The sequence below is a fragment of the Ceratotherium simum genome, chromosome Y (genome assembly GCF_057802395.1).
Source record: "Ceratotherium simum simum isolate JZ-2026a chromosome Y, ASM5780239v1, whole genome shotgun sequence".
NCBI lineage: Eukaryota > Metazoa > Chordata > Mammalia > Perissodactyla > Rhinocerotidae > Ceratotherium > Ceratotherium simum.
This window is the reverse complement of record NC_141941.1, coordinates 1,773,843-1,824,782: the sequence shown is the minus strand read 5'-3', so window position 1 is coordinate 1,824,782 and position 50,940 is coordinate 1,773,843. Positions and strand designations below refer to the sequence as shown.

The following is a 50,940-nucleotide window of genomic DNA, read 5'->3' as shown; positions in this document are numbered from 1 at the left end:
TCCATGATTTAAGTCAGAGGCATTTTGTCTATCTACCAAATTCTTTCCATCTTCCATTTTGAAATCTCCCTGGAGAAGAGATATGGCTTGGTGTCCGAGTCCATTGATATTTTCCTATTTTCACAGCGTTTATTATTTTTTTCCCTAAATCTCTGTGACTCTGCCTAATTTATTCAAATACACTCATTGATCAACACTTGCAAACTACCCATCTCAAAGCAGTGGAGAACAAGACAAAGTTAAAACGTGCAAAAGGCACTTTGAACCCCTCTGATAAATGGAATATGTACACGAGAAAGAAAAAATAAATCCTGGTTGGGAAAGCAGTTTCTAAATCCCCAGAGAAGCTGAATTTATGCCCAATAGAATGAAAAGAGAAATGAATCTCAATAACTTCAGCATTTTTTTTAGCAGCTTGAAATGTGTGTATATTTTTCTTGATTGTCTGGTATTTTGCTTGTTTTCCCTGTAGCATCTTTATAAAGCTATGTTACTTAGACGGATCAATTTTTGGTGCACACACGTGTGTGCGTGTGTGTGTGTGTAAATGCTTTAAGAAAACATGCATGTACAATCCTAAGCTGTAAGTGAGACAGTCAAGGAGGGCAGAGGATGTGTTTGCAAAGATCCTTCCCTCGAATTTCCCAGACCATAAAATCAATTAAAGCTCTGATATGTGCTACAATGTGGATGAACCTCAAAAATTTTACGCCAAGTGAAAGAAGCCAGACATGAAAACCCACACAGTCTCTGATCCCACTTATGTGGAATGTCCAGGATAGGCAAATCTTAGAGGCAGAAAGCGGATTGGAGGTTGCCTGGGGCTGGGGGGAGAAGGATGGGCAATGTTATGTGAATTGTGTCCGCCCCCCCCTCAAAACTCATATGTTGGAGTCCTAACTTGCCATAGCTCAGACTGTGACCTTAGCTGGGAATGGGGTCAGTGTAGATGTAATTAGTTAGGATGAGGTTGTACTGGAGGAGCATGGGCCATAACCCAATCTGACTGGTGTCCTTATAGCAAGAGATTTGGACACGGACACGCAGACACAGGAAGAAGGTCACTTGAAGAGGAAGGCAGAAATGGGAGTGATGCATCTACAAGCCAAGAAACACCAACGATTTCGGGCAGCCCCCAGAAACCAGGAGAGAGGCACGGAGCAGATTCGCCGGAAGGAACCAATGCTGCCCACGCCTTGATTTTAGACTTCTGGTCTCCAGAACTGCGAGAGGATAATTTCCGTTGTGTGACCTGCCCCGTCTGTGGTGTTCTGTTATGGCCGCCCCAGGAAACTCATATGGGGTGTGACTGCCTAACGGGATTCCTCTGGGGTTGATAAAAACACTTTGGAGCCAGATAGAGTGGTGGAACCAGATTGTGAATCCATCTTGGAACCAGATTGTGAATGCACTACATTCAAGACAAACACGACAGTCCTTGCTTACACTGTTGGCCCTTCTGCAGCAGACAGAGAGGTAGAAAGACCCCCTTCCCACCCCTCATGATGTTGGGGAGGGCCCACGTGGATGAAGGGGTGCCCAGGGCCTCACCCGGACTCATAAAGCTGGGCCTAAGGAGACAGGTGGGCAGAACCAAAAAAATGCCTGTTTCCATCGCCCCAGGCTAACAATGAGAAACGATGGGCCCCAGATGTGAGGAAGATAGGCAGGCAGCAAGGAATGCACAGGGGGGCAAGGAAGAGAGCCCCCAGCTGCCTCGGGGGGACGCCGGGCATCAGGAGGGGGAGAACCTCGAAATGCCTTCCTATAAAGCCCGCTGGCAGACCTGGAGGGAAGACGCGGGCCAGGAAGTGCAGAGGAGCCCCCAGGAGCAGAGAGGGTGGGGAGTGAATGATGGAGGGGGCTCTTGGGTTCATATATTACATCTGGAATCCAGATTTGTCAGAGAAGGTGGGTTGTGCGGATGGAAAGGGACCTGCCTTGTCTTGCAAAGGAGACCATGCACCAGCTGGCCCCGTGGCCCCATGGGACCTGCTGAGGCTCGAGCTAAGCCAAACTAGTGTGGACATGCTCGAGCAACAATGAAACTAGGGCCGCAGTCATCACAAATCCTTGCAGATAAAATAAAGGTGCAAAATAGCAGCTAACCCGCCGTCATGCATAACACGTGCAAGACACTGTTTTAAGTATCTTACTTGCATTCGGGCAAACGTTGCCAACCTTTTTCTGCACAGGTCCAGACTGTCAATATATTCATCTCTGCAAGCCATATGGGCCCTGTTGCAACCACTGAACTTGGCCATCATAGGTGGAAAGCAGCCCCAGGCAATGTGCAAACCAGCGGGCACGTCTGTGAGCCATCAAACGTTCTTTATGGATGCTGAATTTCTATTTGAATTTTCATGCATCATAAAATATTATTGCTCTTTTGATATTTTAAGATCATTTAGACATAGAAAAACCATTCGCAGGCAGTGGGCAGGATGTGGCTCGCAGGCTGCTGGTGGCCCACGTCCGCACTGCATGGTCACCGTGCGTCCTGAGATGCACGTGGTCTTCTCATCTGTTTTTTTACGGAGGTGGAGAGTGGCCACATAGCATGTCCACACTCTGAGGGCTGGTAAGTGGGGGCAGTGTAGCCCCAATGGTTGTGAATGCAAAGCAAGGGGACAGGAGACAAGGTCTAGCTCACCTCTCTTAGCCTAAACAGGTCACAGAGGGGGAGCATGCAGACACACATGAGCGAAGGAGCAAAACCAATTAGGTGGATTTAACTTTCGTGTCCTCCATACCTTAAAAAAGGAGAATATGCATCTTTTTCGATGCACACGGAACTTGCACAAAATTAGCCACTGGACCACAAAGAAAGCTTTGGAAAACTGAAGAAAAGCAGAAACGATACAGACACCATTCGGCTCCCATGTGACAGTAGAAGTGGAGATTGATGACCCAATCGGGAAAGCAAAGAACACAAAATGTCACGTGGACATTTCTAAAACTTTTTAAACCCTTGGATTGACAGGAAATAAAAACGGAAAATGCCAACTATCTAGAAAATAGCAATAATGAGAGCTGATTGTGTCATCACTGGAGGCTCAGATGAAAGGTTAGAGCCTTGAAAGTTTACAGTATTAAAGAAGAAAGAATGAAAATAAATGGAATGAGCATTCAATTCAAGGTGTGTCTGGATGGAGGGAGGGTAACAAATTAAATCCAAGGAAAGCACATGAGAGGGCTCAATGAGTTAAAAATTGAGAAAGAGCAAAGCTTATAATTAAACAATATTTGTGAAAACTAAAATGGAGAAATAATGACCACACAAAATAAGAAGAATGTGGAGTTCTCCAGAGACTTGGAGGATATTGAAGAATTATAAGTGGAAACTTTGCTCAAATCTATGCAGCATCATTTGAAAACTTAGGAAAAATGGATGATTTCCAGTGAAGAAGTAGAAATACAGAAAGTTGTTCTTTTTTTAAAATTTATCTCCCCCAGAAAGAAACAGAAACCAAAAACCAGTTATCCCCACTACACACACACACCAGGTCCAGGTAGCTGAAGCCAAACCAACTTCCCAGAATATAAAGGAAGTCTACCAAAATCTATGAAGAAAGTATAATATTGAAATAACGCAACAATAGAACAGACCAATTCCACTTTCTAATATTGACAGAATAATCCTCAAAAGATTAACGAGCCCAACACCAAATAAGATTTGATTTGAGAATGAAACGATGGTTCTGTACTAGCTTACCTAATATAGTGTATGTAATTATACTTAATTCATCATATTTATTGATTAAAGAGGAAACCACAAGATCATCCTCACAGACCCTGAAAAAGCAATTAACTGAATTTAATACTCATTCCTGACAAAGTGTTTAAAATGAATAGATTCTTCCATGATTATATGTATATTTATATATACATGACTTTATATACATATTCTTTCATGATTATATATTTGATTTTATATGTATATATATATATTTGTGTGTGTATGTGAACAATAAGAGAATTCAGGAAATTTGCCTTATGCAGGATTAACATAAATCAATAATGTTTATATATAAAATAAGAAATGTGCAAATAAACATGAAAAATACAAAAATGCTACAGAGGGATGGAAAAGTCCAGAAAAAGGAAAGGGATAGCTTGTTCTTAAACAGACTGACTCTATATTATGAACATGCCTAAATTAATCCATAATTTAGTGTAATCATGGTTAAGATACAAACAGGATTCTTTTTAGAACAGGCAAGCTGACCCTAAAATATAAATGAAAAATTAAACAGTAACGAGTGACCAAGAAAACCCTAAAAAGTAAGAATAACAGATACAGCATCTAGTCCTAGCAGATATGAAAACCCATCATAATGATCAACCCACAGTAATGAAAACCATGCAGCATTGGCTTCTTCGTAAACAATGACAATGGGAGAGAAGAGAATACAGAAATATCTCCTCTCCCAGGATGTCCAGGAATTTAGTGGTTGACATAAATTGCATTTCTAATCAGTTGGGAAAACATGGGTTATTCAATTAAAGCTTGGGAATAATGGGATTATCCCATGGGTGAAAAAAAAAACTGCACACAGAGAAATGTTTTCCTCATTTCCTACTCAAAAATGCATTCCTAGGGGATCAAATATCTTAATGTAAAAAAAACCACAATAAGCCTCTATATAAAAGTGTTAGAAGAAGCTACGCAGTTTTTTTAAAAAATAATGTCAATATGGTAGATATTTTTCCAAGTATGATAGCGAGCCCAGTAACCATTAACTAATTTCACTACATAAAAGTAATATATATGAATAGGGAAAACATCACTTCTGAGTTAAAAGGGTAAAGATAAAGTGAAAAAGCACATTTGCTACCTACTTCACAAATGGCACTATCTTTCATACATAAAGAGTTCCTACAAATCAAGAAGAAAAGGACCCACAACACATATAAAAACAGGCAAACGACATATTTGTGTGGCTCCCCCAGAAATTAGATGCAAATGGATCTTCCACACACAGATTCTCAATCTCACTTGTGTTAAAAGAAATTCAATGCAAAACAGTTAAGACATCGTATTTCAACCAACAGATTGGTAATGATCAGAAAGTTGGCAGGGCCGTGAGGAAACAGATCTGAGACATCACTGCGGGTACCATAAATTTGCACAACCTCGATGGGGAGTGAATAGCAGTGTCCATAAACAATTAAACATGCATACACCCTTTTGTATAACAAAGGCAATTTCAGACATTTATGCAACACACACACTTACACAGGTCCACAGTAATATAGTTCGAAAGATATTCATTGCAGCATTTTCTTGATAGCAAAAACTTGGCCACAGCTTCAGTTGGTTGGCTAAATACACTAAAATCCAGATTTATAACAAATCCTCTACTGTATTACCGTCTCCCGTTAGCCTTTAAAGTTTTTATCCTGATTTCAAAACCCATCGGACTGTGATTTCTTTATACACAAGTTCTAAAATGATTAAACAAAGTAATGTTTTTTGCCAAGATATTTAATGATCCAACAAGCCACCTAATTCAAACTCCATTTTTCAAAAGATCGTTTATTTTTATGTCCATGTGAAATTAAACTGAGTCTACAAAGATGTCCATTCAGCCTCCATAAAAAAAAAGGCTAGTTGACATATTTCTTAAATGTACAGATTTATTTATGCATGAGTCATAATTTCATATACTTTTAAAAAATACCCATCCTTTCACTATTCTCTCCGTTAATGAGACATTTATGTTTATAGAATGATTGCGATGCTTATAAACATGTTGATGTTATTCACAGAGTTACAAAAAGATTGATGCATTTTTTTTCTTGTTACAAAATAAAGCAAGTCACTGTGCAAAATCTGACCTCAAAAGCAATCCTTGATGATTCATTGGGGAGGAATGTGGATATTCTCCAAGACCTTTGTAACCCAGGTGTTCCGAGCTAGCCAGCAACAGGACCCAGGCATACTGGATAATCCAGCCTTCAGCCCTTGACAACTGGTGTACCTCATCCCTTGATGAATGAGAGATGTTTGTGTTACATCCTCCAGAATCCAGAACGTCACATCCTCTGCTGCCCACACCTGGGCCACAAGGGGCATCCAATGGGTATTTGTTGCAAGAAACAATGAACAGAAATGATAAATAACCAGAGGTCTCAATCATTTCTTCACCCTGTTTCATATACTCAAACACAGAAAAATAACATAAATACCAAAATGACTGGACAACAGTCCCCATTGATATCTTGGGAATGAAGTTCCGGGAGCTTTTAGACAGGTGGGAAGCAGGGGCCAGTGAAAGGATATGGGTGTGTGGAGGGGTGGAGGTCTCAACAGAAGGGGGGATGCCTCCAATGCCCACCCCACAACTACTGACAGCGTTTATGAGCTTCAAAGTGGAAAAGACCCAGAATCAATGGCTTACACCTCCATACCAATCCTTTCCCCAAATCCAGAGGTCTGTGATGGCAGCCCACACAGGTGTGATGACAGCATACCTTTGAACAAGGAGACTTGTGTCAAATCTGGCTTTGTCGACAAGCAGCAGCTCTTAAAGCCATTATAAGTGACAAGATTAAGTATTCCCAGGAAATTGCCATTCTGTGGATAACTATTCTGAGAGCTTTCGTGAGCACCGCTGGAAGCATACTGAAGATACTCTAATTTTTCAGTGGAGGAAAGTTTAGAGATGAGGTCCATCCCGGCTAGAATATCAGGGCTTCTACGCTTTCTGAGATTAACACAAAAATCCAAGCGAAGCCCGTCTCAAGCTTTTATACAAAAGCACGCATTTTGGAAGCCTTGCAGTGTGTGCATTGCCCGAGATGGGGAAATGCTTCTAAACGTGGAGAAGTCATTGTTTATTGCAAGGAGGAATGCGATCACTTCATTTCAAGCTGTTACAAAGTATACAAGGAGATTCTCTGCTGAAAAGCTGTTTTACGGTTATGTTAAACTGATCTCTCACATAGAAGCAGTTAAACATTTTGTAAAGACGATACAAACAGTTAACAAATTCATGGCATTCACTCACATGGAAGAAAGAAAGGGAATGTCTGATACAGGGGAGTATCTGATGAGGAGGAGTATCTCTGAGGGGGAGTATCTAATACAGATGAGCATCTGATGCAGGGAAGTGTCTGATACACAGGAGTATCTGATGCAGGGAATATCTGAAGCAGGAGAGTATCTGAATGCTGAGGAATACTTGTCCGCAATACGATAAGACAAGAGAAAAGAAAAGGGCAGAGAAAGAAAATGCCAGAAATACAGAGCTAGCACTTAGGTTGACCATTCGTCTTATAGCCCAGAAGGGAACATGGGATCCATCCCACTAATTTTCACAGCCTTCTTTAAAAGTCACCCCAGAGCAAAACATTTATGTAAAAAGTGCTTGGTTTCTAATTTCTTTTTCTTAGTCTAGTGTGAAAAAAAGAATCCTAACAAACGAAAGAAATTTTGAGGAATCTAACTGAAGGCTTACCTCACTCTAAAAAATGGTCAGTGTTAGGGAGGTTTCAACCTGCACTTTCAATGTACAGGTAATTTGCAAACAGACCCAGAGATTCCGTTTGGAGAACTTCAGTGGGGTCGCTATTCCAATGATGGGGACTCGGTGGCGGCGAGCTTTTCAAGTGACGCCGAAAACCCCTACGGGCCACGGAGAAAGTGAATGCAATTCCCCTCTGGATGCAAAACTCTTTGTTAGTCCACATCTTCTACCCAGCATGGCGACAGGTGAACACATCTCAAAATTAAAACAGAGCATCCGACTGGAGTGAAGGTGTGGACAAGATGGGCCGGCTCCCGGGGCGGCTGCTCTGTCCTCCCCACCCGAGGGTGTTCTTCAGAGAGGGGCAGCAGGCAAGGATGGGGATCCCGCTGTGGATGTCCGGGGCTGCTTTCCCCAACAACCTTCTATTTCTCCAGAAGAGTCCGCTGAACTGCCAAGCACAAAGAGATAAGAAAACATTTTACCAGGCATTCCCGTCTCCCCAACTCGCACAAGCCTCTATCTGCTTCTTAAAAGTTTCCCAAGCAGGTGACTCTATGTCTACATAAGATAAATGGGCTCAGAACTCATCACAGACAGAAAGAAAAACAAAATTTGATCTGCTGGAAAGAAATTCAATAAATGCCACAGCACTGTGCGACTGCAGCTGGAAAAAATAGATACTTCAGGAAAAGCAGAAAGAAAACGAGACAAGGCATTTTCTACTGAGACAGCAAAAAATCTCTATAATCTACCAAATTTCAAAACAAATAATTTTCTAAATGAGGGTCCCTGGTTTTGGTTAATTCACAACGATTTGGGACTAAGATTTCCCGATCAGTTCATTTGAGTTTTAGAGGTCTATTTTGCATTTTTGGTGCTTCAAAACAATAGTTCATTTTAAACATCTTTCCCCAATTTGAAATAGCAGTGAGCTGGACACTAACTTTCTAAAAGTCTCAATTTTTAAAATTCAAAACATTTTAAAATTTCATCAAAAACTTATCTCAATTCAATAGATGTCCTATTCAATAAATGTTGCCTCTCTTGGCACATGGGCAGGTCCCAAAATACACATAAATAAAAGAAAAAAAGAAACACACACATGTATTTTTACATAGAGTTTTTTTTTCCTGCCATTTTCCAAAGTCATCGTAATTGCAGAACGCCTGCCTTTAACCCTGAAAAGTTTCCGTAAATTTAAATGATTATCTCTGGACCCTATTCTCCACCTGGTTCAGAGGATTTTGTACAAGTGACCACAGAATGTGACAAAAAGCTGTATCTTGGTGCATTTTCAATCTTTGCTGCACACCAGCCAGCTGCTGACTCTCTGGCCACGCATCAACTGGGGGCCACTTCGAAAATTACAGTAATCGATTATTAAAGAGAGTCTTCAGCATTGTTAGGTCTCATCTGAAGCCTCAAGCCCTGGACATTTATACATCATCTCCCAGAACGAATCCCCTGGAAAGCAATGAGACATAAAGGAGCAAATTCGATGCCATAAACCGAATTTGAGAACTGGGGCAGGATGGCGGGACCAGCGTGCGGTTGGAGGAGACAGAACGGACACACCAGCGGGCGCCTGACTCCCAGCATCCCTTCTTACCGGGGGGCTCAGCGTTGGTGCTGTGGTGGTTTTCCATGTCGACTTCGCCTTGGTCAGCTGAAAGGAAGCACAAAACACCCCAAGAGGGTGAATACAGAGACAACACACCCTGATCGTCATTCTTGGGATGAATCGGCCCCATACCCTCCTCCCCAATCCGCCTCTCCAAAAGCAAAGTGAATGAGAGGGAGGAAGACAGCCACCCAGGACTTCCCTGGCCATCGGAGAATCCAGAGCTAAAGGCCCTTGTGCGGACCCATCTGCTTGCTCCTGCGTTGTCTGTTTTTTAATTTCCATTTCTATTCCAAAATTTTTCAAAAACGCATCCACGCAAACGCGACCATTCTCTCAAACATTCACCAAGGTATCCAGCATTAAGGCCACAGAAGTCAAAACTCATGAGAGATTCACAGACAAGATCCATTTATTTCTTTCCTGCTAAGGAACACATAAATGGTGCACTTTCGACACGAGAGGCACCTGAGCAAGCTCACCAGATCCGTGATAGTTCATTTCCTGTTCACAAAGTTTTCTTCTTTGCAAAATTGCATCGTCTGTGGTTAGCATACCTTCCTGAACAAGACACCCCACACGATTTTGAATCCGGGTCACGGAAAAACGGATCGCAATCTGGGTAAAATGAATTCCATCATCTCTAACCCCCTCCCCCAACCACGAAACAGGACCCCCTTTAGAGACCCAAATTCTAAGATTCAAAAAAGAAAGAAAAACACCCAAAGAGGACAAAGTTCGAAGACATCTGTAAAAGCATTGCACGGCCGGGACCACACATGTCATGGCTTCCGCTGGTGGGGCAGACGGTGGGTCCTCTACACAGGCACATTGTACAGCAAACTGTCATGGCAAGAAGTATTAAATTTGCTTTCATTTCACAGGACCACTAATTTCTCCCTAGCAAAAAAAAAGTGCAAATGGAAATGGCAAAGATATTCATTCTAACGGGGTCGTGAAATGCTCCATCAAATCTGGTTGTTCAAGGAAAAAGAAAAAAAAAAAAGCCCATTTAAAACAATAAAGTATTGCAAAGCCAAAATCCATTGGTGGCAAAATTTATTTCGAACAGGTAAAAAGCATCTTTGGTTCTATACACTCTGGATGGGCATTTGTAGGGGGCAGTGTTCATACGCCGTATTTTGGGGTTGGCATCACAAACTCCCAGCATTTGGCGACGACATTCTGAAGGTACAGGTTTGGGGCTGCACCTTCCAGGAAACGAGGTGGATGCATCATGGCATGAGGAGGGGTCTCCGCCCTCTGGGAGCAGGAATCAACTCCCTCCTTCCCAGACTCAGCACATGCTTGCGTAATGAGGCAATAATGTGGCGCCATCGTTGGCGGTAATTAAAATGCACCTCTGTCGCCAGGGGAGTTCTCCAAGAAGCCCCAAGACTCTGGCCTCTTGGGACTGCTTTTAGCTGGAGCTGATGCAGCCGTGGCAAGGCGAACATTCGAAAGGGAGGGAGCAGACGGGAGCCTCGTGTTCAAGGATGCAGAGCCAGACTCCCGTCTCCCAGTGAAGACCTGTGCAAGCCCCCAGGACACCAAGCAGCGGTCCCCAGTGGGTCCCACAGAAGAGAACAGATTCCAAGAGATTCGCCATCCGTGCCACCTGCTTCCCTTTCAAAACTTAAAAGGCCAGACACTCCCCATCTCAAAAGAAATTAAAGAAACTCAAGTGTGTTTCTTTTAGGCTAGGAACCATTCGGAGCTATCAGAGCAATTACAGCAATCGGGGCTTTAGCGTGTGTCTATGCTCAGGAAATACGTGTGCATATACGTAACAAGCACTCGGGGCCACAACAGGCCCCCGGGGACCGCTGATCAGCAGTGCCTGATCTTGAGGTCACACGGAGGGCTGACTTCTTGGAGGCACACGGAGATCCGATCCAGACTCCCCCTGTGCTAAGTGAGGCACAGGCTTCATTTTATCAGAGCTGAGAAACCTGCGGACGCATCCTTCAAAGAGCCAGAGGGCAGTCAGGGTGACTGCTGTCAAGGCCATCAAGGTGACCACTGGAGGGTGACCAGACCCACGGGAAAAGCATTTACAGCCTCTGTCACAGAGTCCTCAACCCACCCCCCATTACCCATCCCTACTAACCCCAAAACCTATCCTTTAACCCTAATATCACCACCACCCGAAAAAGCAATTTTATGCCCAGAACGAGATGGCCGAATGCGCAAACGGAAAAAAAATCTAGCGATGATTCCATGCTCACAGGGATGTGCAAGGATGTAAGAATTCTCAGGTGTCAACAAGATCCCACCCCACTGACCTTAAAATGTTAAGATATTCCTAAATATATGGACGTTTTCCCCCTGAGAACTGGGAAGTTCCCATATTGGGAAAGAACTGATGGGAGAGAGAGAGAATTAGGAACTGCTTCATGGGAAACGGAGTGACAAATGCACCCTCAAAATCCAGAGGCTATGAAATCAGAGGGTTAAAAATTGCGTCGGTGGCGTGAAAAGATTGAACCCTATGACCGGGGTGGGCTCTGCTCCAGGAGACTGTAGGGAGGATGGTGGTCACCCCTGCCCTCCTGCCTGACCCATTGGCAAAGATGGACTCGACGGGGAGGAACCCCATTAATACATGGAAGCCATCCACTGCCTTTCTTTCCTTTGGATTTAAATTTTTTAAAAATCTGCGCTTCTCTTCCTTTTCTGAAGCTACCCGTGCATTCATATCACATAGTAAGCTTCTATGCTTCAACAAGGGGGAAAACATATAGAATTCAAGGCACAGAATCCAGTCTAGGAGAATCACAAATCCGTGGCAATTTAGCATGACAGAAAGACAGAAGCCACGGTTTGCTTTAGAGTCTGCGTCTTAGGAGACAAACACTGATCAGACGGGATGATCTCGCAGCCCGCACAGGGTTTTCTGCTCGTCCCTAGATCTTCTACTCATCTGAAAAGGAAGATCGAAAAAGAGAAAAGAAAGTGAACTTCCGAGAGGCTTGGTCTGGGTGTGCGCCAACGCCCCAGACAGCAGCAGCCGCGAGCTGTTAGAAAGACGTTCTCTGGGCTCACAAGCTTAGAGAGCAAAGGGAAACAGGGAGCTAGAATCAGAAGAGGACACCAACATTAAGGAGGAGAGGGAAGGAGGGATGGGAGAAGGGAGGACACTCCAGCAGCTCATTTCACTAAAGTCTCAAGAAACCGCTACCAGCCAAGGAGGCTCCAAACAGCAGGCAGATGTGCGGTGAGCAACAGGAACCAGCTGCCACGCACACAGAAGGGCAGCATCACCCATGTCACACGACAGCAGCCAAAGCTGCGCTCTGTCAAAGCAGCCCAGGCTCCGTGTCATCAAACCAGTTACTCGAAGCCAACACGCCAAAACGCCAAGACGCAGTCGACCGTGAGCACGCTCCTAGATGGCTTTAGCGAGCCAGCATGCATGCAATCCCTCAGACTCCTAGAACCATTTCGAATTTTTAGGAATAAAGGATAGATCTATTAAATTTTGCTGGCCGTGGATATTTTTTCCAAAATTTAGCTCACAACAGAACACCGAAAAGCTCTTAAATAAATTTACATCAAGACTAACTATTTGATGGACGCAGCTCCACGTTGGGAAAACACTTCTGCCTCCATCCGCTGGCTCAAGAGGAAACTTGATGGCAAGTCAACAGACGCTACACATTTCAACACACTGACAAAGTCCTGGAAAATCACGTTGCTTTATAAACATGCACTCTTGTAGAATAATGGTTTCCTCAAACCACAGCTTCTTCAAGGACTGGGGCATGCTGTGGCCACATCCTTCTTAGGAAATCTCCAAGCTCAGCATTACATATGGGTTTGTACATCCTAAAATGACCATCCCAGGAGTAAAACCCATAAAACAGTCCTGCACAGACCCCAAAAGTTCTAGGATCTTCACGCCCCCAAAACCAAAATTCAACATTTCAATCAGAAAAATACTCTTCTGCCATAGACTCTTGATGTTCATAGGAGAATAGCACTTAATTTTCTTTGCGTTAACGCTGGGCATTTTATAGCTGGACAAAAGTGCCTAATTACTGAAATCAGAAGTACCAGCTTCCTTCCCTAGTGAAGGTTTGCCCTTTGCTCTGTGTATCTACATAAGCTCAAGATCATCAGCCCCATAACAAACAGAAAGCAAATCAAGACTTAAAGCTGCACCTGATATAAATTCAGCCCAAGAAGCAGAAAGACTGTAGAAAATGTTCTAGGGAAATGAATTTAGCTAGCTCCTCAGTAGCATAAGTTGAATCCTGGACTGCCCTGAGCCAATTCTTCAGAAAGGATGCTTTTATTTTTGAAAACGGTAGGTTCAACTATTTCTACCCGGGCTTTCCATTTTCCACGCCCACCTCCATCCCTGCAGTAGACAGAAGGCTTCAGCCAAAGACCAAGACCCGAGGATGGGGTACGGCGAGATGGAGAACACTTGGTTTTCCCAATTCCCGAATCCCATTTCCAAATATTGGATGACGTCAAGTCTATTAAGACACTTGGATGCTTCCTCAAGTCCCTTGCCTTGACATGTGAACGTGGAATAGCACCACAATATCCCAGAGGTCCCTACATCCCATACCCAAGGTAACAGAAATACTCTTCAACTCCAGAATCCAAGTGGGGTTCACCTACAGATTTTCAGAACATCGTTGGGCCAGGACTTGCCATGTATCCTTCTGAGAGAGCACGGCTTTCTACTCTCCTGGCTGAGCATGATGCTCTGAGATGAGCATCTACAGAGAGGGGGAAATGTAATTGAAAAGGAAACACGAATTCACTTCCCCTGAATCTCTACTCATTTAACCTCTCTGCTGTTTCTAGGAAAAGCAAGAGGAGAAAGGTGTTGTCTTTTGTTTTTCTCCTCTCAGTTCTAAATGTCGATCTTTTATAGGCGTCTCCTCAAACTAGGTCATCTGTCCATTTGGGCACCGCTGGACACTGCCATTCAATCAAGCAACCACACTTTCCCAAGCACCGCCAGATGGAAGGGACCCGGTCACATGTGGGAAACGAGATACCATCGGGCACCCTTATCTTCTACGGCAAGATGAGGGATATAAAAACAGCAGCTTATCTTAGGTCTGTGAATCCAAAACCTGTCTAGGACTTTCAACTTCAGGCTATAAACAGAGTTTGTGGACCTCAAAGTCTGGGATGATGAAAGACGAAGGGTAATCTCCATTCCTAACCTTGCCTCCATCATCAGCATCTGGTCAAACCTTTTGGGAATTTCCCCAGAGCCCTCAGAAGTGGTCCTTTACGTGGATGAGGTCAATGGCAAAGTATGAATAAAGACTTAAGAACACGGGTAGGATGAGAAGTTCAGACACCAGAAGGCTCCTCCAAGGATGAGAGGCATCTACAGTCCACGGGACCCACACAAAGCAAGTCACAACCCATCCCTTGTTAGTCCTGCAGGAGTGAAGGCAAGATGTAGACAGAGACTTCTAGAGATGTATGAACATCAGCTGTGTTCAAAATAGTTGAACTTACTGACGTCAGGGCAGATCCTAAGTAATATAGGGACTTTTGCACATAAAGTCCCAAATCGTCCAACAATGGAGTTCCAATCACTGGTAAGTGTGATATTCTCCACAGTCCCCTATAAATTGTATATTCCACCCAAGAACCTTCCCTAGCAGAAAGGGAATCAGCTGCCCTGTGTTTCGATTTTAATTCCCTTGGGTGGAGAAAACAATATGGCGGCCCTGTGGCCATCGCTCCTGTCCTAATGATGAAGAAGATGATGGTGATTGTAAATAAAGATGAATAAATCATAAAAGCTAACATTTCTTCAACGCTCACTCGCTGCCAGGCAATCTGTGAAGACTTTCACACACGAGCTTATTAATCCTCACAAAAATTCTATGGTGTACGGACTATCACCTCCCCCGTCATAGATGTAAAACCCAAGAACTGGAGTGGTTAGTAACTTACACAAAGTTTACACAGCTGAACACAGGACAGTGTTGGGATCAAAGCCACCCAGTCTGATTCCAGTATTCGAGCAATTTCACAAAGCATCAGTCACCTCACACCAGTTTCGTGCCAACCTGAGTTCTGGCTTGGTTTTAGTACTTTTTAAGAGTGCACAGTTTTCAAGTTAGCGAGGCAGAAAGGAAAGAGAGCAGAGGGGAAGACTTACCGTTCTCTTTGAAGCAGAACTTCTTTTTCTGGTAGGCGATAAAGCTAGAAATGGCTCCGGCCACAGCTACCAAAACAGCTCCCACGATGCCAGGGACCACCCCAGGGGATTCGCCTGTGGGAAGAAGCACAAGACACCACGATTGGGGAGAAAGACACTCATGGAAAGAAGCCCACGGGGCAGGCGGCTGGCGGCCCTGCCAAGAGGAAGACGGTGGGCTAAGCACTGAGACACGGGGCCACAGGTGACCACAGAAGGAATTCCACTCCCGAGCTTTGCCCAATTCCCAAAGACGGCCTCAAATCCTTTTGCATCATAGGAAGGGCCAGTTACACTGCCGTTCCCAGAGGGGCACCTCCCTCCTGGTCCCCAAAAGTCACATCTAGAATTGAAATTAATTTCACTATGTGCACCGTTTCCAATCCAATCATTGGTTTCCAGTGGGACAACAAACTCCACCTCCTCCCCATCCCTATGACCAGCACAGCATCCTAACAGCTCAATGAGGAAGCTCTCAGGAGAGGTGACACATTCCACAGTGGAAGGTGCCCGGCTGGGACCATACAATTCCCATCTCTTCATGCCCTTTCTAAAAATCAAAGCCACTGACCTCTTCATTACTTTCATGATTTACTATGACGGTATTTCCATCCACTGTCACTAATTCTCAAACTACCCATATCTGTCCCACATCTACAGCTGTTTCTTAGCATGACAGGTGCCCAAAACACACTGCTCCATGAATAAAGGAAAGAGGGTGTGATGGTTAGTTCTATATGTCCACCTGACTGGGCTGAGGGGTGACCAGACAGCTGGGAAAACATCATTTCTGAGTGTGTCCATGTAGGTGTCTCTGGATGAGTTCAGCATTTGAATTGTAGGACTGAGTAAAGCAGATTGCCCTCCCCTGTGTGGGCAGCACTCATCTAACTGGTTGAAGGTCTGAATAGAACACAAAGGTGAAGTGGGGGGAATTTGCTCTCTGCTGGAGTTGGGATGTCCATTGAGAATTCTCCTGCCCTTGGACATTGGCGCTCTTGATTCTCGGGCTTTTGGACTCAGACTGGGATTTCCAACCATTGGCTCTCTTGGTTCTCAGTCCTTTGAACTTGGACTGAATTACACCACCAGCGTTCCAGGGTCTCCAGCTAGCAGACGGTAGACTGTGACACTTCTCAGCCTCCATAATCACATGAGCCAATTCCTTACAATAAACCTCTTTCTTTATATCTACATGCATCCTATCTGTTCTGTTCCTCTGGAGAACCCTGGCTAATATAGACGGCATTCCTTCTTAATTCCATCGAGCAATATCCCTCCACTTGACTGGGCAGCAGGAGGGGCAGAGAGGGACCACAGGTCTCAAGTGCTCTTTCTGGTCTGGCTGACCAGAGCCCTGGGACCCTCTATGCCCACCACTCAGACGGAGGCAGAGACAAGTGTAAGCAGCTTGCCCAAGGACATGTAGTTATAAGGACAGAGTTGGAGCCCAATCCAGGAGTTCCCAGTGCTGGGACGCACGCCATCACTTCTGCTGAGGGTCCCTGAGGAGGTACGTTAGAGATATTGGGGTGATGCCACGCACAGAGCTTTCCAATAAGTATTTCAGGTCCAGCTCAGGTCCACAGAATAACACCCCTCAGCCCACATTTATCTACTGAGCACCTAGGATCTGCCAAGCAGCTTTCCTGGTTGTGGGTTGGCAGGAGCAAAGACAGAGTCTTAGCAGGTTGAGGGGATGGAATGTGCATTGCGTGGGTGACAGCAGGAGGTGGTTCCTCTAATTCAGCAGCCCAGGGACGACCTTTCACATAAAGTGGCACTGAAGGGAGCAAGAATGAGGAGAGGGAGCGAGCCACGGGAAGATGTGTAGGAAGGGCTACAGGTGGAGGGCAGGACACACAACCACCAGGGATTAAAATCAGATCCGCACATATCACAGTAGTTTGCAGCCACATTGGATCATGGTCGGGTCTCCTTTGAGGTCATGTGGGCAATTCCCAAGGGTCCAGGAAAGAATTCCAGGTGATCCATGTTACGTGGACATTTATGCCCGTGGAACAAAATCCCACTGTCTTAAATGACCACGTGCTTGTGAGCTTCTATCCCATGGAGATGAAAATAACCATTCTCCCTCATAAATCTCTGCTCCAATGATGTGCTGTTGGCAATATACGTGGACTTCTTCTACATTCTTCGTACGGAACAGTGTGAGCTACCATAGGACCGTAAGCTTTCAGGGACAATCGTCGAAACCACACGGCCACTCAAAAGCACATATGGTTGCCTTCATTCGGGGACAATGTCCGTTACTGGAAAATGAAGAAAGATTCACAATTCTAGCTGCCATATTTGAACCAGATGTTTCTCCAGATGGAAAGGTCTCAGCTCTCCCATGAGGAACAGAAACAAATCATTTCAAGGGTGTCAGCAAAAACACTGGTTCTGATACCAACTACTGGTGGTTGCCTTCGCCCTGTCGGACTTTAACATATGCAAAACAGGGTCATATCGTGGAAAGATGCTTCGAGCTTGGCCATCCCTCTCTGGTAAAGTCATACATTAAACAGTATGTAGCTATAAATGAGGAGCCAGGAATGATGGCCTGAAATAAATGTGCTGGGTGTAAATTCTCTTAGGGCATTTATTCCTAAGTGACCTTCCCATTCTAGGTAAGGGCAGCAAGCAAATTATTATGTCTGCAGGGAGAGCTTAAAACCCAAGACCTGCGTCCTTAAGAATGATAAATATATAAAACAAGGGACCGCGGTCACATTTCTTTCTCCAAGACTATTCATCACAAAATTTAAGAACTTTTTCTCTAAGAACTTTGAGAACATTTTAAGACGATGCATTACACATTTAAGAATCCACATTTTAACACTGATCAAAACAGCACATAGATGTTAAAAATCTTTGCCCAAATAAATACCTCGTCTGCCAACGAAAATGCTTAAAACCAGGGATTTGGCTAGAAGCAACGTGAAAGCGCGCCCCACAAATTTTTTTAGGGACACAAGATACAATCTTTGTCTTTTTTAAGTTTTTAAAGGAGTTCTTTTAATCTTTATTTTTCTTGTACCTTATAAGGAAAAGGTTTCTGAAAAAGGAGAAATGAGATAAACCATCTGTGCTTCCGTGTTGAGAATACAACAAATCTCAGAACCCACGGGGATCCTCATTCACAGTTCCAACCTCATCATGTCTTTGCTCAAGAACAAAAGGGAACCCAAGATCCAGCAGAATGGGCTTTTGCCCCACGATCTGCTAGAGGAGAGGTCTTCTCACCACACACGGGGACGAGGTTGCCTGGGAGCCTTGGGACCAGACCATGGGGTCCACATGCCACCATTGGGGTTCACCAGGTGGCACACTTAGGGAGCAGGCTGGAACTTAAAATGCGGGTGATATTGGCACCCACTTGCTGGACACGTTGGGAAGAGATCAACCAGCTATTTCAGCTGAGCTCCTGCCTGTTCCAGGGCTCGGCTGAAGTGCCCTCCACAGAGAACCATGCTTGGTGCCCGTATCTTTAGGATGATGGTGCAAATGCTAAGCATCAGGTCTTGACCACTGCATCCTCCGTTTCTCAACCCAAGATGTCAGAAACCAGGTGTATGTACCTTGCCCCTCCCCATTAGGAGCCTGGCCTCCACGGCCACCACTCTCACCGTGACCACTTCCTGCAAGAGAGCAACGAACCTTGTTGACAAATTGCACCAGGAAGATTTTTGGAAAAGGAAGACTCACAGCAAGGATGAGCTCATGTGACCTTCAGTTGTGAAGGTACCTTCACAGAAATGACCATGGGATGGACTGATGAGACCATTTAATATCAGGGAGTCCTTTTCCATTGTTGAGTGGGGACGTCCCCACTGTGCTGAAGCTGTCGTCTGTCTTGCTCCCATTTACCTGGAAAGGAGGCTCAAACCTTCCTGCCAGAGTGGGCTCCGGGAGACCCAGTGAGTCCTGGATGCCCCAGGGATTCTATCCGCTGGGCTCAGGCAGAATCCCAGTCAGAGCCCCAGAGCCCATCAGAGCTGTGGGGTGATCCATAGCCTGTTGGCTCCCAGGATATATAAATATGTATTAAGACAAACCATGTATAAATATAATAAATAAACATTCTAATGAAGTATATACTATTATCATTATTCTATATTTATTCACTTATTATATTTAAAGAGAGAGGCGGAAAAATCTACTTTTCTAACTGTAACACTGGCAACAAGGGCCCTCTGAGCAAGTCCCATCTCTTCATTCTCGGGGCTGCGATTTCCACATTCATTACGTAATAGGAAACCACACACGCCACTAGCAATGCCAGAGAGTCACAGAAGAGATAGAGATCGGGTAGAGGAGGAGACGTCTGAGAAGTGCCCTCCATCCACACGGGAAAAGAGAGGAGTTCCAGGAACTCTTAACACAGCTCCAAGGGACCAGCCTCTACGGGGGCAGGTCCCACGGTCCACACCCTGGACGCATCTGTACGTGGCAGAGCTCCGAGAGAGATTTCCCAAGAGCTGGCTGTGATTTCGCCGAGGGCTAAGACTTTCGACCCTGCCGTGATTCTGGAGAGCATGACGGTAATTGGGGATGGAGAGAGAAAGGACACAAATGTAGGGTTAACTTTACCTCCATCTGAAGCCCCATCAGCAAGGTCAGAATCGGAAAATCCACCTAGAAAGAAAAATACAGTGTCATCTGTCACATTGGAACTGTCGGGGGCGGGGGGTCTTGACATCTTGGAGTAAAGGAAAACACCAGTAGAATCAAAAGCAGATCTGGGGAGACCCACGAAGCTACTACTTCATGGGAAAAAGTCTTTCAAATATGCAATTACAGTGAATGCCCATTCTATTTTAAAACTCCTAAAATTGGCGTTACCAAAAACTCTGCTGCTAAGCCTGAAAAAGTCAACACCGAAAGAAATGGAAAGTGCTTGCCAATCTTTTGGATGAACATCAACAAAACAAGCCCAAAGGGATTTATCTGGTTTAGACTTATTGCACTGATGGCCCTAGTTTTTCACCCACCCCACTGGGGGTGGAATGTTCTCCCCAGCCCATGACTCTGGTCTCAGCCACATGTCTTACTCTGGGTACAGGACGTTAGCAAAATGGGAGACAAACGGATATTTTAAAAATAGCCTCTGTGGGGTTGGCCCCCTTGAGAATGGGCCCATATAAGGCTGGTGTAAGGATGTGGGGGATGCATGAGGAAGAGCCCACTCATCCCAGCTGGGACCACTCCAGACAAGTCAACCCCAGAGACCCACTGGTGACCACAGGCAAACGAGAACTGGGCCGAGATCAGCCAAGTCCAACCCAGACTCATCAGATGTAACAATTTTTACAATTTTAAGCCACTAAGTTTGAGGATGGTTTGTTAGACAGCTATAGCTGACTGATTCATACCCAATTTAATCCATCAGCTTAATAAAACCTATCATGATGAACTAGGGTTTATGCCATGAACACAAAGACGGATTTTATACAAGGACATCCTTCAATATAACCTGTCATATTCATGGGTTAAAAGAAAAAAAATATGACCATCTGTGTTGATGACCAAGGCATTTGGTGAAATTTAATATTAATTCCTGTTTGGAAAAGAAAGTGAACTAGAATGGAAAGACACTTCCTGAACTGAATATCTATCCTTTTTTAAAAAAAAAGAAATTTCTTTTCTGTGAAGGTGAATCTCTTGGGGTTTTTGCCTCAAAGCCAGGCGTGACAAATATCTGCTCTCTTCTCTCATATTTAATGCTGTCCTGCATTTTCTAGCCAAGGGAAAATGATACGAAAACAAGTAAACTGTAAGAGAAGATATAAACATAAAAAAGAAAAATCACTAGCAAATAATATGACAGTCTTCTTAGAAAAGGTAAGAAATGAAGAGAAAACTATTAAAACTTAATAAGGGATCATCATTAAGTGGCTAGTTAGCACACTGGCTAATATAGACGGCAGTCCTTCTTAATTCCATCGAGCAATATCCCTCCACTTGACTGGGCAGCAGGAGGGGCAGAGAGGGACCACAGGTCTCAAGTGTTCTTTCTGGTCTGGCTGACCAGAGCCCTGGGACCCTCTATGCCCACCGCTCAGACGGAGGCAGACACAAGTGTAAGCTGCTTGCCCAAGGACATGTAGTTATAAGGACAGAGTTGGAGCCCAATCCAGGAGTTCCCAGTGCTGGGACGCACGCCATCACTTCTGCTGAGGGTCCCTGAGGAGGTACGTTAGAGATATTGGGGTGATGCCACGCACAGAGCTTTCCAATAAGTATTTCAGGTCCAGCTCAGGTCCACAGAATAACACCCCTCAGCCCACATTTATCTACTGAGCACCTAGGATCTGCCAAGCAGCTTTCCTGGTTGTGGGTTGGCAGGAGCAAAGACAGAGTCTTAGCAGGTTGAGGGGATGGAATGTGCATTGCGTGGGTGACAGCAGGAGGTGGTTCCTCTAATTCAGCAGCCCAGGGACGACCTTTCACATAAAGTGGCACTGAAGGGAGCAAGAATGAGGAGAGGGAGCGAGCCACGGGAAGATGTGTAGGAAGGGCTACAGGTGGAGGGCAGGACACACAACCACCAGGGATTAAAATCAGATCCGCACATATCACAGTAGTTTGGAGCTACATTGGAACATGGTCGGGTCTCCTTTGAGGACATGTGGGCAATTCCCAAGGGTCCAGGAAAGAATTCCAGGTGATCCATGTTACGTGGACATTTATGCCCGTGGAACAAAATCCCACTGTCTTAAATGACCACGTGCTTGTGAGCTTCTATCCCATGGAGATGAAAATAACCATTCTCCCTCATAAATCTCTGCTCCAATGATGTGCTGTTGGCAATATACGTGGACTTCTTCTACATTCTTCGTACGGAACAGTGTGAGCTACCATAGGACCGTAAGCTTTCAGGGACAATCGTCGAAACCACACGGCCACTCAAAAGCACATATGGTTGCCTTCATTCGGGGACAATGTCCGTTACTGGAAAATGAAGAAAGATTCACAATTCTAGCTGCCATATTTGAACCAGATGTTTCTCCAGATGGAAAGGTCTCAGCTCTCCCATGAGGAACAGAAACAAATCATTTCAAGGGTGTCAGCAAAAACACTGGTTCTGATACCAACTACTGGTGGTTGCCTTCGCCCTGTCGGACTTTAACATATGCAAAACAGGGTCATATCGTGGAAAGATGCTTCGAGCTTGGCCATCCCTCTCTGGTAAAGTCATACATTAAACAGTATGTAGCTATAAATGAGGAGCCAGGAATGATGGCCTGAAATAAATGTGCTGGGTGTAAATTCTCTTAGGGCATTTATTCCTAAGTGACCTTCCCATTCTAGGCAAGGGCAGCAAGCAAATTATTATGTCTGCAGGGAGAGCTTAAAACCCAAGACCTGTGTCCTTAAGAATGATAAATATATAAAACAAGGGACCGCGGTCACATTTCTTTCTCCAAGACTATTCATCACAAAATTTAAGAACTTTTTCTCTAAGAACTTTAAGAACATTTTAAGACGATGCATTACACATTTAAGAATCCACATTTTAACACTGATCAAAACAGCACATAGATGTTAAAAATCTTTGCCCAAATAAATACCTCGTCTGCCAACAAAAATGCTTAAAACCAGGGATTTGGCTAGAAGCAACGTGACAGCGTGTCCCACAAATTTTTTTAGGGACACGAGATACCATCTTTGTCTTTTTTAAGTTTTTAAAGGAGTTCTTTTAATCTTTATTTTTCTTGTACCTTATAAGGAAAAGGTTTCTGAAAAAGGAGAAACGAGATAAACCATCTGTGCTTCCGTGTTGAGAATACAACAAATCTCAGAACCCACGGGGATCCACACTCACAGTTCCAACCTCATCATGTCTTTGCTCAAGAACAAAAGGGAACCCAAGATCCAGCAGAATGGGCTTTTGTCCCACGATCTGCTAGAGGAGAGGTCTTCTCACCACACACGGGGACGAGGTTGCCTGGGAGCCTGGGGACCAGACCATGGGGTCCACATGCCACCATTGGGGTTCACCAGGTGGCACACTTAGGGAGCAGGGTGGAACTTAAAATGCGGGTGATATTGGCACCCACTTGCTGGACATGTTGGGAAGAGGTCAACCAGCTATTTCAGCCGAGCTCCTGGAACAGGCAGGAGCCTGGCTGAAGTGCCCTCCACAGAGAACCACGCTTGGTGCCCGTATCTTTAGGATGATGGTGCAAATGCTAAGCATCAGGTCTTGACCACTGCATCCTCCGTTTCTCAACCCAAGATGTCAGAAACCAGGTGTACGTACCTTGCCTCTCCCCATTAGAAGCCTGGCCTCCATGGCCACCACTCTCAACGTGACCACCTCCTGCAAGAAAGCAACGAACCTTGTTGACAAATTGCACCAGGAAGATTTTTGGAAAAGGAAGACTCATAGCAAGGATGAGCTCATGTGACCTTCAGTTGTGAAGGTACCTTCACAGAAATGACCATGGGATGGACTGATGAGGCCATTTAATATCAGGGAGTCCTTTTCCATTGTTGAGTGGGGACGTCCCCACTGTGCTGACGCTGTCGTCTGCCTTGCTCCCATTTACCTGGAAAGGAGACTCTAACCTTCCTGCCAGGGTGGGCTCCGGGAGACCCAGTGAGTCCTGGATGCCCCAGGGATTCTATCCGCTGGGCTCAGGCAGAATCCCAGTCAGAGCCCCAGAGCCCCTCAGAGCTGTGGGGTGATCCATAGCCTGTTGGCTCCTGGGATATATAAATATGTATTAAGATAAACCATGTATAAATATAATAAATAAACATTCTAATTATTTTAAGTATATACTATTATCATTATTCTATATTTATTCACTTATTATATTTAAAGAGAGAGGCGGAAAAAATCTACTTTTCTAACTGTAACACTGGCAACAAGGGCCCTCTGAGCAAGTCCCATCTCTTCATTCTCGGGGCTGCGATTTCCACATTCATTACAGAATAGGAAACCACACACGCCATGAGCATTGCCAGAGAGTCACAGAAGAGATAGAGATCGGGTATAGGAGGAGATGTGTGAGAAGTGCCCTCCATCCACACGGGAAAAGAGAGGAGTTCCAGGAACTCTTAACACAGCTCCAAGGGACCAGCCTCTACGGGGGCAGGTCCCACGGTCCACACCCTGGACGCATCTGTACGTGGCAGAGCTCCGAGAGAGATTTCCCAACAGCTGGCTGTGATTTCGCCGAGGGCTAAGACTTTCGACCCTGCCGTGATTCTGGAGAGCATGACGGTAATTGGGGATGGAGAGAGAAAGGACACAAGTGTAGGGTTAACTTTACCTCCATCTGAAGCCCCATCAGCAAGGTCAGAATCGGAAAATCCACCTAGAAAGAAAAATACAGTGTCATCTGTCACATTGGAACTGTCGGGGGCGGGGGGTCTTGACATCTTGGAGTAAAGGAAAACACCAGTAGAATCAAAAGCAGATCTGGGGAGACCCACGAAGCTACTACTTCATGGGAAAAAGTCTTTCAAATATGCAATTACAGTGAATGCCCATTCTATTTTAAAACTCCTAAAATTGGCGTTACCAAAAACTCTGCTGCTAAGCCTGAAAAAGTCAACACCGAAAGAAATGGAAAGTGCTTGCCAATCTTTTGGATGAACATCAACATAACAAGCCCAAAGGGATTTATCTGGTTTAGACTTATTGCACTGATGGCCCTAGTTTTTCACCCGCCCCACTGGGGGTGGAATGTTCTCCCCAGCCCATGACTCTGGTCTCAGCCACGTGTCTTACTCTGGATACAGGACGTTAGCAAAATGGGAGACAAATGGATATTTTAAAAATAGCCTCTGTGGGGTTGGCCCCCTTGAGAATGGGTCCATATAAGGCTGGTGTAAGGATGTGGGGGATGCATGAGGAAGAGCCCACTCATCCCAGCTGGGACCACTCCAGACAAGTCAACCCCAGAAGACCCACTGGTGACCACAGGCCCACGAGAACTGGGCCAAGATCAGCCAAGTGCAACCCAGACTCATCAGATGTAACAATTTTTACAATTTTAAGCCACTAGGTTTGAGGATGGTTTGTTAGACAGCTATAGCTGACTGATTCATACCCAATTTAATCCATCAGCTTAATAAAGCCTACCATGATGAACTAGGGTTTATGCCATGAACACAAAGACGTATTTTATACAAAGACATCCTTCAATATAACTTGTCATATTCACGGGTTAAAAGAAAAAAAATATGACCATCTGTGTTGATGACCAAGGCACTTGGTGAAATTTAATATTAATTCCTGTTTGGAAAAGAAAGTGAACTAGAATAGAAAGACACTTCCTGAACTAAATATCTATCTTTTTTTTTAAAAAAAAGCAATTTCTTTTCTGTGAAGGTGAATCTCTTGGGGTTTTTGCCTCAAAGCCAGGCGTGACAAATATCTGCTCTCTTCTCTCATATTTAATGCTGTCCTGTGTTTTCTAGCCAAGGGAAAATGATACGAAAACAAGTAAACTGTAAAGAGAAGATATAAACATAAAAAAGAAAAAATCACTTGCAAATAATACGACAGTCTTCTTAGAAAAGATAAGAAATGAAGAGAAAAGTATTAAAAGTTAATAAGGGATCATCATTAAGTGGCTAGTTAGCAAAAATGTACAAGAGCTTTCTATAATAACAGAAATAAACAGAGACATAATGGACATAGAAACACATTCATAGAAACAAATAAAAACAGGCAAAAAAATTTGGAAATACATTTAAAGAAATCCTAAGGAGAAAGAGTCACATAGAATGAATTCAAAGGAAGAAGCTCAATTTTGCAAATGTGTCAGCCCTCTATAAATCAATTTGTAGTGGTGAACCATTCAAATGAAAACAAAAAGAGGGTTTCCTTTTTCCCAAGAGGGGACAGGGACCATGACAAAATGATTCTGAAGTTAAAAGGAAAAAATTAACAGCCACAGACAAACAGTGGAGCCACGTGAGCATAAAACACACCACAAAGGAAAGATGCCAAGTCTCACTTCTTGAAAAACACTGTTAGAAATATTCGAAGGCAAAAATAAGCGGGAAAATATTTTCACAATAAATGACTGAAAATAACATCCATAAAGAAATGAAGTAGGCTTATAAATCCATAAGAAAATGTTGGCTATCCTAAAGTATGAGAAAGAACAGAGCTCACAAGCCACCTACACACCAAAGAAAAACTATAGGTGGCCAATCGACGCAGTAAATTTTCTTTTAAGTATCAGAAATAAAGTCATGAAACTAGGACGAGTGGTTTCACCTTTTACATGATCTACAGTCACGCGTTGTGTAACGATGGGGTCACATTATGAGAAATGCATCTTTAGGCAACACTGTCATTGTGTGAACATCACAGAGTGTACTTACACACACCTAGATGATACAGCCCACTACACACCTAGGCTGTACGGTACTAATCCCATGGGACCACCATCATCCATGTGGTCCACCATGGACTGGAATGTTGTGACGCCACACACGGTTGTACTTGACAAAGACTTTCTGGTGGTAATAACCAGTACTGGTGATGGTGTGGAGAAATGGGCATTTGCACACACAGCTGGACAGAGGCAGGTAAATTGGTACAATTCTGAGGGCAATTTCGTAAAAACATGTCAAAAACTACAGAGGTGCTTACCCATAGTGACCTAAACAATTTGACTTCTAGAAATGTCTTTTAAGGAATTAAAAAAAGAGAGAGTTCAGATGGCTTAAATTTGCTTTCTAATTCATCATTCAGGAAAAACATGACATTTTCAAAATTAGAGATTAGTTATAATAGTATATAACTGCCATTAAAAGTTCTATGATAAAACTATTAAATGATATGAGAAAACATTTATGAAATACTAACAAGCAAAAAATAATGTTATGACAGTATGAACAAAACATGGACATTTTTACTTAAAACTTGTTTCATTTAAATTGATAGATACAATATTGGATAGAATAATAGCAAAATGTTGACAGTGGTAGACTAGGGACAATATTCATATTTTTCTGTGTTAAAAATTAAACAAATACACCCACTCAAAATCTGACGTTTCAACTCCAATTCCATTTGGTAGACCGGTGCTGGTCAGATTACTCTGAGAATATCATTATGATGTGTCAGAAAAAGGCAAAAAGCTTTAAAAAACAATAGCTTCTCTCTAGCAAATATACAACATGATATTTTCTCCATATTGATTCTATATATTCAAACACTTGCACTCAATTTTTTAAAGGTTCCCTAAAACCTTGGAAGTATAATCAGCAAATTAAAAATCAAATCTACACCAAAAATATCTTGTAAAACTGCCTTCCACTACTGGAAAATTGGCATGAGCTTGCACAGAGGGTCCACAGCGAGCACATGCGAATCTGAAATCATCTCTTCTCAGTGGATGTGGAAACCACTGTTCTCTGAGAAACACACAGAGGACGCTCAGGGATGGGGGCGTCTTACCAGATCCAGGCTGGCGGGGTTTTGGGTCAGGTTTCGGTTTGGCTGGATTGTGTGGCACTGGGTCATCTGTAAAAGATGAGAGTTGCAACGAGGAGCTATTTGCAGTAAAGGAAACAAAATACACGTTTGCATACAGATGGTTTACCAAACTGTTAGAAATTGGAGTGCGTCCTTTCTCACGGTGGGCATATCCGTACACACGGCCACCTGCTGGTTTCTTTCCATCATCACCCAGCTGGACTGCTTAACTTCATGTATTTTGAATAGAAACGAAAAGCAGATGTGAAAACCAGCTACAGAATTAGTGAGTCCCAGGCCAAAATGAAAATGCAGGGCCCTTTACTCAAACTGGATGAAGAATTTCAATATGGTGGCCACAGAGCACTCCATCAAGGATGGGGCTCCTTCTGAGTGTGTGACCGCACAGGTCCCACGCCCACGAAGCCAACCCTGGCGAGAGTACTCACAATTGCCTTCCATCACTCCAAAGACTATAAGATCTTTTAAACTATAAGTAAGCAAACAGATGAAAAACAGAAATCCCACAACAACAAGCAACAATAACACACCCATTCCCTAGGTTGTCATGGTAAAAACTAGGTCTACTTATCATTTAAAACAGATAAGCCTCTCTCATTCTCTCTTTGTGTGTGTGTGTTGTTTGCCCCAGGAAAGAAGAAACCTTTTTCATCTGCAACAAAGTTAGGTTTGTTAACTGATGAGACAAGAGTGACCACACCATGGTAACAATTGGATGGTGATTTGGGGGAAAAGTTCAAGGAAATTGTAGGTCTTTTGGATTGCAGATTGTCAGGAGGAAGGGGCAATTCAGTGACCGATATTTTTATGCTTTATGGATTTTTATGTGGATTACATTTTACATAAAAATATATTTTTATGGAGGACACTGGAGGGAAGAAGCAGAATCACAATCATCATAGTGGTTGCACAGTGTCATTCTTTTTATCTCCTCAGGCACAATGTTGAAATATTCTTGTTTCTATCTTGTCCCACTGTGGTCAGCGAGAACCCTCATCAGATGCTGATATTTTATAAAATTGTTTATTAGCAGAAAACCTTTCTTAAATGTATTTATCCTTCTGGTCCTACAACTTCTCCCAGAGCCTGTGTTCAGTTGGCATCTGATTATATTGATTCACCATTTGCCTGTCAATGAAAAGGACAAACTGTCTAGCCCTTTGCTTAACCATAACCATTCTGGTGGAAGATCGCCTTTTCTGAGGTCAAATGTAAGGGATGTTGGAAGTACAGCCATCTATTTTCTCAAAAGGAATGATAACCAGATGCTACTACTACAGAGTTCCAGGAATGGGAAAACCCATAGCTGTGTCCGTCGACATGAACAATGGAGTCACAGAGTCTACAACAGTGAAGTTCGATGTTGGCTGGTCAATATACTTAAGGAGCATGGGTTTGTGTTCATCCTACTTTATGAGTTCAAGGGTTATATTCCTGACTATTTAGAGTTCACAGGATGGAGGGAGAAACAAGATCTTCTAATTGGCAGTGGTTAATCGACCCTGTTAAACTGGATCCTGTGTTCAGTCTACACTGGCTTAGGGTCTTGGCACATTCTACAGAGCCAATCCTGACTCGGCCCTCAGAACCCACTCTCCCTGAATTCCCCTCATTTCCTCTTCATCTCTTCCTTCCTCTCTTCATAGCCCCCTGGACAATTTAATTAACATCTTGTCTTCTCTAACCCTACCAAGTGAAAAACCCTTTTCTGGGAATTCTGGATCATTCTCAGTTTCAGTTGAGTCTCTGCACTTTTACGACAGATAATAAATGTACAAAACTACGCTCTGTTGCTCTGTGTGTCTTTAAATGTGTAAATAAATGGAATCATGCTTTCACACACACAAAAAAGAGAGATGTCTCTTTGAAATGATAATAATTTGATGATAATAAGCAAGTCTGTCACATAGGAAATTAAAAAGAGCTACTCACGGTCTCCTCCTCCAAGAGCATCTTCTAAATTGAAGTCATCGTCTAAAGGAGGGAAACCGGTTGTTAATACCGAAGTTCTGGGTGAAACATGAAGAAGATGGCTTCTAAGCAGATGGAGAAATCCTGCATCCCCACGTCCCTCAACGCTCTGCTGAACATCAGTCTCACCAAGGTCTTGACAGGAAAACCAAATTCCTCAACAGTGATACGAGCTTCCTAACTCTGGGCATCAGTTTTACTCTGAGTGGCTAACCACCAATGGGTTGGACCCTTGGGCAATTCCATAATGTGTCTCTGATTCCTTTATTCGAAAGAGTCAGCGACCAATGGCTAGAATGTCCTAGAGCCTCCTAAAATTGTTTCTCTCAAGCAACGAATATCCAAGAACAGTAATGGACACTCAAACAAAAGCATCCAGGGATGCTGTCTCAATGACCAAAAGCATCTCGAAGAAGTGTCAGCACCCATTCTTAGAATAATCATTGGACTTGATAGTGTCGATGTCACAATGCAATTCAGATATTAACCAGACCATATCTGGAGGTCCAAATTACTCATCTTTATAGTTGTCTACATCTTGTCCAGCTCTTGGGGAAACTGAGGCACACAAGAATGATTTCTTGGCATACTATGAACATTTGCTTCTTACCAGCACTGGGATTTTTGGGGGGTGGAGTCTTGGGTTTCTTGTTATCTTCTAAAGAGAAAAGACATTTCAGTCAGTAAAACTCGCAGCTGGGAAACAGTCAATTCCCAAGGATGGTCCATTTCCTTACAAATAGTCGGGAGAATGTTTGAAGCATCACTTTTCCTGGTGGCGACTAGATTCTTGTGCCCACTAAAACCCACGTCAACAGGCACACAGGCTGATATTGGCCACGGTTTACACTGAGACGAAGAGCTCCCTCCCCCCTCATGATGTGGACAAGGCTGTGTGTGAAAGAGGAAGCCAGAAGAAGTTCAGCACAACAACGACGTGGAGAGCCTAAAATCTGTGCATGAGGAGAGACTTGGGACCCTTGGTTGAAATACTGTTCACATTTATTATGTGGAATACACTCACTCAGGACCATCCCTCTGGGAACCAAAGCATATTGACCTAAGGTCATAAGGCCAAAGACGCCTCCAAGTGCATCCTTCCCAGTGGCCAACAAGGGGTCCATCGTCATGAATAGGATTGTCTCCGTTGGTTCTTGGGACCACCACTACCCCCATGGTTTCGACTCAAGCCTTCTGCACTGGACCACAAGGAGTTAAAGAGATGTCCTGAGTTGAATACTGTGCCCCCTAATTTATGTCCACCAGGAACCTCAGAATGTGACCTTATTGAGAATAGGGTCTTTGCAAATGGCACTGGTTAAGTTAAGATGACGTCATAGTGGATTGGCACGGACCCTTAGAGGACTGGTGCCCTTAAAAGAAGAAGGAAATTTGAATACACAGAGACACAGACACAGAGGAGAAGCCACATGAAGACAGAAACAGAGACAGGAGGGATGTGGCCACCAGCCAAGGGACGGTGACCCTTGCTCCCTGAAACCAAGGGGTACCCACCGGACACAGCCCCTTCCCTAAGGGCCTGGCAACTCTGCTCGGCATTTGTGACCACCAAGGGTGTGCAAATTATTTCATCTTTAAATATATTCACTACGTTCCAATAAAATATTCATTGTACTTTAAAAAATGGTTTTAATAGTACTCACCAGCAAGGGCATCCGATAAATCAAGATCATCTAAAAGGAAAAGAGTCCAGTTAGAAATAAGGAAAATAAAAGTAAATTTGAAAAGTAGGAAAACAGTAAAAATAAAGAGAGGGAGCATGGTATTTTTCTGGATTTTATGTTGTTTGTGCTATTAGGCGGCTTTTAAAATGTATAAGGTGTGATTTCTCTTCTCATTCTAAATATTCACTTTCACGTCTAAAAGTAAGAATGTTAGTTCACATTTGAGACAACTGATGATCTTAGAGTTTAGCAGCAATGAAAATAGTGGGAAAACATGATAATTCCGCACACGCATTACTCTAAAAAAGCAGATCCTTTGAAATAGGTAACAATTTCCGATACACGATGGAAAAAACATGCAGAATAAATGCCTCCTTTTTATTAGCAACTTCTCCGTAATGATACAACCAAATATACTTCTTGGAGAAAAACCAGACAACCGAGAAAACCACATAAACGTTTTTAATCTCCTGGGAGCCAAAAGAATGGGGAATCTGCTGGTACCCCATTGTTCTCTCCTGTCGCTCCCGTTTTTACCAAAACAATTTCAGTACCATTTCTATGTGGCTATTTCTGATGGACTGGAGAAAAGCAAAATTAAGAAAATTTTTGAAAAGGCTAGTTGGACTGTTTGGTCAGCTGGAAGGAGAGAGATGGTGGGTGACGATAATTGTGGGAGTCCAGATCCAAAGGGAACACGTCTCACATCTTGGGACACTTAATGCTCCACAAACATCCCACGGGAGCCACCTGAATGTTGGAATGTGTTCAGTTCTAGGGAATGTCTCAGACAGGTGACAGTCTAGAATTCTCTCTTGTGCACGTGTGCGTATGTGTTTTTTGTGTGTACATACGTGACTGCATGGTTTGTATATGTGCATTTGTTAGATATGTGCATGTACGGTTTATGTGTGTGCACATGTGTAGATGTGTGTGGTTTGTATGTGTGCATATGTGAACACACTTGTGGTATGTGCAAGTGTGTACATGTAGTTTGTGTGTGTGCATATGTGTAGGTGTGTGTGGTTTGTATGTGTGCATACGTGAACACACTTGCGGTATGTGCAAGTGTGTACATGTAGTTTGTGCGTGTACATATGTGTAGGTGTGTGTGGTTTGTATGTGTGCATGTGAACACACTTGTGGTATGTGCAAGTGTGTACATGTAGTTTGTGCGTGTACATATGTGTAGGTGTGTGTGGTTTGTATGTGTGCATATGTGAAGGTATGTGTCGGGTGGTGTGTGCACATGTGTTCAGGTGTGTGTAGGTGTGCATGTGTGTAGACGTGTACACATGGTTGGTGTGTACCTGCATGTAGATGTGACTACATATGGTTTGCGGTGTATGTTTGTGTGTGTGGTTGTGTGTTTCCACGCATGTATTAGGGATGGGCAGGCAGCAGCAGAGGCTCTGGGGCACAGCCCACACTGAACCCTCACCCGCACCCACAGTGGGGCTGCTTTCACAATCTCAGAGCCCTGACACGATGGTTTCTGCACCTGCAGTGATGCCAGACCAAAAAAACAAAAAAATGCAGTTACAGGTCTTCCTGCACACGTGGCAGACTTTCCCGAGGCGCAGATGGGGCTTTCATCAGTCCCAAAGACCCCAGTGGGGAGCAGAGAGGGCTCTTCGAATGCTAAAAACCAACTGCATCACACCGGAACATGCAATACAGATTTACAGGAATTCTCCCAATTCCTGTGATTTCAGGCTCATAAAGAGAGGATGATGACGGATGGAACCACCAAGGAAAAGAAACAAAACAGAAAGATGTCTTTATATGGACTCACATATGTATGTGTGTGCATGTGTGTGTGACCATGTGCACGTCTGCATTGCATGAGAGCATGTACATCTATGTGTGTGCATGTGCTCTGCATGCGAGCATGCATGTGTATGCAAATGCGTTGCATGGAAGTATGTGTGTGCACATTGCATGAGAGCATGTCTGTGCATGCATGTGTTACATGTGTGTGCATTGCATGTGTGTGCAACGTATGTGAGCATGTGTGTATGTATGTGTGTGCATGTGTCTGTCTGGCTGCTTGATAACACCGTGTCCAGGGCCTGATGCCCGTCCAGCACAGCTCGTCCCCTCCTGTCCTCGCCATCGCCTCCTCTTATTCTGCACGCCTGCACCCTGGGTTCATCATAGCTACTGACCTGGAACCCACTCTCACTAAAACGCTGCCTCCTCTCCCAGCCCAACCAGCCCTTCCAGGGGCCCCACACACTATGAGGAGGTCACAGCTCACCTCAGTGCCCTCCACGGACCCCCAAATGGCCCTGACACAACCTGATAATAGCAGACACAACAGGGATGGAGGGCAGACCCTCCAACCACCCCCAAGACCCCCCCACCCCACCGTGGCCTGCCTCTGTCTGCATGGCTCCCCTCTAGAGCCCCCTTCTTCAGACCATGGTGAACCTCACCATCTGGTCCCCAAAGCCAACCCCAGAGCCCACTGCTCCCTGGATCCCAAGGTCAGCCAACGGGGGTCCAGGGCTGGTGTGAAAGTGGACAGAAAAAATAAAACTGTGCCCCCTCTTGCCTGCCACCCCAGCCCCCTCCCCCCCACCCCAAGAGAATTCCATCTCTCCTGCAGCAAGAGCTTTTGGCTTCCTGCCTGATGTCTGGGCTGGCCACACTCAAGATCACTGTGCGACGAGGAACCCTCACAAGAGACCCCCTCTCAGCTGGGACGATTCCACCTCGGATCCCATCTCTCAGGACTCTCCCTGCCCCCTGGGGGACCCACCTTCCTGGATACGGAGCCCCACCCTCACCATTCGCTCCTCAAGTGACTGCAAAACCCTGGTGAGCAGTACCCGGGAATGTTCCCTATACGCCGCCCCATAGAAACTAGGGGGAAGGGGAGGCGGCCAGCTCTCGGTTTCATGAAGCAAAGGACCCCCTTAATCATAAACAAGCACTCAACTCCGGGAGCCTTCCTGTACTGCACATACCTGGTGGCCAGGTTTCCCAGGTATGTGCACAGGTGTGCACAAAGGATGCAAATACATTCTGCTTTCGGCTGAAACCCCCACAGGAAACCCAATGATTCCACACCATGTAGCTTGACCAGCTGAAAACTCCTCCTCATCTATTGCTAATGTAATCTAGCTAACTGGTCCACCAGTCCCAAGCCAGCAGTTATGACTCTGTGGTCATGGGCAGGGGCTCCCAGCTCTGGGCAGAAGCCCGTCTGCGCCTGCTGCTCCCGCACTGACAAACGTGGAGAAAACTCCCCCCATGGGGCTGTGATGTGCTGCCACATGGACCAGGAGCCTGGGGGCATCCGGGGGCCAGTGTTGGACATCGAGGCATGACCAAGGTTCCCAGTAAATGTGCACTCAGCCCGTCTGTCAGCAGAAACTCGGAGAGCCTCTGTGGTTTCCACCGGCTCCCTCAAAGCCGCAGATGTTCCGGGAGCAGGCAGTGAGTCATGCAGGGCGAGGCCACTGCCCCGACAAAGGGACGGCCTGAGTCACCACCAATAGCACACTCCCTTCTGATCCCAGCTGTTTTACTTTGTGATTCAGACCAGTCATCCTGAGATCCAGACGAGCCGCCTGAAGTCCCCAAGGGCAGCCGGGGCCTTTGGGCCCCCTGGGGAATGTGAACCCAGCTTCAACCGTGTCACAAACCTGCTCACCCCACAAACACTGCTGGAAGCCAGAACGGGGCTGCTCTCAAATTCTATTCATACAGGCATACGGGTGCACAAATAAAGACTAGCTGGGAAATATTTATGATGATAAACTGTGGAAATTATAAACTATATAATCTATACAGGGAACCTATAAATTATGTAAATAAAATAGAAAGAAAAATAGAAAATATAGTTTCAATGATAAATGACAGAAAGTAAAAATTATATGATGTATACTTTATACATAAAACTTTTAAATTATATAAATAAAAAATAAAATAGAAATAAAACATAGAAATAACAGAAAAGAAATAAAATAAAAATAAAATAATAAGTTATAGAATTTACAAATTCTATAATCTACAATTTATACACAGGATTGATAAATTCTATAATCTATAATTTATATATACAATTTATATATATATAATTCTATATTCTATAATCTATAATTTGTACATAGAATTTATAAATTCTATAAATAAATACACAAAATTAAAATAGAAATAAATCATAGAAATAAAATTAGAACATAAATGAAATATATTTATAATAAACTATAGAAATGACAAATTATATAATTTATAATGTACATATAGAATTTATACATTATATAAATAAAGTAGAAATAAGTTATAGAAATAAAACAAGAATGTTTATAATAATAAATTATGGAAATTGAATAATTATACATAATTATAAACTACATAATTTATAATTTACCCAACTTATAAATTATATAAATAAGTATGCATAAATAAAGTAGAAATTGCATTATAGAAATAAAATTAGAATAGAAACTCTTGATGTGGGGTCCCCTGCATATGGACTATTCTAGTGCAAAGGCCCTTGTAGACAGAGGACGCGGGAGGGGGATCCTCAAATTCTCCAGGTGAGGAGGGACCCTGATGGCAAAAGCTGATGGTGATTGCTGTTTCAGTTTATTTTATTTCTAAATATTTGAAACACCCTTATTTTTCTGTAGCTAGGAATGAACTCCTTCAGAGATATTTTTGCCCATTCTCAGGACGTATAATTTAACATTCTGGCTCATAGACTTTTAGCGTCATCATCTTTTCCAAAATACTGCAGTCCTGGGTCCATGTGCACAGGAATTCGCGTCAAGGAGTGAATTTTCTGGTGCAAAAAACTCTGGGGACTTCACGCTGAACTTTGCCAAGTTTTGGAAAAAGCCAGAGAACCTCCTGAAACTGTGGGCTGGGCTCAGTGTGGCGTGGACCAGAGGATTTGGGGCTTTGGGGAGTGTCTTGACATGAGTATAGCCATGTTTGGCTGCTCCATTGACCTACAGCCACCAGCACAAACAGAAATACCAAGCTGCTTTCTGTGTGGTGGGAACTGGCCCTTCCCCCACAGAGAGAGTTGCAAGTTGTAACATTTCAAGGCTCTTGGAGCGTCCTAGCACGGGATGGACTGGCCATCTGGGCCGGGCTAGGACGATAACCAAAGAGAACTATGCACGTACACAACTACTGGGCTGGGACGTTAGCCAGGGGGCTCAGTGCACATACGCCACTGATAACCATTTTGTGCATGGAAACACTAAATGCTTGCTCTGCAAACTCTGTAATTGCTTACTCTGAAAATCACTGATGGTATAAAAACTGCTGGAAACTGAGCCCCGGTGAGAGTTCCACCTGTGGAAGGGACACCTTGCCCAGGACGTGTGATCCTTGCCCAGCCGCGTCGATTGACAGGGCTCTCCCGGCAGTGGGGCGTGGATGTTGTGAGTAACTGATTTGATGTGAAGTAATTGATTTGATATGAAGTAATTGATTTGATGTGTTCTCTTTTCGGTCAACCTGGTGTTTCTCTTTCTGGTTGATTTGTGTCATTTCTCTTCAGCTGATGTGGGCGTTTTCCCTTTCCAGTCGGGCTGATGTTTTTTTTCCCTCTTAATATTTGACCTATTTGGATCTGTTTGCAGACTGTTGCCTTTACTATCCTCTATATAATAAAATATACCTTCGGTCCATTTGTTTGGAGTGGAAAGTGTCTTTTACGTCTCCGATCGAATCCCCGAACCTCTCATAACAGGGAGTCACCCCAGGGATGCCTCTGCAAACAGATTCCTGGCTCCCCCTCCTAAAGGCTCTGATTGAGTGGGTTGGGGCCAGGCCTGAGAACCGGCATTTCTAACTATCTCCCGGGGGATGCTGACCAGTCAGCCCAGGGACCCCTCCTTGGGGACCCACTGGACGGCTCATGAGGTGGGATAGGATGGCGGGGACAGCCCGGGACCCTGCCCTCTCTCACCCCTGCTGCAGAGTGCTGGGTCCACGATCCCAGCAAACCCAGTCTCTCTCGTTTGGGAAACTGAGGCATTGCACTCCGGAAGGCAAGCCCAGAATCTGAATGAGAGCCTCAACTCCATTTCCAACCTCATCTCCAACCACCTCCCCACCTGCACTCCCTCCAAACTGCCCACTGCCCTGCCCATTCGGGCTGGCCCCAAATCACCCGTCACACGGTCCCAAACTTTATCAGATCATGAGACCTTTCTGTCTCCGGAAACTGGCCCGGGGCCCAAAAATAGACTCGACAGTTTTGTTTATCAACCACAGCCGATTCTCATCATTGGTGACGGTAACATTCTGAGAGTTTCCCGGAAACGCTGAATTCACTAATATTCAATCGCTGCTCCTAAGAGAAATACAGGGCTAGGTTCCTGCAGCCTAGGGTCACATTTTCATCAGTCAATCAATATGTAACCTAGTTGACGTGTGTTTCTGTTTAAAGGCACCTGATTGAATCTGTATTGTGGGTTCATCAATATTGAACTTCTCGCCAACAGCACTGTAACTCATGCCCAGAGGAAGCTCATCACACACACGCGTTTTCTCCGTAAGGCACATCGAAGCCTTTTTCTGCTCAGGGACACAAGACAGCTCTTTGGCCCAACACCTGGGGGCCGTTTTAGACAGCAAAATCTCCAACCAAAAGTACAAAAACGCAAAAACGTGGCACTAAATAGACCACAAAAAGGATGCTTGTTGACAGTCTGAGAGCTGAAAGGCAACTCAAATTTTTTGCCACTCTGCGTGTCGGTGAACGTGGAGAGTATTGATTTGGGAGTCATAAATAAATTTCAGCAAGGAGGCAAATTCACAAATATGGAATCTATGAATACTGGGGATGGACTGTACTTCACTTCAAACAACTTAACCACAGTACTTCCTGGGGTGTCCAATAGATGTCACCATGTGTCCCTCGAAAATTTACAATCACCCCAGCATCCTGTGAATGAGTTTCAAGGCCCTGGGAGTCACACAGTTTGAGCACCTCAGCCCTCCACTGGGATCCTCTATGTGGCCATAAATGCCTTCTTTCCATACCAGGAAAACTCCTATTCATGCCTCAAAGCCCTGAGAAAATGCTGCCTCCTCTTGGAAGCCCTCCGTCCACCCTCCCAGCCACATTGAAGCATTTTTCCACAGGCAATTGTTATGCATATTACTGTTTGAGAAGCATGACTGCAGATCTTGGTTCTCAACTCTGGCTGCACATTACAATCACCCAGGGAGATTTCACAAGGCTAGATGCTCAAGGGGTACACCAGGCCAATTAAATCAGAAACTTTGGGGGCTGGAACCCAGTTACCACAGGATGCCAATGCGTGGCCAGCTTTGCATACACCCCTGCTATAGATTTTTACTTGCTTAATATGGCTTGTCCCTTCCCTCCCACGCCTGCTGCCTTGGTCCAGACTCTGTTAACAGCCTCGGTTCCTCCAACCTGCTCTCCACACTGCTGACCACAGAGGGGTCTTCTGCAGGTAGGCGAGAATGTGCAACTGTCTGCTTAAAACCCTCCAGGTGAGTTTAAAATCCACATCCTGGCAACGGAGGCCGCCCATCAGGTAGCCCCTGCAGTTCTGGCTTTCTCTAGTATGACGTCCTATTCCTGGAAACTCGGTGATCAGGGAGGTCCTCGCCTGTGAGGAGCCCTCTTTGACCCCCAAGGGGTAGCGTGGTCCCTGCTTCTCTTTAGGACACTGCACCAAAAAGGGTGCACCTTGGTTACCACTCTCCAGGCAGAGACGAGAGAATGGGGATCAGGTATTTCTTGTCTGGGCCCCTAGCAAACAGCGAGGAATGTACACATACTGCTTAAAATTCAACCTGTGCTGGCTGAAGGCATGTGTGAGACAGCCAGTGGCTCTGTGTGTGGATAGACTGATGGGTGGGTGGTTGGACGGGTGGGTGGATGGATAGATAGTAGGCAGGTACACAAATAAAGATACCTAAAAGAAAAAGGTAGATGCTAATTCTAAATAAATGATGGAGGATAGATGAAGCATGGATCAATGGATGGACTGATGGATGGGTGGATGGTGGATGGATAGATAGATGGATGGATGGTGGATGGATAGATAAATGGATGGATGGATGGGTGGACAGGTGGCTGAGCAGGTAGACAGCTGGGCAGATAGATGGATGGATCGACTCATGGATACATAAGTAGATGGATGGATGGGTGGATGGATGGATAGATGGTTGGACAGATGGATGGACGGGTGGGTGGGTGGATGAGTGGATGAATAGATGGATGGATGGATGGATCGTGGATAGATGGATAAATAGACGGATAAATAGACGGGCAGGTGGATAGATGAACTGATGGATAGATGAATGGATGAACAGATGGATGGATGGGTAAGTGGAGGAACAGATGGACAGACAGGTGGATGGATGAATGGATGGGTGAATGGATGGACGTGTCAATGGATAGATGAGTGGGTAGATGAACTGATGAATAGATGGATGGATGGTTGAGTGGATGAGCTGATGGATGGGTAGGCATCAAGTTAGAGCATGGACACCATGAAATGAAAGAGGCCTCAGTGACTGATCTTAGAAAGATTCACTACCATGATTCCGGGGACTTGTCTTCCACGCTGAGTTGAGTTTCGCTAAAGACAAGACATTCTCCTCCCCTGTCAAGCCACATTACCAGTAGAGGCAGCTCTCCCTCCAGGATCCACAGAACCACACTTGGAGAACTGGGTGCTGCCTACACATGCGCCTGCCAATGCCCAGCCCAGTGGCCTCAAGGCCCACATCTTGCTATCCAATATAAATCAGATTACACAGGTAGGCCTGGGTACGAGTGATTTGTCTAAGTTCCCAGGAGATCGTGCTGTGGGGCCAGTGCTGAGCACCTCAGATCCGGGCCTTCAGAAGCCACTGAAGGGTTACTGACCAGGTCTGCATTTCGAACCATCACCCAAGCATCAGGACAGAGAACAGGGGAGGGAGAAAGGCACGAAGAGGAGCAGCTCTGAGACTGGCATCTTCTTGACCTGGGCCCTGGAGAGCTGGTTTAATATAATCAGTTTCCTTTGCAATCCTATGTATTTTATCTTGTGCATAAAAAAAAAATATTGTTCTGAGAGGGAGCCCCAGGCCTCCACAAAGAGCTCAAGGAGTCCAGGGAAGAAACTAGTTAAGGGTCTCGCATGTGTCTGGAAGGATGTCAGGGGTGGGGGTGTGGGTCTCAAAAAAAAAAAAAAAGCAGAAATGGAGAAAGGAGCATGGGTAGAGAAAGATTCAGAATAATGAGATTGTGTGTGCCTCCAACTGGAAACCGCTTGAGATAGGCTGCTGCAGCCATCTATCAATCATCTATCTATCTATCTATCTATGTATCTAACACCTAATTATCTATCATCTATCCATGAATCATCTATCTATTTATCTATCAATCTATCTCATCTATCTTTATTATCTATCATCTATCCATGAATCATCTATCTATTTATCTATCAATCTATCTCATCTATCTTTATTATCTATCATCTATCACCTATTTATCAATCATCTGTCATTCATCTATCATCTATCTACGTACCATCTGTCTTTACCATCTATCCATCTTGTATCTATCTATCTATCTATCTATCATCATCTATCCTCTATGCATCATCCATGCATCTATCTATCTATCTATCTATCTATCTATCTATCTATCTATCTATCATCTATCTATCACAACCAGCCAGGCCACTGGTCCTTAAGTAACCTCCTCAGCAGGGAGGTCCCCGCCCTCATCTTTCACGCAGCCCTCCATCCCAGATCGCCGAGAGACAACTGTGCACAACCATCTCCCCCTCACTCTGAGACCCATTCAAACCCTTTCCTCTTCCTGCTATATCACGTTGTGTTAAATACCTAAGAATTCTCCTTACTATATCCGTTCATCCGGTGAGGTACATTTTGTGCTGAGTACGTGGCAAAGGGCCCCGTCTCAACGCACCTTTAGACCTGAACGCATGCCCTTCTCCAAAAGAAGAGAGCTAACAAGAGAAGTTGACTGGCAATATTTGGGTTCTTCAACATTTGCAAAATCTATATGGCTCCAAGTCCCTGTGCCATGAATACAACGTAATCTATTCATCCTTTGTCCATGAGTACCCCGCATCCCCTGTGTTCTTGTGGAAATGTATGCATCTTCCGCTCTGCCCGCACCCCTTCCAGATCCATGCTCACCAGAGCACCATCAGGGCCCGGGGAGGTTCTGGCTGTGCAGAAACAAGGAGAAGAAACCGGAATTCTCCGGCTACATTGTCTCAGGATGAGTAATGCCTTCCAAGCACCGGAATGTAACAGCAGATCTCGCACTTCAGCTGCCTTCTCAGGAAGGGTGGTTAACTCAAGGAATTAAAATGAATTCTTTTTTCAAAAGCACCCTCGGAGCAATCATCTATGATCTATCCTCTATCCATCATCCATCTCTCTTGCAAACGTTGCTGGTAAACTTCTCAAAAACTAAGGGATCCTGCCAAAAACTTCAAAATCAAGAAAGCAAAGTGATTTCAAGGGCTTTCGATTTGCAAAAGCTTTCAAACTCTTTGCGCTGCCATCCACAGAAACCGACACGTTTTACATCAAGGCCCCGTCCTCCCAGACAGAGGAAGCGTGAACAAACCCTCACCGACGCTGACTTAGCACGGCTTGTTCGGAACACGCTGATGTTTTCCACTCTAATCGACTTAATTTTCCTCTTTTCAATGCTGCTGGCTGCACACCAAATTCACCGCCCATCAATGGGTCTCAACTTGCCATTAGAGAAACACCGGTTTGAGGGCTTGCCTGTAACTCTGGGGGGAGGGAAAAGGAAGTTTCTGGTTTCTTGTTTAGGGGAGACTACACGAGGGATGGTGGCAACACTGAGTCATTCTAAAACAACGGCAAAACACACCCATATATGCCATCCTCCCCAAACTGGAGAGATCAGCCACACAAAGACTAACAACAGGAAACTCAAGAAAAAGAACTCATCTGGTCCCTAGGGATGTGAAAAATACTGTTAACTATGCAAATACAGATAAAATTGTTGGTTAGTTACCATCTTTCACCCAAGAGATTGGCACAAACAAAAAGGAACATCCAGCGTTGGACAGCCCACCAGCACTGCCTGTAACCACATTCAGAAACAAGATGGTGTCATCAAGTTGGACCAACAATTTGTGTGTCCTACAGAGCCTGGCAATTCTCCCAGGAGGAGGGGAATGTAGCAAAATGGTCACAGCTGTTAACTCTGATGGAAACGTGTGTCTGTTCAATGCGTCTCTAGTAAGGTTTCAGGGCGAATATAAATTAAAAATAAGAGTCCTGTTGAAAATTAGAGAGTTCTCACCTCTCCACGTCCCTTCTTTCCCTGAATTTCTTTCTCTGTCCTTTTCAACTGTATGTAAATCTTTTTAATGGCTAAATGAGCCTCGTGAAAATACGTCTATCATGGGTTGTACTCACTTAGCTGCATAAATGCGTGAAATCTCGTTCTGTCTTTGCAATCTTCACAGGCTGCCTGCGATGCTCATGACATTCTGGTGTCATGCTATTTCAATAATAAAATTGTCTTCTCTCCCTTCTACCTTTGGGAGTGGTTTTCTGGGTTGGGAGAGGATTTGGCATTTAATTATAATTCCCCAGCACCTTTCCTATTCCATTGACGAGTCTCCCATAAGTAACACCTACCTCGAAAGCGTTGGCATGACTTGTTTCATTAAGTTCATGTTGATTATAATGCTGGCTGGCAGTTAATAACTTTCAAGTACGTGTCTTTCTCTGAGGCTTGGAAAATGGCCCCTCTGTCTGCAGAAAATATTTCTCAAACACTCCATGATCAATCCCAAGAATTGGCAAAGGAGATCACAGAGCAATCTCTATTGATTCCCTGGGGGCAGACACCCAGATATTAGAACAAACCACACGAGGAAGACTCAGGAAAAGTCTTATGCCCCGTGTCTCTCTCCAGCCTCCAAGAGGGCCAGGCACCTTGTAAGATGCTCCTCAAGTATCTGAATGATTCAACGTAGAGCCAGAATGCTGAGTGATTTTGAGCCTCCAAAGACACATCAGTCTTACTTCTAACCCCATCTATTAGTCATAAATAACATGATTCTTTTCCCCTCAAAGAAGCCGTTGTGATGGGAACATCTCAGTCAGAATAAACACCATGAGTTCCATGTGTGTGGTAGTCAGTCTCCTTCAGGGGGAAAACATCAGCTGGAAAGAATTCCAGATATCGTCCACGCAATCCTGGTGTGACTCCTACATGTTGAGTTGGTGCAACTCCTCCATGAGCTGCATCCTTTCTAAATGGGAGCAGGCAACTAGCATATCATCTAGATGAAGAGACCTGTTTCCCCTCCTCTCCCAAATCAAATATTTTAATATCTCAAGATGCCAAAAAAAAGTGTTAAAGAGTCATTGGAGAAAAGGGAACCCTCATACTCTGCTGGTGGGAATGCAAACTGGTGCAGCCTCTATGGAAAATATTATGGAGATTTCTCAAAAAATTAAAAATAGAAATACTATATGACCCAGATATCCCATACTGGGTCTTTATCCAAAGAACATGAACTCACCTACACAAAGAGGTTTATGCACCCCTGTATTCATTGCAGCATTATTCACTATAGCCAAGACGTGGAAGCAACCCAAGTGCCCATCAACGGATGAACGGATGAAGAAGATGGGATGTATATATATACAATGGAATACTACTCAGCCATAAAAAAGACAAAATCATCCCATTTGCAACAACATGGATGGACCTTGAGGGTATGATATTAAGCGAAATAAGGCAGACAGAGAAAGACAAACACTGCAAGATTTCACTCACATTCGGGAGATAAACAAACACACAGACAAAGAGAATAGATTAGTGGTCACTAGAGGGGGGCGGGCACAAGGGTTAAAGGGACACATTTATATGGTGACTGACAAAGAATAATGTACAACTGAAATTTCACAATGTTATAAACTATTATGACCCCAATAAAATAAAATTAAAAAAAAAAAGTGTTGAAGCATCATAAACAGAGAACGTAGAAAGATACAAAGTCCAGGGACAAATGCAAACGCAATTAACTCTGATCAGAGCCAACCCTGCGGGCGGTCAATGAAGGCAAACAGGCCTTTCCTCTGCCAGGGAGGCAGAAACAGGCACCCATTGGGCAGAGATGAGAGCCATCAGGAAACTGGAAAAATCAAGCCCACACTCGCCTCAATGGGGGCAAGGAAATCCCAGAGAGACGTGTTGCCCAAGAGACCTCGGTTGGGTAGGCGTCCGAGTTCTCCAACAGTGCCAGCTGCTCTGCAGACGCCCAAAACAAAACCACCCTTCCGACGATTCCGTGTGGGCTCCTGTATTCAGCATCCTCCTGGACCCATGTCACACCCATCCCTCACTTAGGTCTCCCTGAAATTTTAGAGTCTGGGGTGTGATTATTCTAACTGGAGAAAGAAGACTGAATCCACATATCCAGCTACCAACAGCCTTTCAGTCTTACACAAATTCCAGGATTTTTCATCCTCAGCACTAATGACATGTGGGGCTGGACTATTCTCTGATGTGGGGCCATCCTGTTCACTGTAGGGTGTTGGTCTCCACCCACCAGATGCCTGGGGCATCCTCACCCAGTGGGACAACCAGAAATGTCTCCGGGCATTTCCAAGTGTCCCCTACTAGGGAGCCCTGTTCCATCTAGGGTTGAAGTTGCCTCTTTCCTTCTCAGCCTCTCCTCTCTCCATCCCTCACTGTTCCATGGGAAGTTTCTGAAGAAACCTGGAAACACTGGGGCCTAGGGTTCCACGGACTCTGAAATTAGGCCAGCACTACGAGAACCAAACTGAAGATCTGTCCCCTGGCTCAATGGACTTTTGTAGCCAGAAGGGAAACCAAGCCAAACGCATTTTTCTATGAGATGGTATGTTCTGAGCTTCCCCAACTTGAAAGCAAACTTTCCTCATAAAACCCCTTTTGTATCTTTGGAACAGCCTGTTCCTGCCCCTGACCCCAGAAGGATCCGGGAGGGAAGTGCTGTGGAGGGGGTGCCCTCAAGGAAATCACCAAGTACTGAAGCCCGCTCCTTGATCTGCTCTTTTGGGGTGAAGCTGGCTCCCCTCGCCTCTCTGCCCCCAACTCCGTGCTCCCCCCCAGCTGGCTGCCACCAGATCTTCAACATCACCTTACTGAATACATCAACAATCTTAGAGTTGCTGAGTACAATCTGCATAGAAATTGGGCAATTCCACGCTAACACTGTTGGGGGTTTTCTAAACGTTACAAAATGACTTGTTTGAGGCCCAAAGAATATTAGGCTGCCCCAATGCGGAATCCCACATCTGCCGGCAAAACCATGTCGAGAGAGAGTTCAAAACCCAGCCAAGCCCTCACACTCATGAAGAATTACCACCTTGCCCCCACCCCCCGGAGTTCTAGAATTAACGCGACCAGCATCATTCTTGTGGCCCTGTGTCCTACTTAGATAATTCTCATCCCCCAGTAGATGGCACATCCTTGGGCACCCAGAACCACTTTTGATCCCTTTCCCCAGGGCCCTGCACACAGTAGGCTCCCGGTGAGGAATGAATCCACGCAGAATGAACGAACGCATAGCCAAAGGGATCCAAGAAAAATCCTTTGAAAGCAGGTGCCATTCGAACAAATGCAGCAGGAAAAAACTCAATGACGGAATCATTTCTGTTGCAGCGGCCGGGCAGGATGAGAAGGACATTTAGGAAGGAAAGAAAGAAACCCAAGAGGAAAACCACTTCAGGCCCACCTCAGAACGCACCATTAGGAGGCTACCTGGGGGCACACTTGAAAACTGGAAGCTAAGTTAGCAAATCCTCCCCCACAAAACCAGGGGACAGGACTCAAAAAAAACCCTCTAGTGCTGAGAACCAAATTTCCAGGCTGCAACTAGGGGCCTTCTCTGTTCTGTTTCTCACTCCTAAAATGTGTCCACCACCCAGCAGACCAGCCCTGCAACTCCACTCCCGGCCAGGCTGGTCCCCTTAAAAGTCTGGCCGTATTAACGATGCAAAAAATAACAGACCGTTAATTAGAGAAAGCGTTATAAAAAGTCACACCCAGCGTGATCTCGTTTGTTTTTTTATAATTATTTTTTCCTCCCCAAAGCCCCAGTACATAGCTGCACACGCTGGTTGCAGCTCCCAGCTTTGCTTTTAAAAGGAGAGAAACACAAGATTTCATTTTAAAAACAGAAAAAAGCACAGTAAACGGAAACAGCCCAGTTCAGTGATGAGTGCGGGCGATCACTGAGGTTTTGACACTTTTTCTTTGTTTTCCGAACTATCTACTCGGACACCCTGACTGCTGCAAACACGTTTCTTTTTGCTGTGTCGCGCCTCACCGGAGCCGGGCGCACAGCGCGCCCTGAGGTCGCCGCGGCACGGGCACACAGAGTGTTTTTGAACGTTTCTAGGGCTCTAAGTTTTCTCTAACTTTCCCGTCCCCTCCCCCCGGGTTCAGGCTCCCGAGCCGAGTCCAAATTTAGGCCGAGGACGCAGGGCGTGGCTCCGGGAGGCCGCTCGCGGCGGCCACGGCGCGAGCCAGAACAAGACCCGGGTCCCCGCGCCCCGGAGTACCCCTGGGGGGGACCCGGGGAGGCTGCGAGAGCGCAAACGCATGCTCGGGAACCGCAATAAAGCCCCCCGGGTGGGGAGATCGAAAGCCACCCCTCCGCGGGTCCCTCCGACTTTAAGAGTTTGTGATTCTGAATGCGAACGTTGACATTTCACCTCTGGAGTGAGTCCAGACCGGCCCCGGAAGAAAGTTGGAGGAAAGGCAGTGCGGCCGCCTCCTTGGGGCGTTGCCCACCCGTTGGCACAGCGCCTGCCGTCCTCCGGGGAGGAGGGCCCGGGGTCCCCGGTGCGTCCCTCTCGATGCGCTCCCTCCCACAGCCCGGTGCGCTCCCCAAGGTGCGCCCCTCCCTGCGGTCCCCAAGTGGGTCTCCTGGCCCGGCCCGCGCCCCTCATGCCCACTGCCACGGCCCCGCCGCTCGCTCACCCTGGGAGGACACCAGAATGCTGAACAGGCCGACCAGCAGCAGCAGCGCGAGGGCAGCCCGGCGCGCCATGGTGCGCCCGGAGCCGCGCACGGACAGTCTCAGAAGTGGCGGCGGCGGGAGGGACCCCCACCTCGGGCGGGGCCCGCGGCAGGAGGGGTGGGGCCTGTTGCCCCGCCCCAGCCTGCGCTCGCCCCGCCTGCGGCCGCCCCCACCCCCGAGGCCCGGGGGAGACCTGAGGGCGGGCGCCCGGGGAGCTGTGGAGGGGGCGGAGCGGGAGAGGGGCCCGGGTCACCCAGGGCGGCCTCGGCGGGGTGCAATGAAACCTCCTCCTGTCTCGGAAAAGTGGGGGGTGGGGTGTCCCGCCCCTAACGAGAACCCCAGGACTACCCCGAAAGTAGCAAATAGAACCCGTTTTCTGTTTGGAAAAGCACGGGGGGCCCCTTGCCCCGGAATAGAAGCTCCAGCACGGCCCGGATGGGAGCGAGTGACACCGCCTCCTTTTTCGGAAAAGTGGGGTTCCCGTCTCTGCGCCCCCCCCTTCCACTTCCTTTTAACGGGGACCCCCTGGGCAGCGTCTCCCTAGCACAGTGAAGCCCCCTCCCTCCTCTGTGTAGTGTGGGCCCCGTGCCGCCGGCGCAGCACCCCCGGACACCAGAGTCCAATCTGGACTAACAGAACCCCGAGTTGGGGTAGGGCATTAGGGTGGAGGGCGATCCCCCTCCTCCCCAGCCCGACCAAGGACTCCCCTTGGAGGTGTCTCCCCACTCCGCAAACTTCTCCCCCGAAGCCCGGGGTGCGGGAGCGGGGGGAGGAGCAGGACGCCGCCTCCCCTCCCCCATCTGAGCGGCTGGCGCGCTGATCCGGGTCTTTGGCGACAGTCACAGGCCACAGCTCCGCTGTGGGGGCCCTTCCCCGTCCCAGGCTAACAGTATATTTCTAAATTAATACGTTAGCTTAAAATTCTGTCCATGTGCCTTCAGGGTACTGGAAAAACATCCCAGGCTGAAAAATATCCCTGAGTCACATTCCTGTATTCCACCGGCCAAACCCTACCCGACTACTCGCCAGCTCATGGGAGCACGCCCCTCCCCGCCCAGGATGAGTCAGGGCCCTTCGTCAGGGCCCTTCCTCCCGGCCCTCCAGACACCTGTCCTGCTGCTGCCATCGGCCTGCCATCCACACCGGACACGTGGGCCCCTGGGTCAGACACCAGCCTGACCAGAGGCTTCTGGACGTGCACCCCAGGGCCCACCTCGGGTGTCTGCGTGACAGCTTACCTTGCAAAGGCACACCTGGATGCAGCAAGAAGGTGTTTCTTTTTCTTGGTCAACAGAAACCCAAAGATATGATTGTGGTTTAGAGGTATGAAGATAATGTAATTATTTTTCAAGGGGGAAAAAGAAAAAACTGCCTTTGATGTTTTTAGCCTGGGTTGACGACCCAATGAGAGACCCCCCCTTCCCCCCAACTCTCATGCACCCTCTCTCTCCATCTTTTCCTACCATTTCCCCCATGCAGCCCTGATTCTGCCAATTAGCACTTTCCCTTCTGGCCACAGTGATGGGGCCAGTGGAGGGTGTGGACCCTGGGATGGGGCAAACAAGGGGACATCAGGGGCTTTTCTTATGGAGCAAGGGGATGCTGGAGCTGCTGCAGCCATTTTGGCACCTTGAAGTAAGTCAGCCTCAGAATGAAGCATAGATGGAAGAAACCACGTGCTTGGTGCCAATCTTGAAATCAAAAGACCCCTCCCTGGCAAGTTTCCAGTTCACCCCAATTACCTTCAAAAGAAAGCCCCTATCTGGCCAATCTCCAGCCTCTGACAATTGGGCTGCACCTTGGCTGAAACTTCCCTCCTATCCCCGCCCTTAATGTTCGAGAAGATTCTGGAGACCAGCTGCATTTCATCCCCAGGAGAATAGGTCGCCATCATCAGCCACAATAAATAGGCATTGTCACTCTGTGAACGCCAGGCTTTGAGGCTTTCTATTTACATCCATACAGAGAGGCATCTTGAAGACTTCTCTTTCTGATTCATTAAGGCATCTTTTGCCTTTTTTTAGGTTCAAAATAAAAATTTCCGTGATAGTTTTGCAGACACTTTGGCGTCAAGAAGCCTTGCCTTTGGGAATGAAAATTAAATTAATTGAGAAAGCTCCTGAGTTGTCAGACTCCACGGAACACGTCTCTGCTGGCCCTCGACTGGACAGAGAGCGGGGCAGCCCTCATTTTGGAACAGGCTTCTTGTTCCGCATGCATTCTACCGGCTGAACCATGGGACACGATGGAGGTCTGACCGTGTTCGACAGACCCAGATGGCAATATCACATGTTTCCTGTTACCCTCGGGGGTTCCCAGGCTTGTCCTGGGATCTTGTCTCTCTCTCCAGTTTTTAAGAGTTAATTCATCTGACTTTGGTCTATTCATATGCTGCTCTCCAAGCCACTTATATACGTATAGGTGTATATTCCCTCCAAAACACACACACAATACTACAGACTAGCCCCTTCTCCCACCTTCTAGGGAGGATCGTTTTTTCTTGACCACTGGGCTTGGTTGACTGACCTGGGTGATGGGTCTACGTGTAGAACTGAAAACCCAATGGAGAGGTGAGAGGCAGCACTCAGTGCCAGGCTTGTTGGGGCCAGGAAAGGGCACTGTTTTAGCTGGCTCTGGGGCAGCTTAAACAACAGACATTTATTTCTCACAATTCTGGAGGGTGGACGTTGAGATCAAGGTACCAGCATCGTGGGTTCCTAATGAGGGTTCTCTTCCTGGTTTGCAGAGGGCCACCTTCTTGCTATGTCCTCACCTGGTGGAGAGACAGAGAGAGCTCTGGTCTCTTCCTCTTCTTATAAGGGAACTAATCCCATCACGGAGACCCCACCCTTACGACCTCATAACTCTAATCACCTCCCAAAGACCCCACCTCCTAATACCATCCCACTGTGGGTCAGGGCTTCCACCTACGAATTTTAGAGGGACAGACAACTCAGTCCATAACAACCCCCATACATCAAGAGTTTACGACCTTGAAATAGTAAAAACAAACACATACACTAAAAAAACTTCTACGGGAACTGCAGGAAATCGATATCTCCCGGGAAACTCTGCAGCCATTTGAGAGCATCGTAGAAGAATGTTTAATGATTTGCAAATATGTGTCAATGAGAAAAGCACAACCTAAACCAATATATATTCTACAGAAACTAGAGGGGCAGAAGAGAACAGCAGGGTCCACACTCAGCCTTTAGCACTGTTTATTTCTTGTATTGTGAAGGATGTTTTGGGTTATGTGCATTTTCTGAATTTTCTACCTCAAATTTGTATGGCTTTTGAACTAGGAGATAAACATATCTTAAAATTGTAAGACTGAGAATTTGGCGAACATCCCATGAGTGTGGCTTAACTTCAGGAAGGAGTCCCTGGAATGTGATGAAAATTTCATAGGATGAAGACTGACTTTACCGCCCGCCTCTGGACACATGAACAGCGGGAACCCGAGAGCAGGATGGCAGGCAGCCT

The 50,940-nt window shown here is 45.6% G+C and overlaps 1 protein-coding gene across 1 annotated transcript; it reads right to left on the bottom strand.

The window, feature by feature from the left end:
- Window positions 1-5,519: 5,519 nt before the first annotated feature.
- LOC147911602 (CD99 antigen-like) lies at window positions 5,520-47,571 on the bottom strand. Its single transcript, XM_087427873.1, has 11 exons — window positions 47,415-47,571; window positions 31,391-31,420; window positions 30,337-30,384; window positions 29,688-29,729; window positions 27,717-27,782; window positions 24,568-24,612; window positions 23,550-23,609; window positions 19,877-19,921; window positions 15,242-15,355; window positions 9,085-9,141; window positions 5,520-7,923 (listed from the first exon to the last, which is right to left on the bottom strand). Exons 1-11 carry the CDS (start codon window positions 47,482-47,484, stop codon window positions 7,898-7,900), a joined length of 603 nt encoding a protein of 200 aa, XP_087283999.1. The 5' UTR covers window positions 47,485-47,571; the 3' UTR covers window positions 5,520-7,897.
- Between the last annotated feature and the right edge of the window lie 3,369 nt (window positions 47,572-50,940).

Bases quoted from the DNA above. Each gene is read 5' to 3' on its own strand.
- LOC147911602 (XM_087427873.1), bottom strand. From the start codon at position 47,484: ATGGCGCGCCGGGCTGCCCTCGCGCTGCTGCTGCTGGTCGGCCTGTTC. The intron at 9,142-15,241 runs GTAAGTCTTCCC...GCTTCCTTTCAG, and splicing joins GTTCTGCTTCAAAGAGAACG to CTGACCAAGGCGAAGTCGAC. The intron at 7,924-9,084 runs GTAAGAAGGGAT...TGTGCTTGGCAG, and splicing joins CACCAACGCTGAGCCCCCCG to TTCAGCGGACTCTTCTGGAG.